General features: G+C 45.3%; 8 protein-coding genes and 2 long non-coding RNA genes across 12 annotated transcripts in view; 5 read left to right on the top strand and 5 right to left on the bottom strand.

Annotated features, from left to right (window-relative positions):
• The window catches only part of LOC101785018 (protein ABHD17C), a 4443-nt gene extending 2767 nt beyond the window's left edge, over positions 1–1676 (top strand). Inside the window, exons 3-5 of the mRNA XM_004954164.3 lie at positions 1–7; positions 159–206; positions 1023–1676. The exon at positions 1–7 is cut by the window's left edge and continues 230 nt beyond it. Of these exons, the coding sequence (XP_004954221.1) occupies positions 1–7; positions 159–206; positions 1023–1286 (319 nt within the window). The 3' untranslated portion in view covers positions 1287–1676. The remainder of the gene's footprint in view (positions 8–158; positions 207–1022) is intronic.
• Positions 1677–14390: 12714 nt separating this feature from the next.
• LOC101784621 (two-component response regulator ORR23) lies at positions 14391–18771 on the top strand. The gene is made up of 6 exons (XM_004954163.4): positions 14391–15278; positions 15640–15792; positions 15986–16399; positions 16498–16574; positions 17183–18370; positions 18490–18771. The coding sequence occupies exons 1-6, from the start codon at positions 15140–15142 to the stop codon at positions 18556–18558; spliced, it is 2040 nt and encodes a 679-aa protein (XP_004954220.1). The 5' UTR covers positions 14391–15139; the 3' UTR covers positions 18559–18771.
• A 154-nt stretch (positions 18772–18925) lies between these two features.
• On the top strand, positions 18926–22213 carry LOC101784226 (pentatricopeptide repeat-containing protein At5g27460). The gene is made up of 2 exons (XM_004954162.3): positions 18926–19799; positions 20278–22213. Exons 1-2 carry the CDS (start codon positions 19485–19487, stop codon positions 21580–21582), a joined length of 1620 nt encoding a protein of 539 aa, XP_004954219.1. The 5' UTR covers positions 18926–19484; the 3' UTR covers positions 21583–22213.
• Positions 22214–28536: 6323 nt separating this feature from the next.
• On the bottom strand, positions 28537–29718 carry LOC101783817 (probable CCR4-associated factor 1 homolog 7). Its single transcript, XM_004954161.3, has one exon. It carries the CDS (start codon positions 29601–29603, stop codon positions 28740–28742), a length of 864 nt encoding a protein of 287 aa, XP_004954218.1. The 5' UTR covers positions 29604–29718; the 3' UTR covers positions 28537–28739.
• A 1844-nt stretch (positions 29719–31562) lies between these two features.
• Positions 31563–35257, bottom strand: LOC101783413 (diphosphomevalonate decarboxylase MVD2, peroxisomal). The gene is made up of 10 exons (XM_004954160.2): positions 34905–35257; positions 34538–34736; positions 33795–33858; positions 33602–33665; positions 33422–33502; positions 33238–33324; positions 32844–33001; positions 32712–32760; positions 32086–32207; positions 31563–31997 (listed from the first exon to the last, which is right to left on the bottom strand). Exons 1-10 carry the CDS (start codon positions 35118–35120, stop codon positions 31775–31777), a joined length of 1263 nt encoding a protein of 420 aa, XP_004954217.1. The 5' UTR covers positions 35121–35257; the 3' UTR covers positions 31563–31774.
• Positions 35258–40884: 5627 nt separating this feature from the next.
• Positions 40885–42165, bottom strand: LOC101758169 (RNA polymerase II C-terminal domain phosphatase-like 4). Its single transcript, XM_022828923.1, has 2 exons — positions 41970–42165; positions 40885–41870 (listed from the first exon to the last, which is right to left on the bottom strand). The coding sequence occupies exons 1-2, from the start codon at positions 42163–42165 to the stop codon at positions 40885–40887; spliced, it is 1182 nt and encodes a 393-aa protein (XP_022684658.1).
• A 269-nt stretch (positions 42166–42434) lies between these two features.
• On the top strand, positions 42435–48068 carry LOC101782737 (DEAD-box ATP-dependent RNA helicase 1). Of its 2 annotated transcripts, none has more exons than XM_012843378.2 (10): positions 42435–42722; positions 43146–43380; positions 43519–43773; positions 44402–44553; positions 44770–44947; positions 45069–45256; positions 45752–45956; positions 46409–46514; positions 46629–46798; positions 47730–48068. In XM_012843378.2, the coding sequence occupies exons 1-9, from the start codon at positions 42586–42588 to the stop codon at positions 46733–46735; spliced, it is 1563 nt and encodes a 520-aa protein (XP_012698832.1). In that variant the 5' UTR covers positions 42435–42585; the 3' UTR covers positions 46736–46798; positions 47730–48068. The 2 variants fall into 2 exon arrangements, with proteins under 2 accessions (XP_012698832.1, XP_012698829.1); XM_012843375.2 differs by having other exon boundaries at positions 42436–42722; positions 47447–47998.
• A 1341-nt stretch (positions 48069–49409) lies between these two features.
• LOC101782333 (transcription factor bHLH82) lies at positions 49410–53609 on the bottom strand. Its single transcript, XM_004954158.3, has 7 exons — positions 53075–53609; positions 52903–52986; positions 52538–52717; positions 52175–52240; positions 51119–51184; positions 50924–50992; positions 49410–49984 (listed from the first exon to the last, which is right to left on the bottom strand). The coding sequence occupies exons 1-7, from the start codon at positions 53429–53431 to the stop codon at positions 49610–49612; spliced, it is 1197 nt and encodes a 398-aa protein (XP_004954215.1). The 5' UTR covers positions 53432–53609; the 3' UTR covers positions 49410–49609.
• Positions 53610–58101: 4492 nt separating this feature from the next.
• On the top strand, positions 58102–62211 carry LOC101782056. Of its 2 annotated transcripts, XR_214557.2 has the most exons (3): positions 58102–58428; positions 60429–60475; positions 62071–62211. It is a non-coding gene; the product is annotated as an uncharacterized LOC101782056 (long non-coding RNA). The 2 variants fall into 2 exon arrangements; XR_002677172.1 differs by having other exon boundaries at positions 60429–62211.
• A 1320-nt stretch (positions 62212–63531) lies between these two features.
• Positions 63532–68086, bottom strand: part of LOC111256631 — a 4931-nt gene continuing 376 nt past the window's right edge. Inside the window, exon 2 of the long non-coding RNA XR_002676731.1 lies at positions 63532–66350. This is a non-coding gene — a long non-coding RNA (uncharacterized LOC111256631). The remainder of the gene's footprint in view (positions 66351–68086) is intronic.

Raw genomic sequence — 68086 nt, 5'->3', positions numbered from 1 at the left:
CTTCAAGGCAAGTCTGGACCATAATTTGATAATTTCCCTTCTGTTCCAGAACAGTCCTTACTTTATAATTCTAATCTGTTAATTTTATAATTTCACTTCTGTTCCAGAACAGTGCTTACTTTATCATCCTAATCTGGTTAACTGTCATGTGTTTACAGAACATCGACAAAATAAAGCAGGTCGACTGCCCTGTGTTAGTCATACATGTGAGTAGGCCTTTAATCTTGTTTTTCTTAATCTGAAGTCTTCTGAACCTTTTCCTTTCTGATCTCTATTTCTCTAGTCATATTTTTTTGTTAGTCACTGTGTTACAGTGTTAGTATCTGTATTACAAATGTTGATATTCCTCTTATACAATTTTATGATTCTGCTCCTTTTAAAAACAAGAATTGCATCTTTGCACTCTCTGAAAATAATGAAGATTCGCAATTATAAACATTCTACGACGGCCCAATGTAGTTACTCTTGAATAAATTTTCCTTGAATAATGGATATGTTGCTTTGATAAAGGGATAGTGAATCTGTTGCTTTGGAAAAGGAAAAAAAATATGTTGCTTTGACTAACCTCAACAAATTGGTTTCTAGCATTTCTTGTATAGTATTGTATCCTGTGTCTGTTTTGACTTGCAAATGAACGACCAAGGGTACTATATAGGCTTGCTGCTTCATACTCGAAATTGTAATAGCCTGTCTTTGTGCGTTCTGGCGTGATTATCCATTCCAGTGTCAAGTCACTTGTGAGTCTGTGCATCAATTAATTCATTCATCTGTACACCTCTCCGATTAGTCAGGAGCTATGCCCCTATATGGTCCTTATTCGTAACTACATTCAATCCATTTCCAAGTATTTATTTATTTTTTCAAATGCATTGTTGAACAATGTCTCGGGTCCCATGAACTATCTTTGAACAAGTCATGAGACCAAAAGTTCTCAGGTTGTCGATTATCACTTGCAAGTTGCAAGTAGTGTTTATTGTTTGTATCTTGACTTGCTGAACCATGCATACATGCATATATGACAGGGGACTGCCGATGACATCGTCGACTTCACTCACGGCAAGCGCCTGTGGGAGCTAGCAAAGGAGAAGTACGAGCCCCTATGGATCAAAGGCGGTGGTCACTGCAACCTGGAAACCTACCCCGAGTACATCAGGCACTTGCGCAAGTTCATAAACGCGATGGAGAAGCTCGCGAAAGACAAGGCGCCCAAGGCACCCCAGATGCTGCCTTCGTCGAGCATGACCGAAGTGAAACACAACAAGTGCTTGAGATTCGGGAAGAGATGAGACGAACCCGCTTCGATCATTCGCCGACTTTTAGCCGTCACTACTCACTAACCATCCATGTTGCTGCTGCTCATGTATGCAAGTTGAAGAGATGGCAGGAGAGGTCAGCCAAGCGGCAGGGACTCCCCCTTGTTGGTGACTCTGGTGCATGCGCCCCCAGGAAATGCAGTGCAGCAACCCCTAGCTTGTGATCCCGTGTGAGTTCAGGTTAGACAGACTCGTGGCTGCAGTGTGCTGGATCGGAGATGCCTTTGTTTTTTCTTGTGGGCGCCACAGATTAGCCTGTTCCTAGCTCTCTTTTTTTTTTCATTTCTTACTTTTGTTACCTGTGTATTGTAGTCATCGTGCAAAAGGATTCGTTCTAATTGTTAATTGTAAGTTTGCAACAAAGTGCACTGTGAGCAGCTGACGGGAGACCACCACCTCAGCAGGTCCTTGCCAAGCAGGAACCCGTTTGGGTGGGTAATTTGTTGGCGCCTGCCTGGCAGGGAGCAGGCCAGTTTCATCCATGGGCCGTGATGAAGGAAGTGTCATTGGGCTGCTTTCGCGGCCGTCGTGTTTTGGGAGGGGTTGAGGTCCAGCCAGGCCAGCCCGCGACACGCGACGATGTCAGCTCAGCTTTGCCTTTTCGCGTGCGTGCGTGGCTGACCTAGCGCCCGGTGCCACACTGACCTCGACGCCCCCCGTAATGAGTTGCTGCGGGCGCGGCTCGTTGCCAGCTGTGAGGCGGGGCGTGGCGTATTCTCAATCTCACAAAGAGACAGAGCGCACGTGGTGTCGTGACCGTGTCTGAATAGGAGATGAAGGCATGGCATGGAAACTGAGACCTGTGAGCCGGCCGCGCGGCCGGCCTGCCCTCCCCTCCCGACCCACAGCGGCGGAGCTCGAAGCAAAATTGAGAGGGAATCAACAAAGAATGGAGGGTGAATAACATGGGAGAGGAAGTTGATTTTAAATTTAGGTAGCAATTATACCTAATACTCCCTCCATTCTAAATTACTGAATTAGAAGTCAAAACGAATAGTAATTTAGAATGGAGAAAGTGCTTTATTGTGAAAAATTGGGGGTGGTGGGAGGGGGCAATAGCCCTGTTGACCAATCGCTAAGGTCCGCCAGTGCCAACCTGACTACCTGTCCCGGCAACTGGCTGCGTAAGTTACGTGTCCTAGTCAAGCTGAAAGTATACGGCGTCAATTTGTCGCACTCCCCACACACTGGCGCGGTAAACAACGAGGGTGGGTTTTGAAAAAGAAGAACTCGGAGAATTCAAGCGGGTGCCCAGAGGAATAAGGTCAGTCTCAACGAGGGTGGGTTTCATCAGAAATTTCATGATCATTAATTTACATACTACATTAGCGACCCTCGGAAATTTCATGATCATTAATTTACATACTACATTAGCGATTTGCTAACACGGTAAGGTTATTACGAGGAAAGAGGAGAAGAAGTTTCATCGAGGGAAATTTTATCACCATGAAATCTAAGTTCTCGTGGACTGGCTCCTCGTGGTGCTGCTCTGCACAGTCCCAGTGACACCCCGGCCTGCTCGCTGAGTCCAGTGCTCCGTGGACCGGCCGGCCGGCTGGGGGACGGACGGCGACAGCTCGCGCTGGCGCGAGCAGGCTCAACGGCCGGCGCCGGGCGGCTTCTGCTCTACCTGCTGGCCTCTCTGCACGCGCGCAGACGCAGATCTGTGTGTCTGCAGAGGCTAGGGCTACACGAGTCCATATGCAACCTGCTGCAAGCAGAAGGCAGCGTCTCGTATATGCAGCGTGTACTGCAGCTGCCGCATGAGCTCCACGCAATTGCAGTACAGCAGTAGTACGTGGTTCCGAGAGATAGTATGCGTGGTCAGAGCGTCAGAGGTCAGTCGATTGCTTCTGCATGCCTCGGAGGGTTCGCGCATTGCATGCCGCAGTAGTTTGGCGGCTGGAGTTGTTATCTGCTGGCATCCTTTTAGCTAGCTCCTTCTCATCCAGCACTCCAGCCTTTCTGTTTTGCATTTTACGGACACCAGTCGTATCTGTTTTGCATTTTTTTTCCAGGCACCAGTTTATGACAGTATAGTATATGCGCTCATTTTACAATTTTTGCATCCAGGCCTCTTTACGACATGCGATCTTTAAGACAAGGGCCGAGTATACATTATGTTTGTCCCCGTACTGTAGTTGCGTTGACGTTGACGGTAGGTAGCCGCTAGCATTTTTACTTGTACAGCTACATACACCAGCCAAGTGTTACGTAAATCGGTATATGCTTGCATGAATGCTAGCACACGACACACGATCGAGCGTGGTAGCAGGTCCCGGCTGACCCGTACGCAGTTGCTGTGAATAGCAAGCCCGTGCAGGCATGCAGCAGTGTGTGCGTTCGCGTCGTACATGGGCGCCCATGAGTAATGGGTGTCCTTACAGCCGAGGAAGTAATATTTGTGGCGCCCCCAGCCGGCGCCCTTAAGGGTCTGTTTGGAAAGGAGGTGTTAAAGTTTAACACCCCTTTTTTAACAGATTTTAACACTTTTGGCTGCCAAACACAAGTGTTAAAGATGAAGTGTTAAAATTTAACACCTTCCTTTTCATAAACACATGGAGGGGGTGTTAAAATGTGGCAAATGTGTTAAAAGTGGTCCCCCTCTCCCTCTTTTCCCTAGTTGCCCCCCTCTCTCTCTCCTCTTCTCTCTCCCCTATCCGACCGCCAGCGCCTCCTCCTCCCGCATTCCCCTCCCACCCTTCCCGCATCGCATCCTCCACGGCCGCCGCCATCCGCATCGCTTCCTCCTCGCGCGCCGCCGTCTCCTCCCGCAGGCCATCTCCTCCCGCCGGCCATCCATCCCGGCCGCCGCATCTACACCCGCTCGTTCCCCTCCCGCATCTACATCGCTGCTTGCGCGCCCGCCGCCATCTCCATCTCCTTCCGCATCGCTTCCTCCGCGCCCGCCGCCAACTCCTCCCGCCGGCCATCTCCTCCCGCCCGCGGTTCGTCGCCTTCCGCCGTGACCTTCCCCTTCCAATCCTTTTCTTCCCCCCTGCTCTATCCCCACCCCGCGTCCCAGATCCACCGCATACACGGGCTCATGGACGGGCACGGGGACGATGGATTGCAAGATCTATTCCCCGAGGGGGATCCAGCTTTCCCCACCCCTGCCTTCGACCTCCTCTCCCAGGCCGAATCCTCTGGAGTTCCTCGCGAGGGCTTGCAAGCCCTGGATCTCAACTCCTAGGCCGAAGATTGGGGCGACTACAGCTCGTACTCCGACCTCCTTCGAGGAGAAGGAGCACCCCGGGGCCGCGGCAGCCGTTCGCTCGGCTTACGCGCGGGTCGCAGTGGAGGTAGAGGAGGCGGCAGCGGCAGCAGAGCTGGGGCCGGTGGTAGCAGAGGAGGGGGCGGCGGCAGCAGAGCAGGCGGCGGCGGCGGCAGCAGAGCTGGGGGCGGCGGCAGCAGAGCAGGCGGTGGCGGTGCATCTGTGACAAGGCCTCTCTTCGTTGGATCGTTGGCCGACGGTGCTGGTGGCAGCGGCGGCCGCAGCGGAGGCCGTTTCTGCGGCCGCGCAAGGCGGTCTCGCGGTCGTGGAGGTTGATCCACTGCTGACTACATCGAACCCTACGAGGTAGAGGATTGGGTTGATGTTGACGACGAAGATGGTGCTCCACAAAATGTGGAGACTATTTTCCCCACCTCCAAGGTTAGTTCTGATATCCATCCAATTGAACACTCTGGATGTTTTTGTGATCATCTGTGGTACTGAATGTTGTTGTGATGGTTAGTGGGAGTTTAGGAGTGGATTACTGTCTGTTCTTGTGATGTTGTACATCCTGTTCTTGTGATGTTTATCACCCTGTTCTTGTGATGTTTACCACCCTATTCTTGTGATGCTTAACACCCTGATCTTGTGATTGTTAAGGCTCTGTTCTTGTGATGTAAGGCTCTAGTTCAGAAAATTTTAATTAGGACTGTTTTTTCTTGTGATGGTTAGTTGCTATAGTTCAATAAACAGGAAGTAGGACTGTTTTTTTTTGTGATGTTGTTACCTTCTCTGTGTGTGATGTGTTTCTATGTCTCTGTTAAATTGTCTAGATAAATAGATTCGACAAGGCACAGTGGACAGAACACAATACTGGTGTCTTGTGTGACTTGTGGGTTGAGCAGATTAGGTCAGGCAACTGTCCAAAAGGATCAATTACTTCAAGGGGGATCAAGCACCTCCCGCGCCAGCACTTCCTAGCGCCAGAAGAGGGCAAGCAATTGGCGCCAAAAATAACAGCAGCACAGGGGTATGGGACCTCATTTATTGAGGGGTAATGCAGTCATTTTCCAGCTAAAGTGTTAAACTTTAACAACCCATCCAAACACCTACCTTGTGTTAAAGTTTAACACCTCATTTGAGGGTGTTAAAGTTTAACACCCTGTTAAACTTTAACACCCCCTTCCCAAATAGACCCTAAATTGAATGAACTTGCTTGCATTGCATGCCGCGCGGCGCGGTGCGGGCGGGGTAAATGCAGCGAATCCAACAAAGATCGGGCTGCTCGCCGATCGATTGCTGTGTTGCATGCCTTGGTAAGTCGACGACGACGATCGATCAACTTGCACCGCCATTCTCTCTATAGCTAGCTAGGTGAAAGTGAAACTCTCTCCTGTACTAGTACGTGGACCAGTAGTCTGTACTAGTACGGGGATCAGTAGTCTCTAGGCGGCCATCAGAGACAACCTATAGGCCGGCCCTGGATATGCCTGCATGCCCGGCACCTACGACGCGGCAACGACGACGCGCACTGCTTGACGAGATTTCCCGGCCGGTGTTGCATTGATACGGCGATATGATGCGCCCCAGCCAGCTCCGTGCACGCCCATCTCGATCACGCATGGTTCCTTGAGTTACTGTACCACTTCATCATGCATGCGCACGTACAGAAAATAAAAAATATAATCAGGCCCTAGCAGCGTGCGTGTCAGGCACGTACCCTACGTATTTACTGATGGATGGATCCATCGGGTACGATCGAGCGTATGGCGGCCTAGTTCGTACGTGTGGCGGCTTCCCCCTACTGTTACAAAGCCCGTACGTACTGCTGCATGAACGACTGGTCCAACCAACTAATGTAAGCGCACATGCATGATGCCTGATAATGATGCTATTGCTAGCTAGACGTCGCGGCTAATGACTCCGTGCATGTGTCCGCAAACGACACAAACTGATCGACAAATTAAGAGACGTACGTACGTAGGATAGGTTCCATAAATGAACATGGATTTTTCACTAACCACATGAGCTATCCAAACCATTTATTTTTATCTGTTTGGATGGACTAAACCTAAAGTTTAGACGTCTGAACTTTAGTTAGCTAGAATTAGTCCAGTCTTATTTGGAGCCAGAGTTAATTTTTAGCCCATATATTGGGAAAGGTCTATTCTGTCCTTAGAGGGGTAGGAAAGAAAATGTTAAGATTTTAGTGGGAGAGTATTTTTCGGTCTTTTGCCATTCGTGTCTAAAATTAGCCCCCATTAGATGGGTTTGGAGGGTTAATGATCTAAAGTTTAGTTAGGGGGTTGGTTAATTTTTAGCCCATCTTTAGCCCCACCGTTTGGATCATCAGGGGCTAATTTTTAGGCGACTAAAGTTTAGCCCCTGGATCCAAACAGGGTATCAATGGTGAGATGGATCCTGGATAGGTGAGAAGTACATGGGGTAGGTGGTGGATCAATAGTTGAATGGAGAGAAATCAACGATTGAGATAAGCCATGTGATCACATGTACATGTGGTTTTACATTTTCCTTCCACAAATAAACAACCTTCCAGTAAGCTTTGATTTTATTTTTTTACATTTAATTTGTTCATGAGCTTCTGGCTAGTGTGGCTGGCTGCACATAGTATTTACTCCTGCATTAGCGTGTCCTTACACATGTTAATCATCTTGAAATAGCATCTACAGTGTTTGCTCCTGAAGTGAGCAACTTGATGATAACATATGGAACGTACCTGGTGGTTGTTTTCTTATGTCCAGTCGTCATAAGTTCTAGATAATAATGCATGTAGATGTGGTAGTATGCATGATGTGGAGTCTTTCGCATGACTTCTGATGTAGATGTAGTCCTTAAATATTATTCATTGATCTTTAAGTGACTAGTGATGCATTTATAACTGATCTTGATGAATCTCCACGCTCATTGGCTACTCCGCATCTAGAATGAATGTATGATGCATCTGTGCCCGACCGGTAATTGATCATGCACGCCCACAGAGATCGAGCGATCGATCGAAAAGGATGCCATAACTGGAGATAAATTTAATTCGCAATTAACACGTGTACCTCTCCCTCTAGATGCAAATCAACAAACGACTGAGCGTCGATCGACTCGATTCACAAATTGCGACCTCGATTACTTTAACATCTGTTTTAATACATTTTTGTAAAACGTTTATAGTCGTCATAACTTTTGTAAGATTCCTCTGTTGGTGCATTTAGTTGCCTGTCGTCGTACGTCGATCGACGAGCGCGCGGTACGGCCATGCATGTTCCCGGTAACAGTATACTATATGCCTCGGTTCTTAGCTTGGCCAAAGTTATAGCGAGCCGATCAAAACCTGTATATGATCTCGCATTTCCTATTCTTTTCTACATACCCATTTTGAACATATATATGTTCAGATGGTAGTGTATTTACCGATCGATTGACTGATGATAAAGCCAATGCATGGACCCAACATGGAACTGTAGCGGTTTAATTGAAGAATTAATTCATCGTTATAGTAATGGCGGCGGCTCCCAGCAGTCGATCCTAGTACGACTTGCGGCTCCCAACCGATGATGAGATGGGATGTTTTGTTTAATTTGCTCATCCTTCATTTACTCAAAATTACTAGAAAAGATGGTGCATTTATTCATGGTAGTGAAGTACTTCGTCCCTGAAAGGACTTTGCAGTAAAGACAGATTAGGCCTGCTAATGGGTTGAAACCCGCCCCAACCCACAATAAATTAACTCATTCACTCACCGTCCCACTCCATAATTCTATTGTGTAAACTCAACCCAACCCAACCCGCCCCACAAATTGATATAACCCGTTGATTTGGTATATGAACCTATAAGTTTATACAACCTCGTGTTCACACCTTAAAAGTTTATAGAAATTGTTTGAAATTTGTTGCACATGAATTAGTTTGGCAGTCCGCTACTTTGTGCAAAGTAGTGCGGCTAGACTTATATGCGTTAAGAGTCGGATATTAAAACTTAAATCTCATGTTCACACCTTAAAATTTTAGAGAAATTGGTCAAAATTTGTTGCAGTTGAATTAGTTTGACAGTCCACTACTTTGTACAAAGTAGTGTGGCTGGACTTATATGTGGGCTCCGCGTCAAGAGTCGGACTCTAAAACTAAAACCTCGCATTCACACCTTAAAAATTTTGGAGAAATTGACCGAAACTTGTTGCAGGTGAATTAGTTTGTTGTGCAAAGTAGTGCGACTGGACTTATATGTGGCAACCGCGTCAAGAGTCAGACCCTAAAACTAAAACCTCGCGTTCACACCTTAAAATTTTGGAGAAATTGACCGAAACTTATTGCAGATGAATTAGTTGGACAGTCCGCTACTTTGTGCAAAGTAGTGCGGCTGGACTTATATGTGGGCCCCGCGTTAAGAGTCACGCACAAACTCAAACAAAAAACTACTTCCAACCCACCCCACCCTGCATTTGTGATATACCAAACCCGCTCCAACCCATTATATACTAAAATCTATTTTAACACATTCAAACATACCCCGCGTTACAACCCGCCCCATAAAACTTATTTCAACCCGCCCCACCAGCAGCCCTAAAACAGATGGGTTGCGGGATACTACTTACAGAGTTGTGAAGACAAACTAATCTATACGCACGTAAAGGAAACAACATTGGCCGAGGCATATTAGAATTGTGGTGCGAAGAAACAAAACAAGGACAGTATACTATATGTTATATCGTCGTCAATGGTCACACATGTCTTTCGAAATTGAAGGCTTCTCATGCCTCTTTTGAGCTGAATAATATAAGCAGAAGAGCCGTATGTAGTGTTTTTTCTTACCCAGCTTATTAGTAAAAGTAAGGTACGAATAACCTATAATGCTGCTATCAAATTGTTCCTTGCTTTCAAACGGCGAATTGAAAGAATGCTGGCAACTGGATTGACTGCGCTGGTACAATGAACAGTAACATCTCCGAAGGACCAATGGACCATACTATTCGCGGTCTACTACTCTACTCTACAGTCTCTACTCCAATGGACCAAGCGCGGGACATCACCAGTGTGTAGCCATGCGACGACTCAACAGTATCGGTATAAAAGTTTCAGTTCTTTTGTGAATCCGGCAGTGAAAAGATGGAGTATAATTTTTATAATAACGCACAAATAGGTCCGCGGCAGCACTCGCAGTCGCAGCACAGCTTGATTGAGCACCAACGCTGCTCATCTTGCCATCGAGACCCCGTCATGCATCACCGTTTAGGCGAGCCTATCGCCAACAGCCCCCTCTCTCGCTGGGGCCGACTTTCGGTTGGGCCTTTTGGCTACCTCAACCCGAATCAAAACCTGCTCAAACCTCGCTAAAGTCAGAGAAGACATCGTCCTTAATCACAAGCCAGCTGCACAAGAGCAGTGGCAAAAATGGCAAATGTCGAGTGTCGGCAAGCACTGAAACATCTGAATGTTACTAGTTAGCTTACCCTTCTTAGATAAGACAAGTCGATATTTAAATCATGATGAAAAATGACTTTTCATACGACCCCTCTTAATGCACACAAGTTTTTTGTTTGCCAAAGAAATTTCCTCAAAAGTTTCAATGAGGATCGAGTACCGAACTATCGAAGGTAAACTTGACGGCCCTGTGAGAGTGAGAGGAGAGGAGGTGAGGCCCACCTGTCCCCGGAGAAAGCGGGCGGAAGGAACTAATTACCATGGTCGGAGCCAATCACCCACTTTGGGAACTCAAATTCCGGCAAACGCACGTGAAGTGCGGTGGGTGGAGCAGCTGTCTGTGGCGCTCCCCACCCGGGTTCGATCCCTAGGGGGATGAATTGGGGTGTTGCACTGGAATTTATTTTCAAATTTAATTTTGCATGTCCTTGATATATGCGTGGAGTCATAATGGTAAATGTGACGTGCCCGTCACCTACGGAGTCCTGTGTGACTTCGTCGATATCCGGAAGGACGTTGTGTGTGTATAGTTTGTAGGTCTAGCATGCGCACAGGGATGTGCGGGGGGGTGTTTGAGTGTAGTATGTGTTTGTGTGTACGTTCAGATACTACACTGTACCATAGTTGTTCAGGCTAAAAAAAATCAAATCCCCGCAAGGATCCCTACGCTTTTCCCTGGGCTGGAAGCCCGCGCGGCAAATTGGAGAGCATAGGATGTAGTAGTGTTTTCTTGATATAAAAAAGAATCGCCATGTGATATATGTCATTGCTCTGGAACCTTGGTTTCAGGGGAGTATGTGATTTTGGTTATTCCGTATGCTCAAATTAGAAAAAAAACATTCAGAAATCAGATATGATTTTCTGTTGAAAAATGTTGGGTTTCAATGTCAACAGTTGAGGCAGAACTTGACTGCAGGAACCTGAATTCATAAAGTGGACCTGACAAATTTGTTTTGATTAAAATAATGTACCGTATGCTTTGAGTCTTTTGACTAATTAAATTGCATTATTATCTCTTTGAATAAAGGTCTGTCAGGGTATGTTTTTGACGATGGTTGATGTTGGTGTGAAGGAAGACTCGTGTGCTTCATAAGATGATCACGGCGTAGAGTAATAGCCATTTGTTCTCATTGGTCATATAGGACCAGAACTCCAGTAAGCAAGGTAGGAGATCCAGGGCCAAAATGTTAGCTTTCTTTCTTTTGGTAAACTTTCACTTAGTAGTTCCTCGGATATATGCTTTACTGACTAGTATATATATGCTTACAATCATATATATGAGTTCAAGGCTTTCAACTTAACTACTCTAGATTATTTTTAAATGGCACATGATAATAGCTTTTCACTGTCACATATGAATCATGTCAAGAACTCAAAGATGCTGAATTATGCCTGAATTAGAAGTTGATGAGATAAGATGAATAGACAGATTCTTCTTTGTCATTCTGATTTTCTGAGTTGTAGAGCTGATAGCAGCCTTATTAGTTGGTGTTGGGATTCTGGGTTCATCCTGAAGGGCCTCTTGTTTATCAGTGTGAGAATTAGAACTTTTTGCCTCACGATGCTTCTGTAATGCAGCCACAGAAGCTGGTTCAGCTTTAACAAGCCGCGGACCAACTTTAGCAAGCTGGCGAGTTGCATTGGTTCAGGCATTTACTTCTCACCTTGCAGTAGTGGCATGTTGCAGTGTTCAGATCCACGCCTTGCATTGCACCCAGTAGTTCTTATGATGATGCTAGTGGAGATAGAATTTCCTCATTATAGCTTCTGTGGTGCCTATGCATATTGGTTATAACTATGGTTCTCTGTGTTCTTTTATATACATGGCAGCTACTGCATCAGTAGTGGCAGTCTAGAGATATAATTTCATGGCATTGGATGTTTGTTTGTAAGTTATGTTGCATTCTGAAATTCATATTATTACATTTGAGTTTCTTTGAATTTTGTGGTTCTGTTGCCAATTCTGAATACATGATCTAGTGTCAGTGTGCTATCTTTGTTCGTGCGTCTAATTCTTCTTGATCTGTTTGTTTGTTTGTTCTATACGGTATGTACCTTTTGTCCAATGTCCATTACGGGTTTACCGCAACTTATATTGTCTATGTTCTTTTTCATGTGAAATCCATTTATTGGTCTTGTGTAGGTATAATCATCTTGTCCTTTTCATGTGAAATTCATTTATCGATCTTTGTTAATATTTGCTTTTTATGGTTTTTGATGTAGGTACCGAACACTACTGTATAGTAGCAAGGAAACGATTATCATTGAGTTTCCTCTTGTGGATGTATCTTATTTTCTGCGTGGCCACAAGAACTACGTTAACACAGGCTCCCTGTTATTTTTGCATTTTTCTCCAGTTGCTTCGTGTGGCCTTTTGATCAATTTTATGTAAAGGTGACAGCGCGTGTGGCACCAAACTGTGTTACCAGGTTTTTTATGTGCACCCGTTCAGATTTTGGTTGTTAAATCTGTCAGTTTTTTCTTTTGCTGCCCAGGTGTCAGGTTCCGATTTGTCAAAAAAACTAACAAATTTGGACGGGAAAAATCCGTCAAAAATCTATCAACAGATGACTAGATAGTCCTAATTTTATTACTCCTATATGTTTATGCGGACAGAGCAGGTGTCTGACCCGCTGGCCTACCCCTTGCCCACCTCCTCCATCCCCAAACAGCGACGGGTGGTGGGGGAGGCCTGGAGGTGCGCCACCCAGGGAACCCCAGGGCTTCCCTTCCCGTCCGTGCAAAACGCCGTGCCCACACGCACGCGGCGGGAATCTCCTCTCTCCATCACCCATGTATGCAGCCGCCCATGCTGTGTCCTGTGATCCTGTCCAGGTCCGGACCCCGGCCGCGGATCCGGCGAGCAAGCCCTTCGAGCCGCCGGCCGCGCGCAAGCGCGGGAAACCGGGCGCCAATGAACACACGCGATCGCGGGCTCGCGGCCGATCCCCCGATCCCCGACGGCTCGAATCGCCGCCACGCCGTATCACGCCTTGAATGTCCCGGCCGGTTAAATGCCCCCCCTATCGCATTTACCCTGCATTTAACCTTCCATTTCAAAAATTAATGGGCCGCGTCGCGTACGTAGAGGAGGCGCCACCGTGTGTGTAGAGCCAGGCAGCTACTTGTAGCCAGGGACCCTGCTACGTATACGTACAACTACTGTTACTACAGTCTACGGAGTATAGTCTATACACTACAAACAGTATTCTCATAAAAAAGAGCTATCCGAGATTTGTACTTTTAGCGTAACCGTATGCATACAACTACGTACGTACGTATACGTGCGCGCTCCTGGACAGCGCTGTACGTAGTGTGGTATGCTCCTATGGCTACGTACTAGAGGTAGACGGCAGTAGGTAGCACTGTAGCAGTAGACAGACTGGGCCGGGATCAGGATGGATGAGGGGGCTCCATCCGCGCCATGTCCACCCCATCCGACACCCGTGATCCGTCCAGCACACGCGCAACGGCAGAATTACGGATGCAGGGGACTGATGACAACACGCGAATGTATAAAATTGTACTGTAAAAGCCTTGATCATGTCAACGCATCATTTGCTTCCTGGTCCGTTCCGTCGCATCGTGACCACTGTAGCAGTACGTTGCGGAGCTTTCATGCCATCATTGAGGAACACACCCACCTACACACACAGATAAAAGAAATAAGCGCACGAAAGAAAGAAAAACGTAAAGTGAGAAAGCTACTACATGCACTACCTAACTAATTCGATCGTAGGAAAAAAAAACAAGGCAGCCAGGATGATGTCAACAATGATGTTAGTGTGCCATAAACTATGGTTATCTTACTTCACATCCATCAGATGTTTTTTTTTTTCACGTCACCTGACAGATTTTAACACAAAAGGAGCACCACTAGGAGAAAGACAGGGAAGACTTACGGGATAAAGTTTAGCTGTATCCCATCGGATGTTTGGATGCTAATTAGAAGGACTAAACATAAACTAATTATAAAACTAATTGCACAACTCATAGGTTAATTCGCGAATGAATCTATTAAACCTAATTAATCCATCATTAGCAAATGGTTACTGTGGCACCACATTGTCAAATCATGGACTAATCAGATTTAATAGATTTGTCTCACAAATTAGACTTCATCTGTGTAATTAGTTTTATAATTAAACTATATTTAATACTTAGTATGTTTACATCTGAAATGACACGAACTAAAGTTAGCCGGGAGCCAAACACCCCCACGGTTTCTCTCTAGGTAGCACTAGGACGGACGGAGAAGAGCGCACGCAGAATACAGCCGGTATCCCTTGGGCCTTGGTTGCGCGCTACAGAGGATCACGCCTGCAATTATCAGTTGTTGCTTGTGGACGGGCGGGGCCCACCTGCGTTGTAGCCTCGGCTGCCACCGCCATTTTGACCTCATATATCATCCGTGGGAGGATGCCCGTGCCCCTCCAGAGTCGAGACATTCCTTCCTCCCATCTTCAGTCCTCTTCTTCAACTAGCTCGCGGACGGTGAGCAGTGGCGCTGGAGAGGAGGGAGAGGAGCTGGTGCGGCGGCGAGCTTGCTTGTGTGAGAAAGGGAGCGAGACAGAGCGGTGGCTTGGTTCATCTGCAAACAGTCGCCATCTCTGCTTTTCAGCTCCCCTGCTTTCCCTGCGCGTCTCTTTTGGCCTCCATCCATCCAGCCTCCTCCAACTCCCAATCCCCCTTTTGCTTTCCCACATCTTTGCTCCAATAATGATGGGGGGCTGGTGGGTTTGGTCCTGAAGACGCATCCCCACTCTCTCTCTCCCTCGTCCAAATCCACCACCAGCTTGCTTTCCATCCTGCTCTTCCCCCCTTTTCCTCTTTTCAGCTATAGTTGGGTAGTAGGTTGGTTCTGTTTGCCTTCCCCCCTTTCTTTTCCTTGCTGGGGATTGGGAGGCCTTCAAGCCATCTCCTTCCCCGTCCACATCTGGCTCCTTGTAGGGGTGGTGCTGGTTGCTGGTGGTGCTAGAACCTCGTGCAATTGGCTTCCCGATTTCTTTGATTGGACTAGTGGGTGCCAACGGCAACTTGTCTTGTTGGCTTTTGCTTCTTGCTTCAGTTGGTGCTCTGCCGGGAGCGCGAACTGTATAGCGTGTTCTTGCGCTGGGTTTTCGTGGATTCTTGCTGTGAATTTGTTCAAGTTGGGGCGGCTCTTCCCCTATTGGAGGTTGCCATGAGGCCGGAGGAGAGGAATGGTGCGATGGGGAGGGTGAGGGACCAGTTCCCGGCCGGCATGCGGGTCCTCGCCGTGGACGACGACCCAGTGTGCCTTAAGGTGCTTGAGACCCTCCTGCGCCGCTGCCAGTATCATGGTAAGGATTTGTGCAGCTCATGGCTATTTATGGTTCGGTGCTGCTAGATCTTTTTTTCATTTTTTCCGAATTTTGCCGAATTATCTGCATCCAAACCAGAATACGATCTGCCGTTATTTTTGTTACAGGTAGATTAAATGTACTTACAATAAAAAGTTCTCCCTGTACCTACAGAGTTGTCTGCGTCATTACATTACACTGAATTTATGGCCTCACTATAAGTCTATAACCACGTAGTAACTGAATGCTGCATTGCTTTGGGCTCTAGTACAATTAATTGTTTGTCATGCGATATGTTCAAGATGCTTTTTCTTGCTTTCACAGTTACTCACCTGTAAGAGGACCTGTTTTCTATTTGCAGTGACAACGACGAATCAGGCTGCCATCGCCCTGAGGATGCTGAGGGAAAACAGGGACTTGTTTGATCTAGTTATCAGTGATGTGCACATGCCAGACATGGACGGCTTTAAGCTTCTGGAGCTTGTGGGGCTTGAAATGGACCTCCCTGTCATAAGTAAGTCCAAAAATGCTATCTATCTTACTGGTAGTCGACTTTCACTGTTTTTTTATAGTAATATGCAGCCTTTATTCAATGATTTTTTCTTTACATCCGAAAAGCATTGATGGCTTGATGCACTATGGCAATTATTAAGCTTATACTAGGGGAAGTCAAAAAATTAGATGTTAACACATTATTATCCATGCAGTGTTGTCTGGGAATGGAGAGACAAAAACTGTAATGAAGGGGATAACTCATGGTGCCTGTGACTATCTCCTAAAACCTGTTCGGCTGGAAGAGCTTAGGAATATCTGGCAGCATGTTGTTAGGAGGAAATTCAGTAACCGTGAGCGTGCTAATGTTGATGGCTATGAGGAGTGCAACAGGCCATCAAATGCAGATTTTGATAATGTACACAGCCAAATTACATGTGGGTCACCTGACCAAAGTGGGAGGCCCAGCAAGAAGAGGAAGGAATACCATAGTGAAGAGGAAGATGAAGGAGAGGAGAGTAATGGCCAAGAAAACGATGATTCTTCAACTCCAAAGAAGCCAAGGGTTGTTTGGTCAGTTGAACTACACCGAAAATTTGTTGCTGCTGTTAACCAGCTAGGAATTGACAGTAAGTGCCACAGCCACCTGCTGCTCTTTTCTCAACTTTGCTGCTGCTAAGTTCTCTACCACGGTTCATTTACAACTTAATCATTTCTGTTGATGCAGAAGCTGTGCCTAAAAGGATACTTGAGCTCATGAATGTTGACAAACTCACCAGGGAAAATGTTGCAAGTCACCTACAGGCAAGGCACCCTCCCGCTTTGTTCAATTTAGCAAGTACTGGTAATTCTAACAATTACTGCATTTAATTATGTACTATGGTTCATCAGTACGTGTAATAGGAGCATTAAATTTTTAGTATTCAGAAGATGTGTGGCTTAATTTTCACTGTTTCTGGCATTAGGCCCTGAAGAAAAATTGTGCAAATGTCATGAAGCTTTCAGACGAAGTGATAATAAATTGTTTGCCGGGAAATTTTTATCTCAACATATACTAAATCCACTTTACCACTCTAATTTACCAATACAGACATGTTGTAGGCATATGTTACAGTGGGAATTCATGACAGCAAGTGCATATATTTCTTGAATCTCTTTGTTTTTTCCTGATCAATCTGATAAATGCGCAAAAAAGGACATAGTCTTGTTCTATACCTGTATTTTCAGTTTATTGTGCAACATTTTGATTTTAGACTATATCTTGCATGCATGTTGAAACTGAGGGCTCAGCACATTTCAGCAAAATTAGCCCTCTTACTACTATTCATATTAGATGCCAAAAGTGCTAAACAATCTAGGTGGGAGCTGTGCATATATGCACGTCTAAACTGTTTGCTTTGTGTACCTTGCAGAAGTACAGACTCTACCTGAAACGGCTAAGTGCTGTGGCATCGCAACAAGCTAGCATTGTTGCTGCTTTGGGAGGTAGTGACCCCTTTATGCACATGGGTGCATTTGAAGGACTCCAGGGTTATCAAGCTTTTACTTCTTCAGCACCTCTGTCATCTTTCAGTCCACAGGGGTTGTTAAATAGAAACAATCCAACATCATTCGGGATCCAAGGGATGTGCGCTTCCAGGCCAATTCAGATTGCAACTGGCAATTCCACAATAAGTCATTCCGTTGGTGATGTGAACAAATATCACCTTAGCTTTCCAGGTACTAGTAACCGACCAGGAAATTTGGCACAAGGTTTGGCAACTTCAGTTGGACAGGTCCAGGTGCCACAAAAGTGGATACAAGAAGAAACCCACGATTTATCTACTATCATTTCTGGGAATGGCCTGGTTAATGGTGTGCCTGGCACACTTCGAAGTGCCACAAACAGTCCTTTGCTGCAGCAAGACCTTGTTGAATGCAGACATGCCAAAATAGTTATCCAGCCGTCTTCATCTGTAAATTCAGAACATCTTGAATGCACTGCTGGAGTTTCTTCCAGTCTGATGGATTCTCATGTATCCCAACAGAGTGGTGTTTCATTGTCTGCGTTTTCTGCCAGTGCATTGCCTATGAATGGCTCATTCGGCAGTACTAATGTAGCCAAGTTGGGTGCTACATCCTCTGGAGGCACAAATATTTGCTCCTCAAATGGCCTGAGAGTAGCAAGAGACAACGAAGTGGGAGCTACCTCTTTAGGTAGTGTGATACTTTTGCCTCCAGACACTGCACAAAACCAAAAGTACTTGAACTTTGGTGGTGGAAGCAGCTTGAGACACAACATGGATGGAGGGAACAGAGACAGTGTATTGGATTCAAAGCTTGTATGGAGTTCTTTGCCGACCTCTCAGCCACCAAGTACTATCAGAAGTCATCATCCCTTGAACCAAAGATCGAATAATGGAACCCTTGGTGTCAAGATGATTGAGCAGACAAGTGCAAGTGCTTCAACAGCTGCTCCGCAAACGAAGTTTGACATGTTCACCTCAGGAGATATACTGACGGCAAAGAACGCATTGGATTCGAGCTTTCCTAGGCTTAACAGTGAGCTTAGTTCAAGCAGCTGCAGCTTCGACGGCCTTCTCAATTCCATAATCAAAGTGGTAAGGGGAATTTTGTTGTGTTTCCCAGCTATTTTGCGTCGGGTTTGTCTTCTGACAGAAGGAATACCTGCAAACCTTTTCAGCCATTTTATCTAACAGCAGCCTTAATCCACGTGCAGGAGAAGGATGATACTTCCTTCAACGATGATCTGGGATGCGACTTCTACTCCCTGGGTGCCTGCATATGAAATCCACCTCCACATATCTGCATCTGTGTACATCTCTCATTGTATGCTGCGTAGTTAGTGTTGATCTTTGTGGTGGCGCCCCTATTTGTGCTGCTGACTGTCAAGAAATTACAGTAACTAATAACTGCTAGGTTTGTATGTAATGTAGCAGTAAGATATCTGGAAGATATTATCCGTTGCAAAATCGAGCTTGAGACACTGATGGCTTTGTAAGTCGCAACCTGGAGCTCTTGGTCGTCACAGAGATCAGTTGATGCTGGATGCGTAGGGGAGCAATAAGATCTGAGCTTCGGTTTGAACTTGAGCTTGAGCTTCCATGCCAGATCCACCCAAGTCTGCTGCTGCTGCTGCACAAGGACCCGTTTAAAGATGACTGACACAAAATCATTTGATGTTCAGTGCAAAGATTCGGAGTCCTCTTTTAAGTTTAACGCTAAATTCCTCCAGAAAAATGGCTACGCCGCTTGCGGCTTGCCCGCTTCCCAGCACCCAACGGATGCTCGAGGAGCGGCCCTGGCGCCGCAGTACGGACACGACAAACGCGCACGGTGGGAGCCGAGAGAGGAGAGAACTGGCCATGCCGTCCGCGCATCTAGAAGAGGGATGTGCCTTCCTTCATCGGCCGACGGCAGCGCCGCCTCCCACAGTCCCACTCCCAGATCCAGTTGAACTCGTGGCTCGTCCGAGGCGCCGGTCGACGCCCGGCGGAGAACGGGCCGGCGGCGGGAGGACGAGGAGAGCGAACGACCGCCAGGAGGGGCAATACGTAAAGTTACAGGGTGCAAAGTGTACTCGCGATCTAAACAGGGGGTAAAATGAAATTAATCGGATCGCGATTAATAGTCGCGATCCACAACAGGGGGTAAACTGAAAATAATCGTATCGTGATTAATAATCGCGAAGTGAAAAAAAAGGGTCCATGGGCGATGGCCACTGTCGCGCGCCGCTCTGGCCTCGCCGTCGCCGACTTCCTCCACCTCGCCTCCCGCACACCAAACCCTAAACCCTTCTCCTCCTCGGCGTTATCCTCCTCGTCCAGCTCCGCCCCTCCCAAGACCGCCCGGGTCCGCGAGGATGACCTCTCGAGGCACCTCCTCCGGCTCCGCTTCCGTCCGCCGCGCGGGGCCGCCGCGGCCGCCGTCGAGAGATGGGCGCAGGTGCGCGGCCACGTATCGCAGCTGGAGCTCCATCGCGCAATCGTGCAGCTCCGGGGCGCGCGCCGCTACGAGCACGCCCTTGAGGTGTGCAGTTTAACACTTTCTTCAGTTTGGGTGCTCCATGCTCTGGTTTTAGTTTAGGCGCTAGCTGTTGCTGTATTATTTGAGCTGAGGATCTAATACGCTGGGAATGAGATCTCAATCGCGCTATTACTCTTCCGTGCTATATACACTTAGAATCATTTTTGCATTTTGCTCTTTGCAATGAAAGAGCACACGTTTGGTTTGATTTTTTTGTTTCAGATTATTGCACAATACAACTATGCAAGCGATCAATTCGAGTTATTTCCAATGTTCAATTGCAAATAATTTGGCATTGATTAACTTGCACTCATTAAGGGTTTGATTTCAAGGGGACAACTATTTGTAATGTCTGATCAGGACCCTGAAGTTAGATACAAGTTTTTAGCTGCTCGGCTATTCTGTTCATAATAGCTTTTGTGTGATATGTTGTAGCATATTACAGACTACACTGGCTAAACAAAGTTACACTGGGCTGCAGGTTTTCTCATGGATGGACTCATGCAACTCACTCGAATTGTCATCATGGGATCATGCAGCAAGACTGGGCTTGATTGCTAAAGCTCACGGCACTTCTCAAGCCGAGGAATATTACAAGAAACTAAAGAGCGCTGCTGCCAAAACAGCTGCATCATTCCCTCTACTCCACTGCTATGTGACAGACAGAAATGTACAGAAGGCTGAATCCTTTATGGCTGAGTTGCAGAGTTGTGGGCTGCCTGTTGATCCTCACACATTCAATGAAATGATGAAGCTCTACGTTGCAACCTATCAGTATGAGAAGGTCCTTAGTGTAATTGACCTCATGAAACGCAACAACGTCCCCAGAAATGTTCTCTCCTACAACCTTTGGATGAATGCATGTGCTCAAGTCTCTGGTGTTGCCTCAGTACAATCAGTGTTCAAGGAGATGGTGAACGATGGTATGGTCGAGATTGGTTGGAGTACATACTGCACAATAGCCAACATCTTCAGGATGCATGGACTGACTACTAAAGCGCAAGCTTGTCTTAGGAAAGCTGAAACAAAACTGTCACCGACAGGGCGCTTAGGATACTCCTTTGTAATGACATGTTATGCAGCTCTGAATGACACTGACGGGGTTATGAGATTGTGGGAGGCTAGTAAAAGTGTCCCAGGCAGAATCCCCAATGCAAACTACATGACTGCAATGCTATGTTCAATAAAAGTTGGCGATGTCGGCCGGGCTGAGTGGATCTTTGGAAGCTGGGAAGCAGACTGCAGGAAGCATGATGTGCGGGTTTCAAATGTTCTTCTTGGTGCTTATGTGAGGAATGGGTGGATTGAAAAGGCTGAGAGGCTCCACATCCACATATTAGAGAAAGGAGCGCGTCCAAATTACAAGACATGGGAGATATTGATGGAGGGATATGTTCAGAGTAAGCAGATGGACAAAGCTGCGGACACCATGAAGAAATGTCTATCTTTGCTGAAGAGCTGCCATTGGAGACCTCCACTTGAACTGCTGGAGGCCATTGCAAAACATTTTGAGGAGCGAGGCAGTGCCGATGATGCATATAGATACACTAAGGTTCTCCAAAGGTTTAACTTGACAAGCTTGCCCCTATACAAGTCACTGCTTCGAGCATATATCAATGCTGGCATTGTGCCGCCGAATATCCTTGAGATGATAGCAAAAGATCAGATTATTATGGATGAAGAAATGGACCGATTGATCATACTTGCTGGTAAGATAGATATCACATGCAATGGACAGCCTTTAACTGGAACATGCAATCATCAGTCAGTCGACTTTGTCAATTAGAGCTGCAAAGTCCAGAACGGCAAGTTGAACCTGCAAAAGAGATTCCCAAAAAGGTGAGTTCGTGAGTTCCTGGAGTTCCTGAGCTTTGTTCCTGCTAATCCAAGCAATTCCATCTATTTGGGAATCTTAAGAGTGTATTTGGAAAACGTGGAGCATGAAGTGATCACTTGAACCAACACAGAAAAATGCTTACAACATCAACTGAACCTTTGGACTATCAGAGCTTCCTCGAGCCTGATCTCCATTCCCCAGTCACTTATTTAGTGGTGCAACCAGTTCTATGATGCAATGACATAGCTTGCTAATTTGTTCCTTACCCTCTCTATCATAGGAAAGCTGGTTTGCAGCTACACGTAACATCTGCAGACTTAGGAAGTTCTCCTAAATGGAATGAGTTGTTCTGTAGAACTTCCCAACGATCAGGCATGATTTGAGCGAAGTGAATAGCAGATTTGTGGTTTCACTTTCAGGAGTACAAATTTGTAGAGTTGTAGGGAAAATAGATGAGCCAGAGAAGTTGATACATGTTTTTGACGTAGCCTTTCGTTTTCATCTTTTTCAATAATGTCTTTGGAAATAAACTTTGATACGATATTTTGCATGGCTTCTGTGTATCAATATTCTTCTTTCATGCCTTAGTTTGGACGGTCAAATGTTAGCATTCCATGCATTTAGTGATGCATCCAGATAATTGTAGATATACAGGTGAGATCGCGCCAGCAACTTTGTTTTGCCTTGTATATAATTGTAGATAATTGTAGATAATTGTAGTTACTGATAACCTGTCAGGTGTGAGGTACATAGGTTTTACGAATCTGGTCTTAATTTAATTTCACACCGTGCCTTGTACAACTGTATAACCATTACAAGATACAAAGAGTATGAAGAGAATCATGCACCGAGTGAATCCATGCCTTGACGGCTGGTGACGAGTCTGCTGAACGATGGAGGTGAGATGCAGACAGTTTTGAGCTTGTAGCTGGAGTAAGCGTCGCACATTGAATTTTAGCTGCCTTCACAATGAACTCTTTGCATAACTTTCTTGACGCACATAACAGTATAACACCAAGAACACATAAGGTTCAAGAAAAATAGATAAGACAAGTACACTGCCAAGTACGCGCACCTGCAAAACATGGAAGATCACACAATCCTAATATATGTTGCGCAAACTTCTTAGACTTGAACTTTGGATCCATGGACTAATTTTTAGTTCGGATCACATCGGAAGTTTGGATACCAATTAGAAGGACTAAATGTGAACTAATTATAAAACTAATTGCATAAACGATGGCTAATTCGCGAGACGAAGACTAATTAATTCATAATTAGCACATGTTTACTGTAGCATCACATGAGCTAATCATGAACTAATTAGGCTTAATAGATTCGTCTTGCGAATTAGCCCTCATTTATGCAATTAGTTTATCATTAGATTATATTTAATACTCCTAATTAGTGTGCAAACATCCGATGTGATACGGATTAAAATTTAGGCCCCCTAACCTCCTTCATAAGCAGGCAAAAGACAACAGCTAAGGTCAACAATATCAACCACATCAGAATCGATGGTTATCAACATAACTAGCTGAGGCTAAGAAAAAGTTAAAACAATCTAACCTCAAAACCACCAGCTCTGGCCTGGATGCAGGCTAGTTTAAGCCGAGCCTGTTTTCTCCCCAGAAGATATCATACTGGAATCTGCAATTTTTTAAGAGGCAGATGCAAAAGTAAACAGGCAAATGAAAAAAAGAATATATTCTCCACAGGATAACATCTATTGGAATCTCTACAAGACGAATCCTACGGACAAGCTCTGGCTTTCTATTGGTCCGCATCATCCCATTTTCTCTACCGTCGGATCTTGATTAAAGTTTACCTTGTCCGTCGATCCCGGACTTGCTATCTTCCGTGAGCGTAGGAGGGCAGAAGTTGGCGACCCTTCGTGATTTCTCGGCATCTCTTCCGTCGTCTCTACCGCAGCCAGCACGCATCGAGGAGCAGCTCGCGGCCGCGTTGACTGGGTCATCCCCAACGAACCTCAACTGTCCTCTTCCTCAGCACCAGCCACCAGGCAGGGCTCTCCGCACTCCGCAGCACAAGGCACCAGCCATAGGCGCCCCAGAGCGAGCGGACAGTGGACGCATCACACCTCGCGCGTCCATGACCCGCTCGACGGAATGCCGCACCACGCGCTGTGGACTGCCTCGCGCACCTCCCCGTCATGCTTGCTGAGCCCGCCTCCGCTCCCTGCTGGTTCTCCTATGCTTGCTGAGCGAGCCTGAACGTGATTGGGGTGGAGCAAATGCCAAGATTTGCAAGGCGCGCTGCTCACTGGCGTAGGGACTTGTCGCCGACGGCGAACAGGGAGGTTGGGGTCGACTACTGCATGGTCCTTGGCGTCGGCGACGCCAGCAACGATGAACTCAAGAAAGCGAACCTTCACCATACGATGGCACCGGCACTCTGACAAAAACTGCACCAACAAAGAGTAGCAGAGCCCAAGTTCAAGCACATCTCTGAGGCATACGAGGTCCAAGTTAGTATTGTTCCATTTGTTGCATACGGTGTTTTGATCCATTGTCCCTATGGCTCATGCCGATGAATAAAATCAACAACACTAAACTCGGCAGTTAGAAATTAAAGTAATTAAACAGCACCATTTGAAGCTATGATACTGATGCTGAAAAAAAAAACGTTATCACATGAGATTTGATAAGAAAGTAACATAATCTAGGAAACAATAGCTATTGTGGCGTGTTCAAAATGAGTCTTTCATTCAGTGCAGTGGCCTGCATAATTATAGCTAGGAAAAGAACTGAAGAAGAGCCCAAAGGAACGCCACGCGCCCCTAGGAGCAGGACGTCCTGGTGCTCTTCATCCTTGGCAAGGCTCATTCCACCTCTTTCCATTTTAATCCGACGAGCACGGGTGATATATTTAGAGAGTTCTCTGTATTCTCTGGCATGGGGTGACATAGGTGAAGTCTGTGTTTGGCAATGATTTCCTTCACAATTATTTGGCACTGACGGTTATGCATTCCAATCAGCCCTGCAGAAAAAAAATATCAAATGTCAACAGTGAGTACCAATTTTTATTCTTTACTTATTTATCTTTCATGGTATGATAAGCTTCTTTATTATTATCGGCAATGATGTATTTCCTGGATTGAACCTTTTGCCCATTACGTCTTAATTCAATTCATACTTAAGATGTTTTGTTTGGATTTGGCTATCCTAGGTTAAAGTGCAACCTAATAAAATTAGACTACACTGTTTCACATTGCATGCATAATGGATTAGTGCTGTCCGACTGAACTTTTATAATAAGCTCAACTTGTAATCTGAGTGCTGATGTTATCTATCTTCAATTCTATTCTTCTTATACGTGTTTCCAAAGCAATGACTCTTTAATCATAGCAAGTTAGCAACAACATGGTAAAAAAATCTTACTCTGATATATCAACAATTTAGATAATATGTTGTATGGACCTGCCTTTGGCAAAATAAAATAAAATAAAATAAAAACAAAAAGGAAAAAGGAATAAAATACCACAGCTAATTTGTTTAAAAAACAATAACATACTAACAAGTATACCACTGCCTCACTCCTCTACGAGCCTGCTTGGTTGGGCTCCAAAATTTGCCCAGCTAAAATTAGCGCAAGTCCATAAATTTTGGTACTTGTTTGGTTGGCACCCAATGAAATGCTATCCTAAAGACCGTGCCCAGGTTTCGACGGAAAATTTTATCATGCTCGTGTTTTAGCATGCCTAAGATTTGGGATGGCAAATTTTGGAACCAAATGCTCTACGTGACGAAATGTGCGGACGCTTCCCGGGCAAGCATTGGGCCACGTTGCCCCCCTTTTCCCAGCCGTTAGATCGCAGTCAGGTTCGATCGGACGGTTCCAGCAATAGGCGGTCCTAGCGAACTTCGCGAGCGCCGAGCTGGGGCTGTTCGGTTCCGTTTGCTTATTTTTAGCACGTGTCACATCGAATGGTTAGATACTAATTAGAAGTATTAAACGTAGACTATTTACAAAACCCATTACATAAGTGGAGGCTAAATGGCGAGACGAATCTATTAAGCCTAATTAATCCATCATTAGCAAATATTTACTGTAGCAACACATTGTCAAATTATGGACTAATTAGGTTTAATAGATTCGTCTCGCTGTTTAGCCTCCGCTTATGTAGTGAGTTTTGTAAATAATTTACGTTTAATACTTCTAATTAGTATCTAAACGTGACGGGTGCAGCCTAAACCAAACCAGGCCGAGACACTCATGGACTGGCGCCGCAGCTTCATGCGCCCGCTCCCCTCGCCACGTGCGACTCCTCGCGGAAGCGAGCGTGGGCGACGCGGCGGCATCGAGAGGATCCAGTCGCAGGTGGGCTACGGTGAGCTCAACCTCACGCAGCGGGGCGGTCTCCTCTGCTGCGGCGAGCAGCAGTAAGATGACGAGTAGCCGGCGGCGACCCGTACCTCACCTCGACCTCGCTATCCTCACCTCCGCAGTTTTGACCCTAGGATCCGCGCGGAGGCAGGCCCAAGTGCTCGACTGGGACTCCGGCGAGTGGAGCTTCCCGCTTGCTCCTGGCGCTGGGGCGCAGCACATGGCGCCGCGGCAAAGCCACGCGAAGAGCCACATCGCATGGAAGCAGAGGCGTGTGATGCTGACTGACGAGCTCTGGCTCAGCTGCGCGTATGGATCCGAGGCCGCGGCCGAGAAGCGTCGCTCGGGGCCTCCGACGCAGGTAATTCGTGTGAAGTCCCCGTTCGCGCGACGCCGCCGCGGTGGCCGGAACGTGCGAGTTTTTGTCACGCGGCGGAGCAACTGCGGTGGACCACGATGTTTTGCAGGGGCACAGAGCCTGTATCTTTGCGCCCGGCAACAGCCAACGGCAAGCATCAGAAATTCAGAAGCAACTTCCTTTCATGCAAAAGCTGCTCAAAATAACAAAACTGCACGCAGCATTGTAGTATGTTGTAGCCATTCATTACAACTCCGGAACTCCCAAATGAATGAATAATCTATCGATAATCCAATAGTAGAGTCAAAGTTTGCTCCTGAACAATAGCAATCTTTGCACAAATTAAATTGAGAAAATGGCTCATCAATGTCTGAACAAGAAAGCGCAAACACGCACAGCTGCTACCGCTCTCCCTTCCTCATCCACCATGTTTGTTTGATGCACAACTCTGCACTGCCAAATGTGGCGTGAATCAAGTATGTTGCCATCAAATAAAGCGTCAGTGCCCCTTCCTGTCCACCAATCTAAAACAAATTTGAGCAACATCCGAAATTCTGATTGGGGTGTTACTGAAACCGTGAAACGTCATTTTTTCCTGATAGCAGTCTCAACTTCCCCCCCTTAATGTAGTATCTGTAAAATCTTACTTTACCTATTTTACAATAATTATATTGGAGGACCAAATGCTACATCTTAACATTGTTGTATTTAGTTATTTATATGGCCTAGGAGAGTTAGATATATATGGAGCACTTTTGCTCAATATTTTTGCCAACCAGCAAAAGATTAGAGAGCAATACAACTGAAGACTTATCCTTTTGCTCAGTAAGTACCTTTAATTAAAAGATCTCGTGCACAACTACAGATCGGACCCACAAAAGGGCGGCAACGCCGGGCGTCAGTTTCTAGTCTACAATTATATAAAACATACAAAAGTAAACAGGCTAATGAGTAATGAACCAGGTGGAATTTGAAGATATGAGAATTTATCTCAACAATCAATCCACAAGAAGGGCATGTAAGTACTAGAGACAGTCTAATAGGAAGCAAAAAGAAAAAAAATAGGGTAGCAGGATGCATCCAGCAATGAAATTATCCTGAAAGTGATCAAATGACCAGCAAAAGATATAACTTGCAATCAAAACTAATCTAATTATTCAGCCATCAGTAAATAAAATGAATTGAATGCAATGCGCATATCTACCTTCCAAATCCAAGGGAGTTTCTGAAGAACAAGTGCATCAGCATCAATAGCTCAGGACATTTTTATCATGATCCAGTGCATCACGGAGAATCGTGGCCAAGAAGAAAAGAAACTGCTGAAACTTATGTTATGCACATAGTTTCAAAGAATAGTTCTAAGAAACATATATAACAGGACTTTAGATTACTCAAATATTTCAAACTCTACAATTCTCAGAACATGTTATATCTAATTGTAGCATGGAAGGATACATTTTTTTAAGAGTAAACGGAAGGATGCATTTGCAGAGACAGAAACTCTAACGGTCAATTGGCAGCACTAGGCAATGGCAGAAGGTCAGATTTCATGAATAGTATGAGACCTTAACAAACAAGAAAAAAAATGATGTGTACACCTTTCAAGTAAGCAACGAGTTTTACAGACTGCTATTTGGAATACCAAATTATGTTATCTCCATCTTATGTGAAAACAGTGTTTGAAAGTAGAAGGCACCTTGCATACATAATTACTGAACCCAGAAATTTTCAATCAAGATGCATTCAGAATCCTGTTTCTGAAAAAGGTTAAAATGAAATGGTGATGTGCTTAATCTTAAGGATACTCATGGATTTTGAAGTGTTAGTCTCCATAAGTATAGTGTCGTAACTTCTTTGTTTTGGGAAACATGGAGAGCTGTCTTCAGGCATGACCATGCGAATATTATTCGCATGAATATGGGTGGCGATGGCATTCTCTAATTGGATCATTGAGTTTATATTTTAAATGCTTAGATATAACCTAATATTACACTATCACTCATTTTAAGACCACCAACTTCTCATATTAAAGGGAAGATCTATATATCAATGACAAAAGAGCAACATATTGATTCTTTTGCAATTGTGGCAATGCAAGTGTCATGGGTTGATGGCTTAAGTCTCAAAGGTGATTTTTTACTATTTTTTTAATCTAGTATATTATCTTGCTTGGAGAAAAGAAAAATGGAGAGCAAAGCTGAAAGCTGAAAGAGAAATAACTATTTCAACAAGGAGTAACTGAAGAACACTACATTGGCATTACATCCAAATGAGGTGGAACTGAGCAAGACAGACTTAACCTACAGAATTGGTTTTAACTGCGCCCTCTTCCACACTTGTCACCTTTTCCGCCCTAAATCAATCCATTCACAATGCTAAAATTCAAAGAGAGTACCATCCCTCAGTGTGCACTAACACCATTCTCTGCATTGAGCCCATACAGCACGCCTGCATATTTCTCTGTTGAGCCGGCGAAGAATGAATCCTTGAGCTTCCAGAACGCGCAGGATGTGACCAGGCTATCAGACCCAGCCTGGTGGGACTCCCCAACACGCTCCACATCGAGCAGTTCAGCGAGCTTATTCAGCCCACCGTGCAAGCTGTTGCAGAACTTCATGAGGTGCTTGATGTCGTACACGGTTGGGAAATATATCTTCATCAGCTTGAAGAATCCGGCTTGCGTGTCTGGTAGACTGTTGCAGGTGAGGATCTTCAGCAGATAGCCGAAGTCGTATCCCGCGTGGAAGGTAACCCAGTATACCGAATCGTTGAGCACAACGCCGGAGGACATGAGGAGCTCCGCGAACCGCCGTGCATCGACGCCGCGCTCGGCATTGCGGCGGAAGTCGATGCCGCTACGACGGAGCAGCTCGATGGAGTCGGATGCGAAGATGTCGCGCGCGTCGTCGAACTCGCGGAAGTTGAACTGCCAGACGCAGCGGCGGCGGTCGGCGCCGAGTGCCGGCAGCTCGCCACGCGGGCCGGAGAAGGTGAGGCCGAGCTGGATGAGGTGGAGCATGTCGACGTTGGCCTTGAGGGTGGCGTAGTTGTAGTCCGCCGGGGAGCGGAAGGCGCCGACGGGGCGGCAGACAATGCCCGGGAACTCCGTGTCCATCGCGACGAAGGGGAACTCGTCGACGACGTCGCGGATGAGCGCGAACTCCTCCTCGAGGTTGTCCGCCCACACCTCCCGGATCTCCACCGACTCGTCGTCGCCGCCGTCGGGCTTGGGGATCACGGCGGCTGTGGGATCTGACATTTCCATGCCAAATCTCCGATCGAATCTATGGCTTCTAGGGTTTGGTCCGATTGGGGAATTGGCCGAAAGGCTCGAGATGAGGGGCGAAGCCTCTGGATTTTTAGAGAGAGGTGGAGGGTGGGTGGGTGGGTGTGGTAGCCAGGACGCGACGATGCGGCGATACCTCCATCACATGTCAACGGCTGAGATCAACGTCCACACTAAAATGTGCGGTTCTAGATAGTTCTCACTCTTCCATGCTAATTCAAATTCTCTGACCCAGAATATTGAAATGGCCAGAATAAGATGGTATAACAGTATACACAAAAGAAATTCCTCAAAAAAATATACACAAAAATTGGAATCCGTTTATCGTGGAATAATCATATTAAAGTCGTTAAATATGATCAGTGTTCGATTTCAACATGGTTTTGGGGCGCCTAGTTACCGCAACTTTAAAAATGTGTTACTTGTGACCATTTTTATGTGCTGAGTATTTTTTCTTAGTATTTTGAGGGGAAATACTACTTAGTGCAATGAAATAGAATCGAGCTAAAAACTACGTGACATTTTATTGCCCTTTTCGGTAGAGAATGTTTCTAATCCGTACCTCTAGATTTTTGCATGAGGGTGATGGGTCATTGGTGGGTGCAGGCAAGATAGTGTTTGGTTCCTTAGAACCTCCTAAATTTTCTGTCACATCGAATGTTTAGATACTAATTTGGAGTATTAAATATAGAATAATTATAAAATCAATTGCACAGATAGAGGCTAATTTGCGAGATGAATCTATTAAGCCTAATTACTCCATGATTTGACAATGTGATGCTACAGTAAACATGTGCTAATGATGGATTAATTAGGCTTAATAGATTCGTCTCACGAATTAGCCTCCGTCTGTAATTAGTTTTATAATTAGTTAATATTTAGTCCTTCTAATTAGCCTCCGAATATTCGATGTGATATGAATTTTAGTCCGTATTAAAGATCCTAAGTGTCATAGCCAAAGAATCAAAGATGCATCGATGTGGTAGTAACTCTATTACGTACATTTCAACGGCTGGCATCAAGAATTCAAGATCCGCAACGAATGTAGGCTTGGAGATACAGATTTTTCTCGTGCTTGCAAGTACAATTTCACTGATTCGGAATGTTTGAACAGGATGAAACAGGCGATCCCAAATTAGAACACATTTATTGTAGAGTACAGGACGCATGTTTATACCATTAAGCATGTCCATTTTGATTCCCCTCCGGCTAGTTGTGATCATACAGAAGTGGTAACTGATAAACTATGTTACCGAACAACATCGATTTTTTTTCAATTTTATTCCACCACACGAGGTCATTCACACACCTTACCAAACGGGACTGTGAGACCGGCGTCGCTAGAGTGAAGGTATCCGGCGATCCGCGTCGTCTCTCTAACCGAAGAGAGCGGCCTCCCGCCTACGCTCTAGACTTGCCTGGTCAAAGGCCGCAATCCATCACCGTAGCGTGTCTATCTCGAGAAAGAAAGTAAGAAACTCGACGTCGAACGAGGCTTGGATCGTGCTCGAATGGAGGTTGGAGCCTGGAGCTGAGCATCCGGTGCCGACGACAACGTCGTGAGACGCCGACCGTGCCATCTGACCTCGGAGACGTTTGCTCCCAGCCACAAGAAGCCACGCCACAGACTTTGGCAGCCACAAAAATTTAGGATATTGCTTGGTTCATTACTAGCTTTAGGCGTGCCACAGCTTTTCATCAGTTTTCCAGGTTGATTTTCTCGCCACTGGCTGCCGAAGCTTAGGCGCTCATTTCTACCGCCACAGGTTGGCGTGGCTTTCTATTGGCATCTAACCAAGCAGCCTCCTCATCTTCAAGCCTTTCCTGCTGGGGGAGGAGTATTCTCCGCGAGCATCTACAGCTAACGTGCTCAGTAACGCAGCACTGCAACCTGCCAATCTCTTAATAGAAGTAGATCTTTCAGAGCATTCTAGCTCAGGAAAAAAAAAAGAGAGAGAATTTATTATTCCGCTTGTTCCTGAAACTTATTAAAAACAGCTAGTTATGCCCTTCGTGTAGCAGCAGCAAACACCTGGGCCAAGTGGATAGTACATGATGAAATATACAGTCTTACAAGTAGGCTATGTCTAATTGTCAGCACGGAAGCCAACAGATACACACAAACCTAATGTATCAAACGACAAATCTAATTACACCCCTTTCGGAAGTCCGGTGACTGAATCGATCAGTGCTTGGTTTTCGTCGGCAACAACCTTTGGGCCAGCTCCAAGCCTGCTGCAGATGAAGTAGCTAACGTCGCCCTTGAATTTCTGATCTGGTACCTTCATCTCTGGAGGTGCAGGAAGAGCGTCGACATCTTCGATGGAGTGCAATCCAGCGTCGCCTAGAATTGATTTATCACCAACCAAATAGCTGCAAGGTGATGTTGGTCAGATGCATCCATAGAGCTCTACAGTACAGTCAGTAACAACATATTTAATCGTGAAATTATCAAACACACCTGCTCAAATCCTTATCTTGCGGAGGGAAATAGTACATGAGCTTCTGAAGGAGAAGTGCTGCAGTTTTACGGTTCCGTGCAATTAGGACAGCGTTAGGACCAGCATCGAAGGTGTAGGCAACCTGCCATTGGAAATTCTCAACCGGAGTTAGAGGTTTACTATGTCCAGACTCATAGATGGTCTTATATCGCACCAAATGCACAAGCCAGTAACCATGGTCTTACAGAATGGATGAAATTCATTATCAGACACCAGGATTAGTGTAAATAGAGAGTAGTCATATCAAAAGGGCTGGAATGGGGGGAAAACTGCCTTTGGGCTTAGTACTTCCAACTTTAGATGTCAAGTCCTATGGAAGCATTTCAAAAACGGTTGCCTTTTTGAAGCTAATAACTCCACCAACTACATACAAGCAACACAGGTTTTGGCCAGTGCAGTAAGAACAGCTTGAGGCATCATAACTATTCAGGGAAGTGCGACAAACCATATTCGACAATTTTATTCTTCTTGAGCAATGTCCACTAGGGGAGAATAACGGAACTAGTTATGTGTTAATTTCTAAGGTGGAGCACGGAAGGATTGAAAAGATAAACGACAACAGATGTTCAAGAATAATAGAACATACCTGTGGGGTTCCTTCTGAATGGTTCCACTTCTCCACAAGGCTAATTATCCTGCAGTTGATTGGGAAAACAATTCTTACCTCTGGGATTTCAGTTGTAACAGAATTCCAAGCCAACACGCTTCTAAAACATACCGGTGAGACGTATCATTCATATAGAAGATGGGAGGACTCGTGTCTAAGCATACGGCATGAAACTGGTTGCTATCTGCACAAGTTACTTTGGCAAACGATTCAAAGTCTTGATTCTTAATAGCCTCTTCCATTTTCAACACCCGACTTGGCACTACAGTCTGAAACACATGAATAACCAGCATGGTGCACAGTAAGAACAGGAAAAGAAGTTACATCAAAGCCAAATATCAAATTGCCAAAACATTTGACAATGTTCCACAGCAGTGAAAGGATATTTAGTTTTCAAAATTTCAGGTAAATAGGAATGCCCCTCCATGTTTTTTGAGAAATTTAATCTCCAAAGAGTAAAAAAAAACTCAAACAAAATTCAAGTTGAGGATGAAAACATAATCACCTGTGCCCTGTACTGCAAGAGGGGACTTGTTTCAACAGTATCTCGCATCCCACTGGTGCTACTGGTTTCCTTTTGCTTTGAACTGACCTAATGCCACAAATGAATGTGCCAACAATTGAAGCTATCAGATAGAGCGCATTAAGGGGAAAATGAGCAGGGCACATGTGAGATATAAATCACATACCACTGCAATAATAATTACAAGATCGTTCCAATGTGTTTCATCAGCAAGCTGCACGGCAAAACTGTCACTTCCATCATCTTTCTGCAAGCAAAGAATCAGGCCCCACACATCCATTATTGAATAGGAAAAACGTGCACTTAACCAGGACTGTTTCTCTGTCAAGACCATATAATTACTCACCTTTCCCATACACCATTTCACAAATCCACCATATAAACTACGGCATGCACTCCCAGATCCCTGCCTGAATGAAGTTTGTCAAAGTTATGTATGGGCTTGGAAGATCCACGAGTTAAAAGCACACTGATTGGCAAACTGAGTACAATCCTTGCAGTATCTCAAGATAGATCGTAGATTAATAACATGAACAGACCTTGCTATTGAAGAAAGTTCTCCATAATCTTCTTTCACATTCATTAGCTTTCCAAGGGTGAAAACTGCAGCAGTAGTACAATAACAAATGCTTATGCTGTGATACATGATATGCCAAAGCATGTAGAAATGTTTACGGGGAACTAAGAAATAGAAAACTATTATTTGGCCTTGGATAGAACTACTGAATTTCAAGCTACAAACAACAAAACTGATCTTCCACAAAAGAAGTGTGCTGAGGAGCTATTACCAAGCATGGGTACTATTCAAAAAGTACAATGGCCATGTGGGGTGGCATAACAGCACCAATAAATATGATTTACTAAATTTCATGTTTTAATGACAATAGCGGAAAAAATTACTGCATTGATAATCCCAAACAACAGTAGTTCTGGATAATATACTGGATCCCATACTACTTTTAGCGAGCAAGTGTAAGTAACTTAGAAAGTTAACAGATCAATTTTATTTATAAAGCGTACTCCTAAATAAGTTGTTTTGAGGTGTCTGCAGTCACAATTTCCAATCGGGCTCCAAATTCACAAAAATAGTCAGATTGGCCACACGATAACAGTACTGGTAAAATTGCTGTAAACATATTCTTCACACTTTATAGGCTTGCAGTTTTTGCCAATACAGTTGACCAACAAACAACCATTCATTGCAATAGAAACAGCCTTCAGTGCCAACTTAATTTTGAGAACATTGGGAGACTCTCATGATAGCATAAGAAACTTTACTTACCGAGACAAGCAAAGCCAGCAGCCGAAGAGGCCAAACCAGCAGCAGTGGGGAAGTTATTGTAGGAAGCTATGTGGACGTGCAACTTCTCCCAGTCCTCTTTCTTGATCTTGATCCCCTTCTTCTCATCCTCGAACTCACAAGCACGCTTTCTGATCTCTCTCAGGCAGCTCTGAAACCTTCCTCCTGACAGCGAGATCTCCTGCTCAATTCCAAACCAAGAGCCAACGTAAGCAGGAGGGCCATCTTTTCACCAGACCAAAGTCCTATCTTCTTTCTCTGCCACTCAGTCAGTGTCCAGAGTAGCACATACAACAAGGGGCTGGACTATTATTTATGAACAAACCACTGAGGAGGAGCAGTGACACACCTTGCCGTTGAGCCACATGCGGTCGGAGGGGAATGAGGGGCTGACGGCGACGGTGGTGGTGGCGGAGAGGTGGTCGGGGTCGAGTGTGACGCTGATGCTGTCGTTGACGGGGAGGATGAGCGCCTCGTCGCGCTTCCCCCAGTATTTGATCACCGCGATGTTGGTCGGGGACCGCCCCGTCGCCATGAGCACCCACTGCCCCTCCGGCGCCGCCATTGGATCCCTCGCCTCGCGCGCGCCCTTCTTGCGGCTCGCCGGAGATGAGATCGGACCGGGGGTCGGCGCGCGCGCGGTCCCGGTCGGCGGAGACTACGAGGTGGGGAAGGCAGAAGCAGAACTGCTGTCAACGAGCCGAGCTCTTGCGAGCCTGTCACCTCCTCGACTTTGATACAACATCGAGCCGATCACGAGTCGAGCCTGGAGCCCTGAAGGCAGCAGGCTCAGGCAGCTCGGCTCCAGGAAAAAAAAACATTGTTTTTAATAAGAAAAAAGGAAAAACTCATGTAGGCTTGGCTCGTTAGCAGTCAAGCACGGCAGAGAAAAAGCAAAAGTTTCAAGGTACAATGCAAGAAAAACATGGGACGCCGGATCGATCTTCCGTCCTTGTAATAGTTGTACGGAAATACTGCCTCCGTTCTAAACTGCAGTTCATTTTGACTTTTTTAATTTATAGATATTATTATGCATCTAGACATACACTATATCTAGGTGCATAATAATATGTATGAACTAAAAAACTAAAATAATCTACAATTTGGAACAGAGGGAGTAGTGGATTAGCCAGGAGGATTTTTTTTAACGAGTCAGCAGGAGAGCTGCTGCTATATTAAAAAAGCGGAGGAATGCCCGACGGGCGAAGTACAAAAGTTCTATACATACTGCACACGCACATCCCAAAGCAAAAGGGAAAATGAGAGAGGGCTAAAAAAACTCGATACTACAGATCCCTCACCGCATTAATGAAGGACTCTAGGTGCTTAGCACCTGCCACAATCCATGTAGCCGCCTGATCTTTGATCTTATTTACCGTCCAATGTATCGTCTACTCCTTATTTTGAAAAATCCTGGCGTTCCTTTCATTCCAAATTTCCCATAGGACGAGAATAATTAAGCTTCACAGCCCTTTCCTGTTGGCCACCTTAGCGGACGCCAAAGCTGTCCACCAACTATGCAGAGACTCATGCCCGTCCCAGTAGCCTGGGTCAATATAAGCGCATCGTGTCCATGCACCCATCTCTGCCCATATTATCTTTGTAAAAGAGCAGATGAAGACCAATCTCTTGAGTTATGTTACAAAGTGTGCATTGCGGCCGGTTAGGCTATCCCCATCTCTCCAGGCGATCCGCTGTCCATATTGTGTCCTGTGCGGCTAGCCAGCTAAAAAACTTACGTTTCGGCAGCGTCCACGTTTGAACCCCGCTGGATACGGTGCAATGGATATCAAAAGATATTGCTAATGATTTCACGTTTTTTTAGAAACGGTGTGGACACGAATGAGGGGCACGCGTTCATCTACGGGTTCAATTACTTCTCCTATCCTACGGATGGATAGCTTGGATGCGCTGGAACAAGAAGATTTTTGACAACATTTTACCCGGGCAAAAAGCTTGAGAAAACACAGGTGATCTCACCAGCAATTATCTGGGAACAAAACCTCCATCGACCATGTCTTGTAGCACAACATATACGGTCGGGGCACATAAACGATTGTAACACAGGCTACTGTAGTGAACCCAAAAGGCACCGGTATGTAAGCTTCACTGAAAATTTGCGCAAGTGTCAAACGAGTTGAGTCTATTTCATCACTGCTTACAAATGTTGTAACGACCAAACAGGTCATACTCACTCTGCACGTTGAGTGGATCATACCTACACTGCAATCTACTTATACTTTTATTCTCGCTTCATGTAAAAGGGTTAACACAAGGTTACAATGCTTCCTAGAGCTAACTATTTAAGGGGGTGTTTGGATACACCCCCTAAACTTTAGTACCTGTCACATCGGATGTTTGGATACTAATTAGGAGTATTAAATATAGTCCAATTACAAAACTAATTACACAGATGGAGTCTAATTCGCGAGACGAATCTATTAAGCCTAATTAACCATTAATTAGGCTTAATAGATTCGTCTCGCGAATTAGTATATGGGTTCTGCAGTTAGTTTTATAATTAGCTCATGTTTAGTCCTCCTAATTAACATCCGAACATCCGATGTGACCATCCTAAAATTTAGTAACTCGCATCCAAACACCCCCTAAGTTGGTTCATCTCACTCTCCACTTACTATTCGGAACTATTCTAGAGCTACCATACTTTATACATGGTATTCAAATTGTTGGCCCAACTTGACCTTGAGCTGTTACAAATGTCTGGTGATGAGACAAGCTGGTGTGCCAATGATAACCACCAGCGTATGTGGTGACAATTTGGAAAAAAAAAATGCCGTTGGCAAGTGCTTGTTACTGATGTAGGTTAATTACTTCCGGTGTTCTTTCTGTACCACAGTACCAGAAGCTCGGAGCTAGTAATACCTTGAATACTCCAATTAGATGCCAATCCTTGAAGGACAGGCAGATGCTGAAGCAGGAATTCGGAGCTCAGGTACAAAGAGTTCATCATAATTTCCTCAATGATTCAGTGCTCAAACATGCCTAGTGTCCAAGATGATGCAAAAGCTTTTCTTGCTGATTATAGTGTTCCAGCACTGTTTCTTATTATGTCAATCAGCAATGATCTGATACGCACAAAACAGAGTTATGCTACTCCGGAATCCAGGTGAAGCATAGAGGTATGAAGTAGCAACCGCATCAGTCAGATCGCGTGCCAAACAAGCTACGAGCTGAGTCGCCATGTCCGGGCTCCGGCGTGAAGTCAAGCTCGCCGCTGCTCTCTCCGCCCCGCTCGGAGGTGACGAACCGTGCGCCTAATGTCCTTTGTTGACCTGTCCTTACTGCGGTAGGCAGGCGGAGGGCCAAACGGAGGGATGGAACGGGGAATGCGGATTCATGCAGCGAGGATGGCGGCGCCGCGGCGGTGGTGGCTGTTGCTGGACGGGACGGGACGAGCCGAAAAGGGATCCTCGCAAAATATTAGGGGTCTATCTGTAAACATTTGGATCGTGACTGTTAATTGCGATCCAAATTATGAGGTTATCCGCAAATAATAGGATTCTATATGTAAACAATTGGTTCGCGACTATTAATCGCGATCCAAAAATAGAGGGTTATTTGTAAAATACAAAGGTCAATTTTATAAATATTGGAGGTCGGCGGAATTGCCCCTATCAGCACCCTTCAATCCGCCATGCATCTCATGCTCGCTCTTAGTCCAATTTACGCTTCAATCCGCCGCCTTCTGCCTCCTTCGCACGCCGCCGCTTACATCCCTGACCCATCGCTCGTCGGGGGTTGAGAACTTGAGATGCTTTCCAAGGCCGCTGCGTCAAGAGCACGCAGCTCCAGAGACGAGACAAATGGGAGGCGGCGCTCGCGGAATGTGTTTGTCGCGCGGCGACCTTTGCTCGTCATTCTGAAGCTCGAACTGATCTGTCCCTATCAGCATAGATCCCAACTGCAATTGTTTCTCATGCTACATCCTTGGATCAGATGCTCGTAGTATTTTGCTGGATACTTGGAATCTTGGGTAGTTGTATACTTGGATGAGATGCTAACCCGGTTCAGTTACATCTTCTCGTGTTCTGAACTTGCCGAGTTACAGGCAGGCATGGAAGCATGAGGTCACACTTTGGACTTTAAGAGTTCAGCAGAAGTTTCTCAAATCTTCAGTACCGGGAATCACTGAGGCTACGTGAAGGCACAGAGACAATGTGACAGAGCATATACAGTTCCAGCTCTCAAATGCAAATACCATGACCTCTATTTGGTGCACATGTCAGTTTCAATACCGAGCTCGTTAAGAATAAAGTTTCAGTACTGAGTTACCAACGGTTCTCGTTAAGAATAAAGTTTCTTCTCGTTAAGAATAAAGTTTCAGTACTGAGTTACCAACGGTCAGAAGATGTGTGAAAATCGGACAACGAAGGGAACCTTCAGGTTTGTTCTTGTCAGATTTGTTCTTGTCAGATACCAGGGTACAACAACAACATAAGTCATGAACAAGCTGCATGTCGTAAGGGACTGACCAATGTACCTATAAGAATAAAGATATGGTGATACATTCATTTTTGCATTTCTTCCTCAGCTGGCATCTTTGTCGCTCCGATTTTGGTTTTATTGGTCACCGCCTCACTGGTCAGCAGTGCTACCAGGTCACGGCTGTGATTTCAGCAGTCCTACCAAGATAAGTTTTGGTAGTACTTATCACGTTTTGTAGTATGGTGCGTCCTCTATTGCCTTGCCTGCTTGGCATCATCATGTCTTAAAACTTAGAGCCAAAATTCCAATGGTTTCGTTGACCCCCCAGAATCGTGAGGTCGCTTGTACATCTTGCACCCATGAGCTCGTTGCAGCGTGGTTCGCAGCTGTCCCTCCTTGTTATACTTGAGGCCAAACGTGGTCATGTAAAGCACACGCCGGCGCTGGGGCGGGCAGTTATAGTACGCATCGACGACGTCGACCTTATGATCCCTAAGCAGATGCTCGTCGTCCTTGTGGAACATGGACTCGACAAGCTTGGCACCCAGATGCAGCTCTGGATTCCTCCGGAACAGCTTGTCCTCGCCGAGCTTCGGCGACGGCGGGCTCGTCAACTCAGCAGCGACGGGCGTGACGTCGCAGGCGCAGAGGCGCCCATCGCCGCCGTCCCTCTCGCCGCAGAGCCCAACCCATGCTTCCAACTCGGCGTCGAAGTAGGCTTGGCCTCTGAAAGGCAGCAGCCAATCGCCGTGTCTCGTCCACTCGAGCCGATCTGCGTCCAAGGAGAAGGTGCCGGAGCGATGCCTCCGCCGGGATCCGGCGGACACGAAGAGGGTGCGGCCGTCCGGATGCAACGCGTAGCACCTGACCTGGCTGGCGTAGAACGGCGGCCGCGCCTCCATGGCGGTCCAGGCCCACGGCACCTTGCTGCCGGGCGGCGGCTGGTCGCCGAGGTACGCGGCGTAGGCATCGGTGAACACGAAGAGCTTACCGGCGGCGGAGGCGAAGAAGGGCAGCCTGTAGTCCCTGTGGGAGGAGGAGGGCCACGGGCAGAGCGACAGGCCCAGCGTGCGAGCGTCGAAGGCCGGGATGGCAGGGCTGGCTTCTCCGGGCTGCATGGCGAAGATCTTGGTGCCGTGCGAAACGAAGTTCCGGTCGTCGTTCGCGTGCTCAGCTTCGATGCGGGCGACCGGCGGCTCGGCGAAGCGCTCCGGCGGCGCCGGCGGATTGGCGCCGGCGTCGGAGTCGAACGCGTCCGTGTCCAGCCTGCGGACGCTGTAGCCCCTCTCCCAGTCGTCCAGCAGCAGGTAGAGATGCTGCTTCCGCTGCGGCGCCGGCCACTTGACGGCGCCGACGTCGCCGCAGCGCTCGTCGAAGCCCTTGCGCTTCGGCATACCGTGCCTAGTGCCTAGTGCCTACCTCGTATGTTCTTCTCCCTATATACGGCGTGCGCCCAATGGATCTTTATACGACCAATGCAACTTGCGAACTTATGGATCGTGAGGCGATGAATCCGACTCGAAAGACCATAAAAACAATAAAATCCCAGCTCTTTTTTCTCCTAAAAACCTTGTCTGTCACCACTCACCACACTGAAGAGTCCGACTGTAGACTTTTACTGAGATAGAACATGCACAACATCACGCTGGCAATAACTGAATATCTTGGAAGTTTCAGACTCCCTATTGCTCTGAACTTGTGATTTCTTAGCATCAGAAGATCAGTATCATCAAGACCACGTACTGGAAAAGTACCGAACATTTCAGCAAAACTTGGCTGCAGTGGACCAATGTGGAATGGGTCACAGAAATATCGACGATCAGGTTAGTGAATCGAAACTAATAACTGCAGGATCTGAAGCATTCAAATCTTGATGATAGCGTTCAACGTCCACGGGTGACCGGGAACTCTTGCTCGTTCGGCCGGCACCACCGGAAACTTGCCGCCTTGACCCAGTTCGGATTAACGAGAAACTTGTTGTTGTGCCGCGCCCACCGCGCCTTCTCAGTTCCAGGATCCAGCGCGACAACATGGGTGACCGTGGCGTCGGCGTTGGCTGCGCAGACGGCACCCAGCTGCTCGGCCAGCTTCCAGATGGGGTGGTCGCCGGCGACGTACTCGAGGGGGATCACCCGGCTGAACGCCACCGTGCAGCCACGCAGCACCTCGCGCCGCACCGCCCTGATCACCTCCCTGACGTCCGAGCAGTGGCCGCCGAGGACCGAGTCGAAGAACCCCCGGTGGACGCGCTTCAGGACTTCCAGCATCACGGCCAGCGAGCCGTCGTGTTCCCTCTCGTCCCGCCTCAGCTCCGCCAGGGAGCTCACGCTGTAGCCGAACTGCCGGCAGGAGGATGCGAAGTAGAGGTACCTGTCCATCAGGATCAGGTTCTCCTTGTGCTCCGGCCAGACATAGTCCGAATCGTCGATGATCACCACCGCGACGGCCTCGGCGCCGGGGACGACGTCGAGGTTCTTCATGTCCTGCCGGGTCGATTCATCGCACGACACGATCCTCGCGCCGAAGTAGACGCCGTCCGGGTCCAGCAGCTTGACGACCGCCCTCGCGTAATCCTGACCTCCAAGGGTGTACACGTGCATCTCGAACATGGCGCTCGCCTGCTCCAGGAAGCCTCGCACGAACGGCCGCAGCTTGGTGAGCATGCGGAGGGTACGGCCGTCCAATCGGAAGAGGCCCGCGCTGGGATCATCCCTGGCGTGCCGCGTGAACCCATTGATTTCCTCGGTGGGGGAGAGCTGGCGGAACCCCGTCGAGTTGAGCAGCGTGTGATCCAGGTCGAGGATGAGGGTCAGCTTCCTTGCGCGCAGGAGGGTCTCCAGGTCGGACGCGCGCGGGATGCTCGCCGTCGCTGAAGCCGTAACCGCCGGGCTCTCCTGGGTCTTCCTCCTGACTGCTGGTGCTCCTCCAGGCGGCGCGCGTCCTTCCGCACCCCCATCCTTCACCCCGCTCAGGAAGGAGAGCCCGCGGTGAGCGGGGCAGGGCGGGGCGCCTCCTTCAGCGTCCTCCTCTTTGGCCCCGCAGCGGAAGCAGAACCCGCCGACGAATCCGGGGTGCGGGGGGCAGCGCGCGTCGCCGTCGCCGTTTCCCCCTTGCTTGAACATGCTCTTGCGGAGGCGGCGGCGGCGGGATCCTCGTCGTCCCATCGAGGCGGCGGCCAGGGAAGATGGGGATCCGGCCAGCGGTCGGTGGGGTGGGGTCGGGTCGAAACGCCGGAATGAAAGGAGCGCGGGCGTTTGAGCGGCCGTGCCAATTGTTGCCGCCTTCTTCCTTCCAGTGGAGGCCGAAGCCAAGGATGGATATGAGCTGGTGGGCTTTGGCACTGCCGCAGCCTAACAGCTCTCACAAGGTGCACCTGAGGCCCAGTAGAATGTAGCCCAACCCACCCCACCGCACCGTGGCCCCGCTCAGCGCCCTAGTTTGCCGCAATACCGCCAGCGAACGACTCCTCGCCGTCGCAGCCCTCCCTGCCCCGCGCGCGCGCCGCCTCTCGTCACCAGTGCTCTTCGCCGGCACCATCGACTCCTCGAATCTGTCACATATACCTGAGGCAGGTCCGGTTGCTGATGGTGGCCATGGCGAGGAAGGACGAGGAAGAGGGGCCCGCGGACCGCGTGCCGCACCTGCCGTGGATGCGGTACCCCGTCGACATCGACGCCTTCTCCGGCTGCCCCGTCGCGAAGCTTCCCCGCCTCGACCCGAGGTGCACTCTCCATGCTCCTTGTGATCACTTGAACAAGCGAGTCCGTAGTTTTGGTTGCTGCTCTTAGGAGTAGAACTAACTATGTGGTTTTGATTTTGATTTTGCTGTTTGTAAGTGGGCGGGGGGAATGACAGTGCGGATGCTATCTAGTTTTCACTCACGTGGAGTTAGGAGTAGGGTTGTCTTGGAATTTAGCTTGCCTTGCTTGGATGGTGGTTGCTGCTTCTGCAATTTTTTAGGTCTGAGGTACTGTTTCAACTAGTTTTATCAGCAATTGCTCGGTGGCACTCTGCTCAGTGGCGTACTTGTGTCACTGCGTGCTTAGGCATTTTGTTTTCCTCGCTCTAAGTTTTCAAATGCACTTTCAGTGCAGTTAATATATTAAGCTCGGAAAATGTCTGACGTGTATGTTTACCATTATAGACTGGCAGAGGCTGTGCAGAGAATGGGAATCGAATCGTTTTTCCCTGTTCAAGAAGCAGCTTGGGTGGAAACGGTTGGTCCTGGTGCTTTTGAGAGGGATGTCTGTATTAACTCTCCAACTGGATCTGGAAAAACTCTTGCTTATGCCCTACCTATTGTGCAAATGCTCTCTACACGGAAAGTAAGGTGCTTGCGTGCACTGATTGTGCTTCCTACACGGGATTTAGCCTTGCAGGTTGGTGCATTTTCCGCTTACCTTTTTGAAACTTATCGCTCCTAATCCATAGTGCTCACATTTGAGTCTGGTATCTATCCATTTCATATCAGGCCATTTAACAAATGAAAATGTTTCCTGTTTTTAATTCAATTTCAGGTTAAAGAGGTTTTTGATGCTATTGCTCCTGTGGTGGGCTTGTCAGTAGGTTCAGCAGTTGGTCAATCGTCTATAGCAGATGAAGTTTCCAATCTTGTCAGGAAGCCCAAACAAGAGCTTTACCCAACTATCGATGAAGAATATGTCAAAATGGAACCGCAAACTAAAGTTGATATATTGGTGGCAACTCCTGGAAGACTGATGGATCACATTAATATGACAAACGGTTTCAGTCTGGAGCATCTTCAGTACCTGGTAGGCTTATTGGTAACTTTATTGCATAACTCGTTCTGCATCTCGTAAGTGCTTTGTCTGCTTACATTGTCGATAATGTTTGTTTTCTCTGAATCTTCTGTCCTCCTTCATGGAATTGTCTGTTTATGGAATTGTCTGTTTAAGCCTCGAAAGTCCACTGTAGTATTGTGTGTACGTAGTAGGCGGTACACTAAAAATATGAAAGGAACATGCCAGGTAGATTTTTAGTGAGATTATGCCCTGAAATTGAATTTTGGCCAGAGTGTTTACAGTTTGCTTTGTGCCAGGTTTATATCAAAATATATGGTACTGCGTATGATATAATGGCATTGACGCATGATTATTCTGGGCCAATTTGTTGCAACGCAAAACTACCAGATTCACCTCTTACCTTATCCTTATTATGTATGTCTTTTGGAACCATGCAGCTTGCAAGTTTCAATATAATTCGACATATTGGGTTCTTGTTGTTCCATGGAATTATTGGATTTGGAAGGGCAGCATTCTGTAGTATTTGTCCAAACATACAAACTTTTGCTTCAGCGTTTTTTAGACTGCTTTAGCCTTATTGTGTGTACTTTTCCAACTTGCTAGCACCTCATATTTCACCTATTATGTTGGGATTCAGGTCATTGATGAGACAGATAGGATGTTAAGAGAGGCTTACCAATCCTGGTTGCCAACAGTTATCCAACTTACACACTCAATTGGCCAAGATCGTTCCTGGCACGACACTGATGGGAAAACTCTACTTCATCCATTGACTACTATTAGAAGATTGTAATCCCTATTCCTAATTACATTCTCATATATTTTCCTCTTTTAGTAAAGGTCACATTGTATGCTTTTATTTTGTCCTCCCCCTCTTTTGTTAAGGTTCACAAATTTGCCCATATTCTTAGGACTTTGCATTCTTGTCATTCCTACCATATTAACAGTCTTACACAGTGCTCTATATTTTGCGAGGATTTAATTAATCTACTCTGTACCATGTAGGGGTGTTGAGCGTGGGTTTAAAGGTAAATGCCATCCAAGATTAGCAAAGATAGTTTTGTCTGCTACACTGACTCAAGATCCTAGCAAGCTTTCTCAACTCGAGTTGCACCACCCCTTGTTGTTGAATAGTGGGAAGAAGCGTTATAGAATTCCTACAAAACTTGAGTCCTACAAACTGGTTTGTCTCTCTCTTCGTAGCACCTTTATCTTATATCAACAGTTTTGTGCCATCCAAGCATAAAAGTACTATTGGAAATTCTTTTGTGCATACTCATATTTGTTCTACGCTGCTATTGCAGATCTGTAAATCAAACTTAAAGCCGCTGTCTCTCATTGTTCTTCTCCAAGAGCTGCAAGGGAACAAGTGCTTAGTTTTTACCTCATCTGTAGAATCAAGCCACAGACTAAGCACGTTGCTGGGTTTTTTTGAAGACTTGCCCTTTAAATTTAGTGAATATTCACGATTGCAGCGAGAATCTACTCGAAGGTAAGATATCTAAATTACAATTGTTTAACATGGTGAATCGAAGTTTTATTTTTTCGTTGAGTTGTGGGTGAGTAGCCATATCAAGATTAGCAAGATAAAAATGGGAGTCCTGTTTCTACTTGGATCTGCCTCACTAAAGTGCTGTGGGTCATAATTATTCGTTTACATGAATGTGAATTTAGAAAACAATTACTTGAAAAGTATGTGTTTTAGTGATGATAGGATCAGAGAATGATATGATGAAGTTGAGCTCATCCCCACCTTGAGACATTACTTGTTATGGGATGTTATGGCCATGGGCTACACCCATGTGGCAGATTAAATTAGGAATAGGTCATACAGTAGGAATAAATAGATCATACAGTATGAATAGGTGTTTTTTTTAATAAATTAGGGATAGATATCAATTTTGTTTCTATATTAGTAGAGAATGGTACCTTAGGCGACTGCTATCCTAGCCGATGCCATTATATTAATTGAATTTCTCTCCTGCAGGAAGACACTGGAGGCCTTCAAGGAAGGGGAAATCGATGTTCTAATTGGTACCGATAGAATGGCTCGTGGAATACATATTGATGGTTTAAGATATGTTATCAATTATGATATGCCACCATATGTGAAAACATATATACATCGAGCGGGTCGGACTGCAAGAGCAGGGGAGTCTGGTTCCTGCTACACCTTTTTAAGAAAACATGAGGTAATGCTCTGCCGAACAACAATAGGTAGCTTTCCCGATGCCTGTTTATGCATGATTATATTGTGAAAAGGTTGCAATCTCATTCTCCTTCCTGTCTGGCTGTACCCCTGAAGTTAGACTCATGGACTGCAAGCTGAGTATTTATTGACCTGCTGGATGTTAGTTTAGTACCATATGATTTGGTGTGGAAAGCTGTTATAGGGGCACTGCCCAGTACTAACTACTAAGCAGTAAGCACTGAGGTTTCCTGACTTGCGTTAGGACTTAAGAATGCATAAAGCACTTTGATCTCCATTCTAGAGTGAAATATAGCTTTATACACTACTAGATGTCTCCGTTTTATTACCAGAAGACCAGGCAACTGGATTATACCCAGAGCAGTTGCAATTAGAGTATATAGTTTATGATTTTTTTAATTTCCATTCTGGTTTGCTGAGCTGAATGTTTTATAGGTTAAAACTTTTGACAAAATGCTCAAGAAGGCTGACAATGCTAGCTGCAATCTTCATTCATTGCCTGAGGAATCAATAGAAACACTTCGTCCAGTTTTCTCCAGTGGTGAGATAATGGTCCTTCTGTAATTAGGATGTGCTGGTCTTTAATTACTTCTCACCTATAATTTTAACATCCCATTCATTCTAACTATTGTCATCTTCTTGTTCGGTTTAAAAGCTCTGAAAAAACTGGAGGAGTCTCTGGAATCAGAAGCAGGAAAGAAATCTAATTCAGGAGATAAAATTCCAAGTGGTTCTAAACGAAAGAGAACAAACCAGAAGTGAAGCAATAGATTAGCTTTAGTTCTGAAGTGTTGATGTCGCATCTGCATTTGCTACACAGATTTGGTAAGATCTACTCTCTGAGATGTCAATATGCCATGCAGTTTTTCTACAGTACCATTATATTTGTTTTTCTTATGTTCAGTATAATGATGGTGAAAAGAAGCTATGAGGCAATTATTCCCAGTTAAAATGGGCTAGAATGGTGCATGATAAACCTGTACTTTGAAGTGTGCTTGACTTTGATGAATCAAATTTGGGATTGAACCTGGTCATTCTGAGCTGGACTTGAAAATTTGAGCCAAATCTTTATTCTACTATTTAACTTGTTAATATATCCAGCCCTTACATCATATAGAGTCCATTAACTTTTTCTGCTTCCTTGATATGTATGCATCTCTTATGAGGTCTTGCATTCCAGCCAGTTCGTTTTCCACTAGCAAAAGATGGTTATATATGGTACTTGACTAAAGTCACCATATTCTTCTGTTGTGACATCAGACCTTTACATCTAGTGGCTATTGCCACGTCTTGAAAACTTTAGAAATCAGGAATAATGAGAGTTTGTGAAAGTTTGTGTAGAAAATATCTTCCACCTGTATGAGCAAAATTTTTACATTCAGCATAATTGATCAGAATTCAGAACTAAATAATATCCCACATCTTTTATCATACTTACCCACTAAGTCTCCACTGACTTTTTTGGTTATTCAGATCCGAGAATGAAACCTTGAAGGATCCTACCTGTGCAGAAGATCTAATTTCACAAGCTTATTAATTTTACTGCTGTACTACTTTTCATTTTGGCAGCCAGCATGGCTTGTTAATATCTGGGTGGCATAATTTCAGTTTCCTACTTTTCTGTATGCCCATATCATCTAGGTAGTTCTGAGCCCCAACAATTCTGTAACTGGCTCGTCGTTCATTATGGATACCCAAAGTAAGACTGATGATTTCATATGTTTGCTGTGCAATGTGCTGTCCTATCTCCGCGCAGCTTTCGCCATACTGCAACAGGTCGATCCATTTTGATGAATGGCACAGTAAATTTCTTGGTCTTTGGAGTTTTTACAGTTGGAAAAGTATCCTTCTTTCCCTTCTGTGGTGTTCATCATTCAGTGTGCATTTATGGCTGGAAGGAGGCCACCCCCAAAGAAAAAGTTTGGTACCTTCACATCAATGTATCGGGCACTCGTAACCTTTCAGTTATGCTTTACACTTGGAATATTCCTTTCTGTCTTTGTCAATAAAACATTTTTTACTCAATTATTTAGTGTGCTATTGATCGGGAAATGTCAAACTAGCAGATCTCTCACATGAAAACACCATTTCCTTTGTTCCAACTATCAACATAATTTTTTTTCTTGGTAACATTGGGAGATCTCATCTGCATCCTTGCAAAAGTTTGCAATGGTCTGTGGTCCAGTTTTGGACTGCCTTCCCTTGTGTTGCCCTTGTTCACTAGAGCTGTCAATGGGAGTTGTTTAAAGCATGATCAAAGATGCCCTTCATTTACTTCACCAACGTGGGTGCATCTCCTACCAGGATCCTTCAATCGGCTGCTGGTATCAGGTAAATATGCCCATGATCCTCTCTTCTCCATTTGTTTACTCGCAGCCAGCCCATTGCGACGGGCAAATTGAAGGCAGGGAGGGAATATTGCCACTTAGTAGCACGCATGCACGACCTCATTCCCTTGCCCTTCCCGTATCATATCATACAACCGTGTTATCGCCAGCGCTGCAATCATTAACGCTGTATGAGGCGGTTAAGGAAAACTACCTGTTGAATGTCCTTGCCGTCTGATGGGATACATGATGCTCCCCAAATAGACCTTGACTTATTCTGTTTTCTAAGGTTTGTTGGGATCATTTGTCCTGAGCATTTGTTCTTCCCGCTTCAAGCCTCAGCCTGGCAGGGTTCAAAACCTCTCTAATTTGAAACTTTTGCATTTGAACTTATGCTCGGTTTCTCGTATCAAGCATTCTCCATGCGTCTTTTCCGCCAGTGTCCAGTATTTGTGCAACTGCTCATACATGTATGTTTGCAAATATAGTATTAGGGTACATCCTGCACACAGAGTGCTATTACAGGTGTGTGTGTGTGTGTGTGTGTGTGTGTGTGTGTGTGTGTGTGTGTGTGTGTGTGTGTGTGTGTGTGTGTGTGTGTGTGTGTGTGTGTGTGTGTGTGTATTCAACTCATTATCATTTGCAAACAGTCACCATATAGGCATAAACCTCTGTAAGTAGCCATACCCTACAAAATAAGCACCTTATCGGTCCTCCCCTGTATAATATTACATCAGGGAAGGCTTTATGTGCTTAGCTTTAAGGTACACTCTCTATATCTAAGGTTATCTGGTGGTCCGAAAGGCACCTAATTTCAGCAGTAGAGAGGAGACTTTGCAGCTCATCTGTAATGAAACAGCATGCCTCTGCCCGGTTCTCACATACTCTTTCATTTTGTTGACCAGCTTTGCACTTGATACCGCCCTAACATCCATTTGATAATTTTGTACGCGGGATGGGATATGAATACGATCCTTTGGACCAATAATTTGGATTCCTCCTCACCTCCACCTAACAAGAGACACGACAGCTCCGCGACAAATTTAGCAGAAAAGAAAGCTATGGATCAGAGGAGCAGCTCATAGCCCAAAAGGAGGAGGAGAGGCCAGTAAAGAGATCAGAAAAGCTATTTTGCAAGAACATGAAAAGATGGAGCTAAAGGTTGCATGATTAAACATCATTTCTTATAAACAAACAAAAGGGGCCAGGAAAGGTGAAGGGAAAAGGCCTGCTGTGCCATTTGACAATTCCACCCCTCCAAGACCACCTTCTGAGCACACAACCTCCCGAGAAGTCAAGAACACTGCCTTCACTGTTTACTGCCGGCACCAGCATCCTTGCCGGTCCGGGAGTCGTCGCCACCGGCGCCATTCATCAATGGAGGCGACGCAGGATTGCTACCTTCATGTCCGAGACCTCTAGCGCCGCCCATTGAACCAATGGAGGGGCGGGATAGGAGGGACGACGATGTGGCAGAGGAGATGGCTGAGGCTAGAGAGATCGGCATCAGGCAGAGCCCCTTGCCCTGCAGGTACTGCATGGCGGTGCCCATGTCCTCCTCCATCAACCTGGCCACTTGTTGCTCCGTCACCTTCAGGCTGCTGCCACCATTTTCACCATTGTTGCCGCCGTTGGCGGCATTGCCATCTCCACTGTCGCTTGTACCATTTCCATTCCCATTACCCTGCAACAAGGATTTGAATTTTGATGCGATGGCAAATTGGCTGATGCACAAGATAATAAAAACTAATGGGCAGTTTTTCACTCAAGATGATAAAAATAATCTATGGGCATTTTGTCAAATTTCGTTTGGTTGACCTTACAGCAGCCGAGACATGTTCAGGATCGGTGTTACGGATTCTCCTAAGTAGGCTAGTAGCTTCTACAGCTTAAATGCTTGATCAGTACTCCCTCCGTTCCAAATTGTAGGTCGTTTTGGCTTTTCTAGGTGCATAGTTTTTGCTATGCATATAGATATAATGTATGTCTAGATGCATAATAATATCTAGGAATCTACAAAAGCTAAAACGACATACAATTTGGAACGGAGGTAGTACTACCTTGTAATCACTTTTCAGGCGTGTTTTTCCTTTTTGGCTTGGGTCCTTAACAACAAAGATTCCTACATACTTTTTCCGATGTGTTGGCCACTAATGCTTGATCAGTTCCTTAAGCAAAGTTCTGACACATATCTCCTTTTGATTTCGTGCAAATCAGTAAGCATGCTGTTTGGTTTTAGTAGCTCTTTTTGGTGACTTTTAGCTGTGCCAAAGCAAGAATCTGCAACAAGATTTGAGATATTGATATCCTATTTTGTAGGCTTCATCAGGGATCAACTTTAGACCAACATAAATAATTTTTCGATGGGTTGAACGATTCTTAAATGGATCGGAATGCAAACTTTAAAGATGACAAAATCATTAGTATCTAACTGCACCTAACCAATGGTCAAAAGGATAACACTTCCACGTTCGCTTTGTGCTTCAGTGAACATCATTAGAGCATTTCAGGGTTCAACATGCTTGGCCCACAAAAATTAGTTAGCTTGTGGCTTGTATCAATTGGGTCATTGCTGGCGCTTTAGTTTTAGAAATAAAAGATCGTATAACACAACCATAGGTACCTCTGATGACATGTTAGCAACTAGAGGGCCGACCCCTGCAGCTCCGCCTAAACGGCTCATGCTAAGAACCTGCAACAGTGGGAAACATTTGAGGCGGAATCATGAACTTTAAGTTGTTTTGAGTGCCCAAATTATGAGCAGAATTTAGGAACCCATCCCACAGTAACCTAGCTAGGTGTAGGAAAGCAGATGTACCTTGACTTGGAGCTGGAGGAACTTCACATAATCAATGATCTCATCGAGCATCGATGCCTTGTCGGTCTGCAAACAAAATTCCATATGATCATTTTAGCGACAGTGATCTATGTCGATTCTAGATTGTGCTATGTAAGCTCCATCGACTAAGACACGACAAGTGATGTTTTTATTCCCAAAGGTCAGCAGAACAACATTCGTTATTACTTCATGATACTCTTAACAGTGTCTGCAAGTTGTGCCAAAAAGGATCTCAGATGTGCCGGTGTAAGCTCCAGGACAACTGTAGCACGTGGTGTTCGTGGGGAGCTGAAGCTGGAGTGTTAGGCAATTCTCATGTCTCCCGCTTTACAAGTGTTTTGCAGCCCTCCCAGGCTCCCCTAACTCAAGCAAGGTATGCCTCCAAGTTCATGTATATCTGTGCATTTTATACCAAAACCTAGTTAGCCTGCCATTCCCCTCATGAGCTACAATTATCTAGGAATCTGCTTAGTTTTGTGGCATTCCCCTCATGGGCCATTCCCCTGCCAATGATCAACGTTCCCCCATATAATGGCATTAGTTTTGTGGCCTTAGTGGCAGCAGAATTTTTACAACTGCAAGTGCATGAATTCTGCTTCGTTCTATTGCTTAGAAATGACAGTAGAATTTTTGCTAGTGCATGATGCTTAAAAGTTCGGACTTCATCATGTTTACATTCTCCAACGGAAGCCCGACACGTGTCGCATCCTCCCAGAGCAGTAAAGTGGGCAAATGCACCATAGTATGCCTCAACTACCATGTTTTCCTATTCTATGATGCACTCATTGTTTGACACTTTTATTTACTATAATCTTACATATTGGAGAGCATAGCACGTTATACTAAAACAACTCAAGATAGTGTTTCATCCAAAGACTCAATTTAAGGAAAATTGTACTCGTACAGCACACCACAGTGCAAAAAAGAAATGAATGCATCCTCACCACATTTCAAGGAAAGCTTCCTGCTACTTTGTTCAAAAGAAAGGGCAAAAGGAGAAAAGGAGGGGAGAAAAGAGAGGAAAATTTGGTCTACCTTGTTGGCGTTAGGGACCAGCTCCTGCAACGCCTTCATCCTCTCAGCTATCCTCTCCCTCCGGAGCTGCAACAAACACATGGCGAGAGTGAGCAAGAAGGCACAGCTGAAGAAGAAGATCAAAACGATTAGTCCTGCTCCTGCAGGCTATCTCTGATTCTCTGCTGAAACCCAAATTTATGGCCAAAATTTGCAGTTTAAATTGGAGCAAGCGACAGTGAAATTGAGGCCCGTGGCAGGTCAAACTGGCGTCCGAGAATTGTGGGGCTCCAGGCACAAGAACACAGGAGGCATACACATACACAGTGATGCAGGCATTAAAAAACTGGGGGAGAAGGGAAAGGTGGTGGGAGAGTGGCGTACACGTTCGGCGATGCTGTGAGGGTCAGTCGCTTGTCCCCTCCTCGCCCGCACGCGCTGCTGTCGCGGCGGCGCTGCCCCTCCGCCCGACGGCGCTCCGGCGGCCGGTGCGCCTGTGGGTGCCGACCCGCCGCCACCCGCGGCCGCGCCTCCCCCGAAGCTCTGCGCCGGCATTGATCCGCCCTTTGACCACACGAGGAGAAAAGACACGGTTTTTTCAGCCCAATTGATCAACCAAGAAAACCAAACTAGCCGAGCAAAGTGAAGAACTAGCTTTGCCAGTTGCTCGCGCCATGAGTGAAGAAGCAAAGTGATTGTCGGATAATTGGGAGTGCAATCGTGTCCTGATGAGCGGGACGCGGCCGTACCTGTCCGAACGGCGGTTGCACGGCGGCGGCGGCGCCATGCATCCCGGCGGCTCCGAACCCGTTGTACAGGGCCTGCTCGCCTCCCTGCAAAACCCCAAACGAACCATGTCAAAGAAGACGGGCAAAACGGAAGCTTTCCAGGAGGCAAGCAGAGCAGAATTAAGAATCTCACAGCGGCATTGGGGGACTTGAAGGCGGCGTCCATGTCCTCCCTCGCCCGGTCGGTGAACAGCGGCAGCGGCAGGAACCCCGCGGCGCCGGCGTCCTCCCCGCCGGCGAGGCCGTGCAGGTCGCTGAGGTGGAGCATGATGGGCTTGTCCCCGCCGATCTGGTGGTGGCGGAGGCGGGAGGCGAGGAGCGCGGACTCGTCGAACGCCGCCGGGTCCTCGGAGGCCCCCGCGGGGAGTTCCCAGGGGGACTTACCGGAGCCGAGCTCGGACCACGCGGTCGGCAGCGTGGACAGCATCTGGTCGAAGAAGTCGTCCTGCCCGCCGCCGCCGCCCTGCATTTCGCGGCCGCTCGGCTGCATGGGTGTTGGGTGCCGGCTGGCGAGGCGGCTCCTTCTTGGCAAGAACCTGTTGCAGGGAGAGGGGGGAGAAGGGTAGGATGGTAATGGCGGTGGTGACCGGTGAGGGGGGAGACGGGAGAGAGCCGAGAGCGAGAGGAAAGGCGCTCGTTGGGCTCGAAAGGAAGCGAGCAAAGAGGGGCTTGCAGCGTGCGGGGGCGTTTTATAATCGTGCTTTTACGTGGACAAATAATGGTGTCCTGATGTTGCGAAACTGTGCAGGGAGGCCCTTGGACTACATGGGAATTCTGCAGTGGCCCCTTAAGCAGAGTGATCTACCTGCAAAGGTACAACATCCACAGACAGGAGTGTTGAACTCCTGCCATGGTAAGTAGGAGCTGACGAGCTGTTGGCCTGTTGCCATGGCAGCGATCACATCCATGACCATGAGAATTGAGATGGGATAGGAAGGAAGCTGCTGTCAAGTCATCAGGTGAGGCGTTTGATTCCCCCGTTGTCGTGCACTTGACCCCATGCCGCATTTGACCCCACTGCAAAAGAGTTCCCCTTCCATTTCGTTCCCTCCGCTGGCGCTGGCCCGCTGCAATGGCGAGGTCGCACGATGAACGGACGGTGAAACTATTGAGACTATCAAGCTTGCCAAGAGGGTTTCATGTGAGGCGAGATATTTTCTATGGGAATTCCTTCCGGAGGGATCAGAAATCGCGAGCGAGATTTCGGTCTCTCGGGGCATCGGAACAAAGTGATGGCTGACAAGCGAGAGCAAAAGCCAACAACAGCAGCACTGCAGCAGGCCGTCATGATCATCACAGGCTCAGCCCTACGCCTCCCTACTGGCTACTGTGCCTGGGTGCAGGGCTGTAGGAGCAGATGCAGAGCAGGGACAAGACAAAACACGCTCTGCCGCTTCTTTTTCTCTCGCAGGAGAGGAGAGGACGACCCGCGACTTCCTTTGTCCTCTCCTCCCTCTATCTGTCAGTATCACATCTGCTGACTCGTTCGTCACTAGCTATTAACAAATCTGCTTGTCATGCCAACACGTCCCGGGTACCGGTCGGGTACGTTTCTACTCGCGACAGCGTCATGTCGAGCCTAATTTGCTGGTTGCGTGATCGCTCAGGATTATGCTATCTGTCGCAGTCTTATGACGCATACCTCGTAAACACGTCATGGTTTTCCTTCAGAGAGATGCCATGGCCAATACTTGGACACGCGAAGCATGAGCTTGTAGAGTCATGGCAACACTGGAATGGCCATGGAAGATGGAACTCTGCAGCACCAACAGTCTCAAGCAGGTTGGTTGGGGGCGTAGTCATTGAGGAAAACGGAAAGAAGACCGCCTGTCTGCCTCAATCAATGCAAGTGCTTGTATACACACTGCTGGAAGTTTTTTTTTTGAATAATTACTGCTGGAAGATTTGGAAGGAGACGAGCCCCTGAGTCGATCTTTAATTTGAGGGGAAGTGTTTTTTCTTCAGACTGTTTGTGTAATACCTATTTCTTTTTCTAAAGCTTTGATTCTTTGGATCAGAAGCTTGGAATTTCTTTTTTTCTTTTTTTTTTGAAACCTCTAGTGGTAAGAGCACTGCCATATCATATAAGAAGAAGAGAAGCCGTCGAATTTTACAAATACGATATTACATAATAATAAAAGGTCTCTCTTCTCTCTTTTCTGTCAGACTAAACAAGAATGATACTAGTTGATCACCGGTGCACCACACGCGCTCTGTCGAAGAGCAATCTCCTCCTTGATCATTGTGAATACCCTTTGTGGCGTTGAAAGAACTCCCTGGAATATACGTCGATTTCTTTCGTTCCACAAGTTCGAGCAGGTGTAGATCATAACCGCAGCTACCGCCCTCCTCTTCTCCTTTGGCACTGAATGTATTGAGACCCACCACCATTCTTGAAGATCAGTTGTCATCGGCAAAGGAACCAAGTTGCTTGTCCAGGAGTGCACTAACGGCCATACCTGAAGAGCAAAGGGGCACAGGATACACATACGTTTGGCCGTTTCATCCTCTCCCTGACAAAGTGCACAGAGGGGATTGCATGGCCAGTTTCTAAGAAGCAGTTTATCGGTCGTTAGAATTTTGCTCCGCAGCATTAGCCAACCGAAAAAGCGATGCTTGCCTTCAACCTTCAACCTGTGCCTTCCATATAGCCTGAGCATCAAAGGAGCAATAAGCTCCTCTGAACTGAATTGCATAGGCTGATTTGGCCGTGTACTCACCATGGGCTGTCCACCTCCACACTATCTCGTCTTGGGAATTAGAGAGATTGACTTGCTGTATGAGATCCCATAGTGTCACGAATTCAGTCATCTCACTGGCTGTAGTCATCCTCCATAAACCCCGAGTTCTGTTTTGGTTTGCAATTTCATCACTAACTGTTCTGTGCTTTCTCCAAGCTAGCTTGTACAGTTTTGGAGCGATATCTCTCGGTGCTTTGCCATCTAACCAGCTTGAATTCTAGAATTCGGCCTTTTGCCCATTTCCCACAATGATAGAAGTGCTGGCCCTAAACAACTGCTGGTCGAGATCATTTACAGGAGCTTCAGAACCAACCCAAGGTCGATCAGGATCTTTCCATTGGTACCAAATCCATCTCTTGTGATGTTTAGCCAGAGGAACCACCTCATCTAGAATAGAATGGTGCGACATGCAGCCGCGCCATGAATTTTGATGAGATAAAACCATGGCTTTGGAGCCAGTGAGTTTTATCCTTGGTTCCTGCGGGAATTTAGCAGTTAATTTCTTGCGATTGCTATGTAAAAAAAAATGGGTATTTACTATTTCATTCATGCATGCACCCTAATTCCTTAAGATGCTATTAATATGTCGCTCCAAAGATAGAAGAAGCAAAGAGCAAGCTCGTCAAGTAATCGCCACATAAAAAGTAGTAATCCGTAAAGCCAAAAATAATATTCAGGGTATCCCCACGTCTCCTCCATGGGCATAATTTAGCCAGAATAATGATGGTATTACCAGCTAGCAAATGCAAAGTGCGGTTCTAATGTATCCAAGGTTCTATATCTCTTATAAAGTGACAGAGTATTACCACATGGTTATCTATGACAACTTACTAGTAGTGACAAATCAAAGAGGTTCTTACGCCTTTATTTAGCTAGGATGGCCTAGCCCGACGACTCAACTGATCAGATTCCTCGATCGAAAAGGCATGGGTGACAAGGCCTTACGACCAATAGCAAAGGTGAGCAGAAAGAGACCGGTTAATTAGAGTATACCTCCCTTATTCCTTGTCAACTTTTTATCTGATAAGAAAGAAGTTAAAATATAATTGTCAAAAGGCAAGCATTTTTACTATGCCATAGCTACCAGAAAAATATAATGCATCGCTCTCACTCAAGTCTTTTTACTAGCAATTTTCATACAACCAAAAAGCCATGGCGGTTTTGACACGTCACTGGAATTGCACTCTGATGGAGACCTGGACACTCCGAAGATAAAATACTTGAGATAGAGGCATCAGACATGGCACCGATGGAGAGGAATCAAATGATCGAGCACGTCCGTCCACCCGTGTTAGCATTAGATATCGTAATGCATGATGCGCTAATTATGTATAGTCAAAAGGGAGTCGAGGCCGACTAGATTAAGAAATGTTTTTGGGCCCTGGAAGAGATGCACCGGCAGACCAAAGCCAGCATGAACAAGGCGGCGGCATTAATTGCAGCAACATATATTCTTCTTGTTGGTCAGTTGGTGTTAACAGAAGTGAGATCGAGAGGTTGAAGAAGAAGATGGTGCGGAAGTAGTGGCGGTTCCTTCATCACTTGCATTAATTGCGTTCGTGCGTGCGTGTCCAATCAGATCTTCTCGCGCCATATCTAATGGCCCGTGGATTGGTTTAAAGCTCACTGTTTCCACAAAAGCAAACTCCAGCTAAGGTAAAACTGCCTAGGAGAAAATAACTGGTGAATTTCTGGATCCTTGTCACCAGTCGCAATCACATTTCATTCTTTTCTACTGTGTCAGAAGAGTCGCAATCACATTTCATTCTTTTCTACTGTGTCAGAAGAAGTAACACTTGGCTTAAGTTGAACAAAGTTGCGCAAGTAGATCAGTATCCAAAACAAAAGGACAGATAGCAAAGTACTATTACTAGCCTTTGAGAAAGAAGTTTGACAGCGGCAAAAAGGAGGCCGGACAAAAGAAAAAGCTTTGCACAAAGACCTATTTCGGATTTCTCAACAAAAAGAAATCGTATGCACGATGGTGACCTGACAACTAAAATAGTTGCGCAGAAAGAGACACGGCCAGATCATAGGTCACCTTTGTTATTCATCCTTTGTACTGTAATATATTGAAATAGAAAGAAATGCTCTAGTTGCAGTTAGGTCCTCTAGGTCGGTCATGCGACATGCGTTCAGATATCTTAATACCTCGACCAGACTTGAAAAGAAAAAGAAATTGATCATAGAAGAGAAGACAATCTGGAAATCCAGAAAGGAAAATGAATATCGAGTATTGACGCATATATATTAATGGGCCCAGGATTGCTAATCTTCGTCCACCCACAAACACGCAGAAAGAAGAAGGCCACCCGGCCCTAGTGGCCCATAGATCAGGCCCAACTTAAGTGTGAGGCCTTTCACGCGTGACAACAGAATACCGCGCCGCCCAGTTCAAAAGGACAAGCGCCAGCGGCACGCGGCCAGCCGCAACGATCGTCCTGCCGCTTCCCGAAAATCCTCCAAATCCCCAAATCCTCCGAGGAAAAGCGACGGAGCAAATGCGGCGTCCAGTTTCTCTCCTCCCCTCGATTCCCCGACAAGCGACGCATCAAACCTATCCCTCGCCGCCGCCTCCTCGTCTCCGCCGAGAGATTTAGGCTCGGCTCCACTCGATTTGGTGCGCGCGCACGAGCCCGTGGTTCCTCTTCCAAGCGCCGGCGGTGGCGGTGGCGGTTGCGGAGCCGAGAGCCGCGGTGCGTGAGGCTGACGCCGCCGTGAAGCAACCAACCATGCCGTCGGACAGGTGAGAGAGCAGCTGTCGCTTCCTCTTCCCTCGTCCCTTCCCTTCCTTGCCGCCGATGGCTTGTCCTAGGGTTAAGGCACGGGCGCGCAACCCCCTCTTTGCCGTGCCCCGGTCGCATGGCGTTTGCCTTAGGGTTTCACGTTGCTTACATTTTCCTGATTACGGATTTCAATTTTCATCGGTGGCGAATCCCAGAGGTCGATTGGATTGGATTGCACCGTGTACTCGTCTTTGAGATACTAATAGTTTATTAGCCTGCTCGTGTCTCGTGTCATGACTCGTAAGTTCCTCCAATTTACGGGGTAACGGGTTGTTGTGGTTTTCCCTTGTATATGGCCACAGACCACAGTTAACGGGGTGCTAGTTTTGGAACCAGCAGTCACTGTGATTCGACGTTTACTGCTGGCTAGATTGGACACCTTTGCCGGTTAGACTGGTTAATTGTTAGGGTTCATATGCTGGTCTATTTTGTTTCTGACAAATCATGAATTATGATGTTTACTGTGTGGTTTGGGTTGATAGGGTTTGCTCTGTTGCTTGCTTATGCAAGAGCTCATGATTTAGTTCCTTAATTGTTCATTTTTTTCCTGTCATCTATAGTGAGGATTTATTGGACATATCTTGTAACTTTATTTTGTTCAGCTTTATCTTGTTTGGATTGTTAAATGCAGATGACTAGAGCCAAACATCACTTCCATGATCTGGAATTTTGGTGGGGCGTTTTTGAATGGGAATAGTAATTTTGGGTTTGGATTGTGTCGTGTTGTAGAGATCCAGGGTTTAGTACTTTAGTAGCCCAGTTGTTCTCAAACCATGACACATAGTCCTCCAGTCTAAGGTTATGGATTCTCAGTTTGTTGCTTGTATCACCACCGTTGACACTTGACAGGGTGCCTAGATGTGGAACCAGCAGGCATGAAATGATTTGTTATATGCTCTAGATAGGGTTTGCCTTATATTCCTGCATTATACTATGGCCATTTCTGCAGGATAGATAACACCTTCACAAGCTTGAATAGTTAACTGTTCAGGTCTATATCTGTTCTAATTTTGTTGCTGGGAGATTATAAAGTCTGGTGGACACTGTATGGCGTGAGTTGATAGTGTTTACCTTGATCTATTTGAATTGTCCTGCTCATGCTTCAGTACTTACATGGATATGTTTTCTGTCACAAGGATTTCTTGGAGCCTATGTTGGAATTTTAGCATGTTCATTTTTATCTCATATGAGTTGTTGGATGTAGATGACTAGCATGCTAGCTAAATATTGCCTTTCATGAATTGAAATTTTGGTGTGCACATTCAAATGAGAACATGCCCAGTCTACTACTATAGGCTATTGTGGGAACCTTTCCATTTTTTCCATTGCAGTTTTACTTTCACTAAATATGACATATTAACCTTCTCAGAGGTGTGTAATTATTTATATAAACGTGACAATCCAGTGGGATTGAATGGTAATGGAAACAACTCACTACATTGTTGCAACATGGAAATAATATGTAGAACAGTTCTCTCAAATTTTACAATAACCATTTTTTGCTTAACCTTCTGTGTTTAATGCCAATAAAGATAGCGTACATGTCATTATCATCGTTGAAATGTTTATCTGGAGCAGGACGCCGCTATTAGTTTTATGCAGCTGGCTTAGTATATTGTTTTATCGATTATTTATCCAACAGACACAATGTTAGATATAGCCATTAAGATAAATGTTTAGGCTCCAGGAGACATTTCTTTTGGTTAACCATAGTACACTAATTCGTTTGTGCCATCAGCCCTTACGCGACTAGCTAGTAGCTAGTATCCCAAAATTGGCACCCTCTGAGGTTTCAACACAACCAAAACATTACAAGAAGCCTTAACTGCAAGCTATCAAATTTGCAAACTTTTGTGCCGGCGATCTTCTATTTATGAATGAACCATGTTATTTGTATGCTAGAATGATGCCATCATATTGGAACGCTAACCAGTGTTAATGTTGCTGATTTGTGCAATAGGGGATGCGTGCGATGCTGGAGATGAAGTCCCACAGTGTTTGCTCAATGTAAATATTTACATAATTGGAATTTGAAGTCTTTTCATGTTTTAAGAAAAGTTTGCATTCCTTCATTTGAAGCTTTGAGAGGTAATATTTTTACCTCATGATCCTTCATGCTTACAGAGTTACAGTGCATAGTATTATGTGGGTAGAATGGTTAATATGTTGTGATGGCACTCAGCTATACTGATCGCTTGGGGGAATTGGTAAAGGCAGGCGATTTGCCAACAATTAGGGCACCATTTATACTAATGTTAGTCATGCTGGTACTGGATTAGCTAACATGCAACGATCCTTCCTAAATAGTATACATGGAGCTGTTCTGCAGTTTTGTACTGTATTTTTTTTCCTGCTCCTTTCAGTTCTTTCCTTGAAAAACCCAAGCTGTGTCGGCAGGATATTTGATAAATCAATGCTACTACAACACAGACCATTAGGGCATTAGCTGATATGCTTCTAATGACCCAGTATAGGTTAATCTTTTAGTACATTTTTTTATATCATGCGTGCGTTTAGTTTTAGTTCCTTTATGTTGTTATCTTGGGAATTATACTGGCACAATTAGTTAGTCACCAATGCAAATTAGAATCATACCTTTTCTTTTTGAATTTATAGATTGCCACGAACTTTTCTCGTGGTTTTAGGAAATTCTATCAATCTGTACTGCCATAGTATCTGAGAATTCTCTCTTATCCTTGATCACGACATTTTGGATGGATATAAAATGCTCTAAATACCTAGAACCTAGAAATAATATATTGATTTTTGTGGTTGCCTGGTTAGGTTTGTCATCGAGTAGACAAGCACTGTGTAGAATTCTTGCTTTTCTCCCATTTATGGAATTCTCCAAACAAAACTTTGAGGCATATGAGGTGGCTAACTCGAATCATGATTGTCAAAGCTGAAAATTCACTGATATTCTGACATTGCAGCTAGTGTACTTCCTGCTTTGCTATTTCAGACACGAAAGAAATAGAAGGCATTTAACCTTTAGATAGAACACCACTACATTAAATTCCACTTTTACTTTCAGTTTGACGCACACTTTCAACCATTTGCGAAAGTGATGAGACCAGCTGATGCATTCTGCACTCTTGTTGATCATCTGTTTGAAAAGTAAAAAGTTCTACGTGAGGCATGGAAACTGAAAACACCAAAAAGAATTCAGTGCTGACGGATCCTAATGTTATTCTCACTCTTGAATCCAAATCCAAATAATTTAAATGATAAAATTGCTTGTTTTAAACCTCTTTTGGATAATGCCAGATTCAAAATGTGGCCACCAATAACACATGCATGCACCTCCATTCTGAGGTGTGTCCTAATCTGCAATCATTATGAAATAGTGTTCTGGTATTCTCCGTAACTCAAATCCCTTTCTAAGCCAACGCATGCAAATGTGTATAGTTCGAACCTGGTGTATTCTGATTCCCAGCCTAGTCTGTGATAGATATGTCCATCTAGTGTTCGTCTATGGTATTGAAATTCGGTGCTTTGTCACCTTCACCATGTTTCTGATTTGCATGTATACTTGTCTTTCTTAGTTGTATGCAACATATAAATCTGTCCTTTGAACTAATTCAGTTTTGTCTCTATTGCAGCATAGGAAAGAACATGATCATAAGTGCCATCTTATGTAACACTATGCTTTTTGTCTAGATAGGTTAATGGCATTGTATTAATGGGACTGTTATTGTAGATTATGGTACTGTGTATGGTACTAATGGGACTGTTACATCACATGGGACTAATGGGATTGTTGACCAGTCATTGTTGGGTTAATGGGGCTATGGCGTCGTCGGTTGAATACGGGGCGAATTCAAGCTTTATTACCTGTGCGTGCTTGTATTAGACTTTATCAGGATTGATTTACATTTTATTTGATAACCTACGCAATTATGTCTTTGTTGGGTTAAATGTAAGTACATTGGGGAACCAAGAAACAAGTCCAATCGATTAGAGGTATGTAAATTGGTAGTATCTGTGCCGATTTGGGATGTTATCATCTAGTTTAACATGAAAACGGACCTGCGTTTTAGTGGAGGTTAGTAGGGCACGTTGCGTTTAACAAGCCTTTCTTGGATCGAAATTGCAAATAAAAATGGGCCTTTGGGACGGTCGTTGCGGTAAGGTGCTTCTGTTGGGCCGTCACGGTGCTTAACTGCTCTTCGTTGGGCCGTCGATGTGCTTAATGGGCGTTTGTTGGGCCATCGATGTGCTTAACTGGCCACTGTTAGGCCGTCCCTGCGCTTAATGGGTCACTGATGGGCCAACGGCGTCCTTCATGGGCCTCTGTTGGGCCATCGCGGTGCTTAATGGGCCGCTGGTGCCATCTTGGCGATTAATAGGCCTCTGCTGGGCTTAACGGGCCTCTGCCGGGCCATCAACGTGTGTAATGGGCTTATTCTGGGCCGATAAGGTTCTTAATGGGCCTCCGTTTGGCCACTGCGGTGCTAAATGGGCCTAAGTTGGGCCGTTGCGTTTCTTGATGGGCCTTTGGTGCGCCATCATGGTTTAATGGGCCGTTAGGCCTTCAGAGGTTAAATCACCCATTCTTCTGAACTTGTTAAAACGGGCCTTCATTGAAGCGACATTGCGCTTATATGGGCCGGTGTTGCGCTAAATGGGCATTTTCTTGTCGAACAGGCCTTGTTCGGCCACATATTTAGATGGGCCTTTGTTGGGTCAACGTCGTGCAAATATATGGGGTCCTTCGGCTGACGTTGTGTTTACATGGGCACAACATACTGGGATTTGCTCGATATGCATACTAGCGTCATTATAATTGGTTTCAGAAAAAGATAATAAAAGCTTCATCACCACGTAGCAAAAAGATAATAAAAGAACTTTTGAGTTAACATTCAGTTTCAGAAAATAAACAGGTACCAATTACAACACGGCCAGAAACAATAGACAGTCCGTGTAAAACTAGAACGCATTGAAGTTATGCTGCCAGAGCATGTGCAAGCAGATAACGCTTTCGACACGGCCAGAAACTATGCTGCTACAGCATTCTACTCATCAAGTGAATGTTTTGGACTAAGAAAGTTCGAGCCATGACGTGCAAATAATGGATGAGGGCAAATTTATTTATTTTTTTGACCGTAAAACTGTGGGGGAGTTCCCCACAGCATCTCATTAAATTTTAATAAAACGTGATATGTACAGGGATACTTACAAATAGAGATGGAGGGGGGAGCGGATTACATAGTGCTATCTAGCATGGATGAGGGCAAATTAATTAAACATAATCACTATGACTAACATGCCTAATATCAGAATGGAAAACATAATTTCATTCCACAGCCAGCTTCTGAATCAACCATTTCTGGAACTAGTTGGAGAATGACAGAAAGTTGGTTGAAGCTAGTAAGTTACAGCAAAGCATATGGAAGCATAGCACTGAAAGATTTTGATTGCACCAAAATGCTGGTTTCAAAAACTGATGTGTGGTGTTCGCGCAAATCCCAAATTGCACGTCAAAACATTTTTTTTCTCATGACAAACTCACTCCATCAGTGTAAAATTAAAATAGCATCAAAACATAATGCTTGTAAGTGGAAATATGTGTGCTAAGACCTGTTTCTGGTAACTAAATAATATCCATATGATGGATCTTCAAAAATGAATTGTAGTATAATAGAATGCTCCTCTCTCTGTCATGATCTAGTTGCTTAATGATGGTGAAGTACAATTGGCATTGAATATATTACTTCCATATAACAAATCCAGCTACTTGAATAGTCGAATGTAAAGCAGTGGGCAAAGTTTGACTAATTGCAGACAACAGTCATCCCCACAGGCCATGTGTTGCATGCAGTAGATAAGTATTAGGGAAACTGGCCAAAAAAGAAATACAACCTTCCTATTACTTGTCCAGTCAAGTTTATTGTACAAGATATGCATGCCCATGACTACCAGAAATGTTTTTTTTAAAAGAAAAAAGGCATGCCACATACACAAGCAGTAAGCACTATATGTCTACATTGCTTAAAGGGTAAAACATAAATGATGAAAATCCCTAGATACAAGCTTCGCCAGACCATATACTGTCTACCATCACAAATTAGTGTAGGTTTGAACTATGAACACATGTTTGGACTCCAAAACATAACTCTGTTCACTGATTTCTACTGTTACTCCTAACAAAAGTCATAGTATCAGAAAACCATTTCCCAAGTCAAATATACTCAGTTTCCATATTGCTAACTAAAATATCCATAAAAATGAAGTTAACCGAAGTTAAATAGTTTGCTGAATGCTAACCAAAATATCTATAAGACACTGTTATCCGACAGCAGAGGTAGCTCACTATCCCACCACCCTATTCATCATACAAACCTTCCATTACTATATAAAACAGTTATTACATTGCCACTATACATGCATTAAGATGACTCACCATCTAAATACAGCTAAAACTTCCACCATATTCCAAAAGGCAAAATAGCTATTTTGGTCCCTGAAACTTTGCACCGAGGGTCAACTTTGTCCCTCAACTTTCGGATTGGCCAATTTAGTCCCTCAACTTTCGTGTTTGGGTCAAACTCGTCCATGGGGCTCCATATTGGCATGAAACTAATACAGAAGGTCCTTTTTACCCTTGGCTCTTTTCTCTCTCCAATTTCGCCGTTAGAATTATAATAACGTATGATCCAAAATAAATGAGGTTATATATATGTTTGCTAGGGGAGTATAAATACTTACATGAAGCATGTATAACGTACTAGGGGGCGGACCCAAGGGCCGGCAACCCTGGGGCCTGCCCGGGCTCCTAGTGAGCAGTGCATATCTGCACAATTTAGCCGGACAAAAAAGATTTGGCCAATGGCAGCTGGGCAAGACACATAGTGTCTACCACTGGAAGCAGGTGCAAGTGAGCCACACGTACATTTAGATGCAGCGCAAGACCTTGTGTCTAAACAAAAACTCACCAGCATGACCTAACGAAGTTTTATATATACTTTTTAGTATGAGTAAATACTTGTTTGAGTACATACATTTTGTCTATCAAATTCGTATGAGCACAGGAATGACTTAGAGTATGAGTAGATACACTTTTTAGAAACCATACTTTGTGTTAGTTAAAAAAATAGTGTATGTATTAAGGGAGTATGAGCACGTATATGTTTGACCTACATGAGCTAAGGGCAAAAGGGACTTTTTGCATTAGTCTTATGCTAATATAGAGCATCACATCAGCACAAGGACGAGTTTGACCCAAAAAAATGAAAGTTGAGGGACTAAATTGGCCCTCGGTGCAAAGTTCAGGGACCAAAATGACTATTTTGCCATTCCAAAACATCAAGTAATTAGAATATTAAATATTCAAGACACTCTGTTTCCTGTAACAATGCTATAACTTACTTCCAAATTCCATGTCGAGTAGTTAACGAATTAAGATTTCCAATTTTTTTATTCAGTTTATACTAGTTAGTCACATAACCAGCAATCTAACAACTGTAATCACCTAAACAGCTACAAATAGATTATGCATATGACAATGCAGTTGAGTCACATGTCTTCTATGTTTTCTTTCAAGTTTCAGCCCTAACACTAAGAATAGCGTACATAAACAGGACCATTAACACCAGATAATAAGCTAACATAGTACGTAGTGATCAAACTTTTACTTGAAAGTTGAAACAGACATGACCAGGTAATTTTTGCACCTTGTCATACCAGAGATAAGAATGAATGTATGTTTGAAAATAAAAAAAAAAAAACAGAAACCTAAAACAAAGCACAAACACTAAGCAAGATGCAGAGATCGTAGATGCTCTGGCTGGAACTTACAATGAATCAAAACCCATCAAGCATTCAAGCCATTGCTTCAGCCATATCAGCTACTTTTGATGACCTAATTCAAGCTTGAACGGAACTGCCAGAGATCACAGGAAATAAAAGATTCAGAGAAATAGGAAGAGTAGACCTAATGAAAGCCAATATAAACTGCTTACAGTAACTGTAAATATAGAGCCAAGGCCTACTGCTTATAAAAAAACTACATCAAGTGCACAATGACCTAATAAGTAATAACTAATAATCATGGACAATTGGACAGTGAACGATTAACAATTCAGAATATATAATTTTAAATCAACACAATCATAATACCAAAACCAAAATTACTAACATAATCTCTAGAAATTACATCCTGTTCTATTGGAAGGAAGCTTCTATCTAGAGATCACAAGGGGCACAAGCCCATGATCATTTATCACTTTGCCTGTTCCACTCCAAGGCTTGGTCTTGCTTTCACTACCATTTCTCCTAAAAGGGCCATGATAAATTCGTGGGGATAGGAATTACACCATGCAACAGATCACATATTCACACACAACCTGAACACTCCAATCAATGTAAAAGCGAACTGATAAAAGACGACAAAGGTGCAACTGATCCTCAAAGGTTCATTCCTTCTTAGTTAGTGCAAAGCTAAGATTCATAAGTTTGTTACTATGGATTAAAGGAACAAAGGGAACAATCCAGTATCTGTCATTTCTCAAGTAATCTAATGGTATTGAAATGTTTCAGCATATGCATATGGCATATAATGACCGAACCTCATTTTGGCCTAAGGTTCTGAAGTGGTACACTTGGCTGCTTCATTTGACATGCATTGTAGAAATGCAATAGAGATACATCGTTCCATGAAAAACAAAGTCAACATGAAACACGCTCACATGTATTCTGCAAAAATGACAACAGAACCCCAAATCTAGCAGAATAACACACACAGCTTGGTGTTGCTTTCAAGGCCATTTCTCCTAGAAAAGCCTTGTTAAATTCATAGGAATACTAACAGGACATACAAATCCATTATAACACTACCTAAGCAGCTCAAAGGATGTGAAAGTCAATTGAGAACAAGACCAGAAAGGTGCAAACGATGGAAAGTCCATTCCATTTTCAGTTGGTGCATGCAAAGCTATGATTCATAAATTTGATTTCCAAGTCCATTCCATTTTCAGTAGGTGCATGCAAACCTATGGTTCATAAATTTGATTTCCTTTTCTTGCTTACCTTTCTCTGCATATACTAAACTACTAGCATCAGACATTCCTCAAACCATGATACTAATATTATAGTATTAACATGTTAGATCATATGTACGTGGCATAATAAGAAAACTTTATTGCACATACAGGTTCTGAAGCAATAAACTTTGCTACTTCATTTGATGCACATTAGAGACATCGGATATGAAAAATTGCATATCTCAAATAGCGCTGTTAATATTCATTCTGTAACATTCCCAGCAAAAATGGCTGGCCGCCATCGTTTTGGAAACCAAACAAACCATGAAACAATCTCACCTGATTTGTGCAAAGGCAGCAACCATCCCCAAATCTGGATCCTCCTCTGCGCCATTCGGTCTCAGAAACCCTAGAATCGGGGGAAAACGAAACAGTTCGGGGAAGGTAAAGACGGTATGGTCACATAGAAGGGACTTCGGAAATCGTTGGAGAGTTTCCGTCGAGATGGTGACATTGGCGACGCGCAAGCACACAGGGGATCAAGGCCCGGCGCGGGGAAGCGGATGACAAGGGGAACGATGCTGAGGTAGGTCTCCCCAATCTCTATGGTTCCCGCGGCGCGGTGAGCAAAATCAAG

Source organism: Setaria italica, chromosome I (genome assembly GCF_000263155.2).
Source record: "Setaria italica strain Yugu1 chromosome I, Setaria_italica_v2.0, whole genome shotgun sequence".
NCBI lineage: Eukaryota > Viridiplantae > Streptophyta > Magnoliopsida > Poales > Poaceae > Setaria > Setaria italica.
The sequence above is the reverse complement of the archived record's forward strand: the minus strand, read 5'-3'. Positions and strand labels throughout refer to the sequence as shown.

What these genes read in the sequence shown, in the direction of transcription:
- LOC101784621 (XM_004954163.4), top strand. Translation starts at nt 15,140, where the DNA reads ATGAGGCCGGAGGAGAGGAATGGTGCGATGGGGAGGGTGAGGGACCAG. An exon ending in AATGGACCTCCCTGTCATAA is followed by an intron (nt 15,793 to 15,985) that starts GTAAGTCCAAAA and finishes TTATCCATGCAG; the next exon opens with TGTTGTCTGGGAATGGAGAG. An exon ending in ATGTTGCAAGTCACCTACAG is followed by an intron (nt 16,575 to 17,182) that starts GCAAGGCACCCT and finishes TGTACCTTGCAG; the next exon opens with AAGTACAGACTCTACCTGAA.
- LOC101783413 (XM_004954160.2), bottom strand. Translation starts at nt 35,120, where the DNA reads ATGGCGGCGCCGGAGGGGCAGTGGGTGCTCATGGCGACGGGGCGGTCC. An exon ending in GAACTTTCTTCAATAGCAAG is followed by an intron (nt 33,666 to 33,794) that starts GTCTGTTCATGT and finishes AACTTCATTCAG; the next exon opens with GCAGGGATCTGGGAGTGCAT. An exon ending in TGAAATGGTGTATGGGAAAG is followed by an intron (nt 33,503 to 33,601) that starts GTGAGTAATTAT and finishes CTTTGCTTGCAG; the next exon opens with AAAGATGATGGAAGTGACAG.
- LOC101782737 (XM_012843378.2), top strand. Translation starts at nt 42,586, where the DNA reads ATGGTGGCCATGGCGAGGAAGGACGAGGAAGAGGGGCCCGCGGACCGC. An exon ending in CACGGGATTTAGCCTTGCAG is followed by an intron (nt 43,381 to 43,518) that starts GTTGGTGCATTT and finishes ATTCAATTTCAG; the next exon opens with GTTAAAGAGGTTTTTGATGC. An exon ending in CAGCGAGAATCTACTCGAAG is followed by an intron (nt 45,257 to 45,751) that starts GTAAGATATCTA and finishes TCTCTCCTGCAG; the next exon opens with GAAGACACTGGAGGCCTTCA.
- LOC101784226 (XM_004954162.3), top strand. Translation starts at nt 19,485, where the DNA reads ATGGCCACTGTCGCGCGCCGCTCTGGCCTCGCCGTCGCCGACTTCCTC. An exon ending in GCTACGAGCACGCCCTTGAG is followed by an intron (nt 19,800 to 20,277) that starts GTGTGCAGTTTA and finishes ACTGGGCTGCAG; the next exon opens with GTTTTCTCATGGATGGACTC.
- LOC101782333 (XM_004954158.3), bottom strand. Translation starts at nt 53,431, where the DNA reads ATGCAGCCGAGCGGCCGCGAAATGCAGGGCGGCGGCGGCGGGCAGGAC. An exon ending in TCAAGTCCCCCAATGCCGCT is followed by an intron (nt 52,987 to 53,074) that starts GTGAGATTCTTA and finishes GGGGTTTTGCAG; the next exon opens with GGAGGCGAGCAGGCCCTGTA. An exon ending in TTGCTAACATGTCATCAGAG is followed by an intron (nt 49,985 to 50,923) that starts GTACCTATGGTT and finishes TCCTTGTTGCAG; the next exon opens with GGTAATGGGAATGGAAATGG.
- LOC101758169 (XM_022828923.1), bottom strand. Translation starts at nt 42,165, where the DNA reads ATGGGACGACGAGGATCCCGCCGCCGCCGCCTCCGCAAGAGCATGTTC. An exon ending in CCGCGGGCTCTCCTTCCTGA is followed by an intron (nt 41,871 to 41,969) that starts GCGGGGTGAAGG and finishes TTACGGCTTCAG; the next exon opens with CGACGGCGAGCATCCCGCGC.
- LOC101783817 (XM_004954161.3), bottom strand. Translation starts at nt 29,603, where the DNA reads ATGGAAATGTCAGATCCCACAGCCGCCGTGATCCCCAAGCCCGACGGC.